Source organism: Quercus lobata, chromosome 7 (genome assembly GCF_001633185.2).
Source record: "Quercus lobata isolate SW786 chromosome 7, ValleyOak3.0 Primary Assembly, whole genome shotgun sequence".
NCBI lineage: Eukaryota > Viridiplantae > Streptophyta > Magnoliopsida > Fagales > Fagaceae > Quercus > Quercus lobata.
In genome coordinates, this window is record NC_044910.1 from 19,234,127 (window position 1) to 19,306,215 (window position 72,089).

General features: G+C 34.2%; 5 protein-coding genes and 1 long non-coding RNA gene across 7 annotated transcripts in view; 2 read left to right on the top strand and 4 right to left on the bottom strand.

The window, feature by feature from the left end:
• Positions 1-11,857: 11,857 nt before the first annotated feature.
• Positions 11,858-16,968, top strand: LOC115951710. Its single transcript, XM_031068864.1, has 3 exons — positions 11,858-12,494; positions 13,961-14,036; positions 16,725-16,968. The coding sequence occupies exons 1-3, from the start codon at positions 11,858-11,860 to the stop codon at positions 16,966-16,968; spliced, it is 957 nt and encodes a 318-aa protein (XP_030924724.1).
• A 983-nt stretch (positions 16,969-17,951) lies between these two features.
• LOC115954090 lies at positions 17,952-21,985 on the bottom strand. Of its 2 annotated transcripts, XM_031071956.1 has the most exons (4): positions 21,472-21,982; positions 20,563-20,613; positions 19,659-19,694; positions 17,952-18,156 (listed from the first exon to the last, which is right to left on the bottom strand). In XM_031071956.1, exons 1-4 carry the CDS (start codon positions 21,706-21,708, stop codon positions 18,139-18,141), a joined length of 342 nt encoding a protein of 113 aa, XP_030927816.1. In that variant the 5' UTR covers positions 21,709-21,982; the 3' UTR covers positions 17,952-18,138. The 2 variants fall into 2 exon arrangements, with proteins under 2 accessions (XP_030927816.1, XP_030927817.1); XM_031071957.1 differs by lacking the exon at positions 20,563-20,613 and having other exon boundaries at positions 21,472-21,985.
• An 890-nt stretch (positions 21,986-22,875) lies between these two features.
• Positions 22,876-23,815, bottom strand: LOC115951711. The gene is made up of 2 exons (XM_031068865.1): positions 23,534-23,815; positions 22,876-23,451 (listed from the first exon to the last, which is right to left on the bottom strand). The coding sequence occupies exons 1-2, from the start codon at positions 23,813-23,815 to the stop codon at positions 22,876-22,878; spliced, it is 858 nt and encodes a 285-aa protein (XP_030924725.1).
• Positions 23,816-43,251: 19,436 nt separating this feature from the next.
• On the top strand, positions 43,252-44,266 carry LOC115953893. Its single transcript, XR_004083794.1, has 3 exons — positions 43,252-43,365; positions 43,455-43,574; positions 44,017-44,266. It is a non-coding gene; the product is annotated as an uncharacterized LOC115953893 (long non-coding RNA).
• A 5,165-nt stretch (positions 44,267-49,431) lies between these two features.
• LOC115951712 (probable disease resistance protein At4g27220) lies at positions 49,432-55,183 on the bottom strand. The gene is made up of 6 exons (XM_031068866.1): positions 53,720-55,183; positions 53,221-53,559; positions 51,715-52,797; positions 50,593-51,036; positions 50,278-50,286; positions 49,432-49,503 (listed from the first exon to the last, which is right to left on the bottom strand). The coding sequence occupies exons 1-6, from the start codon at positions 55,181-55,183 to the stop codon at positions 49,432-49,434; spliced, it is 3,411 nt and encodes a 1,136-aa protein (XP_030924726.1).
• A 15,028-nt stretch (positions 55,184-70,211) lies between these two features.
• The window catches only part of LOC115951713 (probable disease resistance protein At1g61180), a 3,519-nt gene continuing 1,641 nt past the window's right edge, over positions 70,212-72,089 (bottom strand). Inside the window, exons 2-3 of the mRNA XM_031068867.1 lie at positions 71,162-72,027; positions 70,212-70,841 (exon numbers count right to left, since the gene is read on the bottom strand). Of these exons, the coding sequence (XP_030924727.1) occupies positions 70,212-70,841; positions 71,162-72,027 (1,496 nt within the window). The remainder of the gene's footprint in view (positions 70,842-71,161; positions 72,028-72,089) is intronic.

Sequence of the window (72,089 nt, forward strand, 5' to 3'; positions counted from 1 at the left end):
CTAAAGGAAAAGGAGATGACATGACGAAGATGAAGAAACAACATTAGTGATGGTGTCGTGACTCTCCTTGTGATGCGCCACACGGCTGGATTGAGCGGACCTACATTATTATTGCCATAACAATAATGGAAGATTGCCAAAAGATTAAAAGAAAAAAAGAGTCTACCGACACTGAGAGTTTCACTGTTTTTTTCACCTTATACATGTGTTTTTGTGTTGCGGTGAGCCTATGTGAATAAGGTGTGAAAAAGTAGTGAATTTTTGTGTTTGTGGTAGGACTGGAGAGATAAACAAGAGGAATAAAGGCAGATTGGATTGGTTAGCACAACTGAATAAAGCCAAGCCAACACAGTGAATTTAGTGTGAAATTTGTAGCTTAGTGGTATTAGTTGGTCTTCTTTATAAGAAAAATTCAAATCCCTCTCACACTTATTATTGTGACAATTTTTATACGTATACTGAAAAAATTTAGGATTAAAAAGTGTGCAATAAAAAAAAAAATTCACACTCAATTCCATAACGGTCTCCTTCAGTTGTCACTAAAAAATTGTGAATACCTAGACTTCCAAGACTCAAATAGCCAGTCTATCATTTGTGTTTGCAGTACATAACTACATATGTTAACCTCAAAGAATAAAAAGTGAAATATGGCTAAGGTAAAGTTAGAGAAAAATATCTTGATGAATTGAAGAAGTGAACCGTAACAATAAGGAAAAGGTGTGTTCATGGGAGAGAATATAATTTCATTTGATCCACATTGACTATTGTGGGGCCAGAGAACTTGTGACCCCGGCCCACTTTGCTTTAGGACCCAAGGCCCAAGCCGAGGAGGGATATAGCCGAGGATATACAGTGAAAGTCTAAATGGCCTAGAGATATAGCCGAGGATAATTCTATCCTCGACATCCCAACTCGCTCTTGAAAAAAAGTGAAGGGACGGCATAGGAACAGTTTAAGGAAAAGCTGAACACCTCCACATTGATGGAGAAAGGACCCCTGGACAATATGGCGACAAAGGACAAAGGAAAGGCTGCTATTATTGCAATTGAATACTCTGCGCCAGACAGAGCAATGCTTTTCAGCTTTTACAACCACCCCCAACCACTTTGGGTATGGGCTGATGGGACAAGTATTAGCCCTGGAAAACTGAACCTACACGTGGACATTGGAGGAAGTGTAAAGGCTAATATAAAAAGAGAAGTAAGCAATCCAGGAAAAATGGGCTGGGAGAAAAGGTCAAGAACCAGAGCCTCCCAGGCCATGCCGAGGAGAAAGATTTCTCGAGCAAACATGGTTCACCTCTGTATGAGTACCATGATTAACCACCGTCCGGTGACCAAAGCCTAGTCTTTCAAGCCCACACTCTACAAATTATATTGTTTGGACTCTTAACGTACGAACCCAATACCATTTTGGGGTCGTTATAAATTAAGTCCTTACAACTATTATTGCTAAAAGTTCCTTTATAATTTATGGTTAACATACCACACCCAATCAAATTAAAAGTTGTACATTAATAAGTTTTGCAATTAAATTCAAATATATAGTTGTATTAAATTTAATGTTCCTTAAAAAAAAACATTATTTGTGTTTTGTTGGTCAATATAATCATGCATTGAATTTAATTGAGGAATCTATAATATACTGGACCTAAAGTATTATACCTAAGCATCCGTTTGGTTAGAGAGGTGGAAAAGTGAGAGGATAGAAAATGATGGGAGGATGGAAATGTGGGAGGATGAAAAAGATTTAATTTTCCCTCATGTGTGTTTGGTTTGATGGATAGAAAAGTGGAAGGATGGAAAACTCTTTTATATAAATTTACTCTCATGCCCTTATTAGATTAAAAAAAAAAAATTGCACACTATATTTTTATTAAAAATTGTATATAGAAAGACACTTCGTTAAAAAGAAAATAAAAGAAAAAGAAAATAAAAGATGACCACAAGAACCAAAAAAAAATGAGGAAAACAAAGAGGAAAAAAATGATGAAAAAAAGAAAAAGAAAAAGAGAGAAGTAACAAATGAGAAAAAAACAAAAAAAGAAAAAGAAAAGAGAGAGAGAATGTGAAAGGAAAAAAATTGATGAACGCAAACAAGGGAAAAAAAAAACTAAATGTTAACATATGAAAAAAAAAACATTCAAAAGAATTGTATCATGTGCAATAGCCTAGATATTGCACCCAACCTCAATCCATTTGTATCATATGTGGGAATGGTGGAATGCTGCCCATAGTGAAAAGATTAACACTCAATAAAGTGATGAGGAGGTTTTCTCTGTTTGCTGACTTATAATTTTTATTAATTAACATGAAATTTTTTTTATAGAGCAATTGATCATATTGTAACATTGTTACCCTGAATGTAGGTGATTTCATCGCCAAATGGTACAAGTCAAGCTCAAAGAAATATGTTTATATAGTTTGTAAAGTTGAATTTATTCAACTATGTGTTGGCTTTATTCTGTGCCAAATTTGCTTATAATTTAACATTTAGAAACCCTGTATTTAGGTGGGAATAATGTAAGGGATGTGTGTGAGAGAGTGTGAAGATTTGATCGAGAGTGTGCAATAAGAAGGTGACTCGTGACTAGACTCGCGACTGACTTGCGAGTGGTGACTTTCCAAAATAAAGCACATGTGTGAAGCATGCAGGAAGATAAAGAGTCAGGCTAGCTGGATCACTACAGGACAAAAAGTACAGTCTGGCCCAGTCTAATAACTGGTAACTGGAACTTGCGACTCATCCCAGTCGCGAGTGACTTGCTAGTGTACCCTGTTTTGCTGAAAAGTGACTTTTCAGATTCCATCTCATACCCTACTATAAATAACCTTATACCCACGAAATGTAGAACGCTTCTAGAGAGAATTTTGAGAGAGAAACCCTAGAAAAAAAACAAGATTGATTCATCCACAATCTTATACACTTGATTCTCCAAATTCCTCTACTTTCACCCTCTCCATTGTCATACCTATGAGAGGATTATGAGCCAAATCCTTACCTCACCAAATTTAGAGTAGTGAGAAGGGTCTTGGTGATTGGGAAACAGTTCAAGAGAGAAGACACGGTTCAGCGTAATCTTGTTGGTGCAAGAAGCTTGGAGGGCTTATGTGCACTGGGTAGATTATCTTAACTGATTTTCTAGTGGATCATTTACCACTTAGAGGGTGGCTGAGAGGTTTTTCGGCGAGTTCTTCTGTTTCCTCTTCAATAACACGTGCCGGTATTATCTTGTGTTTGCATTTCTCTTTCCCTTACTCTTACCTTTTAATTTTTGCTGGTTGTGATTAATTAATGGCTTAGAGTAGTTTGCTAATTTGAGTGTTGGTTATATTTCATATTCCACACATATATTGTTTGAATATAAAACTTGTATTGAAAATTTGTTTTTGGGGGTTTAAACAATCATTAGTGTTTTATACCCTTAGTGTGTTTTCAATTGGCATTAGAGTTGAATGTTCAAATAGTGTATAAAACACCTTGAACGTTTAGACCCTCAATTTACAAATTACCAATTCAAGCTTATTATCAAACAATATATGTGTGGAAAATGAACATAAGCTTATAACAGAATTAATAAACAATCTAAACCAAATAAAATCACATCCATAGCAAAAATTAAATGACAAAGATTAAGGGAAGAGAAAACTGAAGCCCTTGGCATAAAACCTCTCCGCCGCCCTCCAAGCGGTAAATAATCCACTAAAGAATGAAGTTAGGACACATGAACAGCAGAAGACCCTCCAAGCCTAATTTACCCAGTGTACCTAAGCCCTCCAAGCTTCTTGCTCCAACGAGGTTACGCCGAACTTTTGTCTTCTTTAGCTAATCAGATTCCGCTAGAACCCATAGCATCAACCAATATCAATTGGTCCCTTCTTAACTGCTTCCCAAGCACCAAGTAGCCTTCTCACAAATATGGGTATGATGAGAAAAGATTTTGGGTAATGTACCTCTCAAGGATGTAACAAAGGAGAGGGTGAGAGTTGAGGAATTTGAAGAGTCACTATGTAAAGATTGTGGATGAGTCAATCTTGTTTTTCTCTAGGGTTTCTCTCTCAAAATTCTCTCTGGAAGCACTCAATATTTCATGGGTATAAAGGGCATTTATACTGGAGTGAGAAAGGAATGCAAAGAGTCATTTTTTCCATAATAGAGTGGACTGGCGACTTGGCCTCGCAACTTGACTAAGTTGCGAGTCCAAGCTGCGAGCTAACTGAATGGCCAGCCTGGACTTTTTGTCCTGTAGTGCTATAGCTGGCACGACGGTTCAGCTTCTCTTCATGCTTCACTCGTGTGCATCTTCTGGCAACTTGCAAGATGCGAGGCACCCACAAGATCCAACTGCGAGTCCCTACTTCACTACACAGTCTTGAGTATTTCTTCACACTCTTTCACACACTACCCTTACATGATTTCCACCTAAACACAAGGTTACTAATTACTAAATTACAAGCAAATTTGGCATATAATAAAGCCAACAAGATGGTTGATTAAATTCAACCTTACAATCTCCCCCTTTGGCTATTCCTTGACAAAACCCTAAAACAAACTCTAGACTTAACATGTGAGTTGGGAACAGTTGAACAAAACTCACTCACACCTAACTCTAGAATCTGTGTAGCTCTTGAATCATAAGAACAAGTATCTCTTGAAACACAACAACACAATTTGATCATTGTATACAGAAAACTTGTAATGCATATGAAGCAAGCACAATGCGATCAAGCAAAATGGAATAAAGCAATAAATCATGGCTTGACCATACAAGCAATCACTATAGAATAGTGAACACAATGCTCATTCACATATGGAATGAACATCCGGACATGCAAGCTAATAAGCTTAAATGCAAAGTATCATTTGCATGTCCAACACTCAACCAATGCACAAAACATGAAGTATATGCATTTAGAAACAAGATCCTACTAGGGCACAAGAGTGATGTACTTAAAGAACAAGTAGTACGCTACAAAGCAAAGGTACAAAACCCAAAGTACCTAAACTGAAAATAAACTTATAATCATTAAACCATAATAACACAAGTTTTAAAACTTAATCACATAAACCAACCATGAGTTTAAAAAAACCAAGAAATTAACCAAAGTGTTTAACAACGTATATAGCAAACCCATAATTAAAACATTGTTCAAAACATAATACCAACTCCACCAACATAAACATAAAGTAAAAACGGAGGTAAAAGCTGCTAAATGTAAGTTTTATGCAGGCTCCCCCTCAAGAACTACCCTAAAAATCTCCCCCTTTTTGACCAGAATGGCCAAAGGGTCAATGCTGGATGGAGAAGCTATCAAACTTTGCTGAGAGGATGTTCATTTGATCTTGAAGTGAGACTAGTTTGTCAGATTGTTCATTCTGGACATCTCTAAGCCCATCAATCCTCTCTAGGATGATCTGGAATGCATCTGAAGGTACAGCTGATGAAGATGAAGCTCTGCTCCTCTTGCCACGACCTCTTGAGCTTGAGGGTTCTCCTGCAGCCTCTGTCTCAGTGTCCATGGGTTCACCTTCTTCTTGGTCACCTTCCTCTTCATCACCCGAAAGACGAACTCTTATCATTGTGATGGTTAGCTTGTTAATTGCTGAGCGAGTAGACATTAGGCTAATATCTTGAGGGATCTCCACACCTTTCAACCTAAAGAGCCTCATAAGAAGGCTATGGAAAATCAACTTGGCCCTAGTGGTTGTTCTGGTCTCATCCACAATGGTGTAGAAGATGTGAGCACTGGTGTCTATTTATGTTTTCTACTTGAGCTCCATAAAGAAGATGGCTCTGTTATTGTTGATTGTGGTCAGCTTCTTCATTGGGTATAGGTTAAACATCATAATCACTGTTAGACACCTCATATCTACTGGAAAGGCTACGGTGTTGAGGCATCTCCCCTCTCTCACTCCACCAATATATGTCTGAACAGTTTCTAAAGACAACATCCTATCCTTATAATGAGTGAAATCATGATCATCCATGCCCTCAAAACCTAACACATCATCTATGTCATCCACATCTATGGTAAATTCCTTTCCTTGTGTCCAACAATTTATCTCATGCTCTCTTAACATTGCATTGGCATAAAACTCCCTAATCAAAGGATCACAAACTCCAGGTAGGTCACTCAAAAGCTTATCCCAACCCCTACCCTCAAAACAGCTTGGAATGAAGGTGTCCTTCAAATCCACCAAATCAATAAATCTCTCCTAGATGAGAGGTGCCTTCAAGTAGAAATCTCTATATCTCTCAAAGTGATGAGGAGACCTGAACTTGGTATTGTCCATCTTTAGCCTTTTATCACCCTTCTTGGCAGTAGTTTTCTTCTTGGTAGGAGTCATCTGCATAACACAGTAGCAAAGCCCATTAAAAAAAAAAAAAAAAAAAAAAAAACAGAGCATAATAGATGGAAACTCAAAACATTAGTAACATGTTAATGGCATAGAAAAGGATAGAGTATTATACCAAACATTCAAACCAAACACAGTAGTTTTCTTCTTGGTAGGAGTCATCTGCATAACACAGCAGCAAAGCCTATAAAAAAAAAAAAAAAAAAAAAAAAAAAAAAAAAAAAAAAAAAAAAAAAAACAGAGCACAATAGATGGAAACTCAAAACATTAGTAACATGTTAGTGGCATAGAAAAGGACAGAGTATTATACCAAACATTCAAACCAAACACAGTTCAAGATCAACATTGAATGAGATTACTCAAAACAGAAGAGCACAGAACAAATTATCAACAATTCTCAGGCATACCACATTGTTACATTAAACACAGAAACCTAACATCAACATCCTAGGGACCACAGTCAAACTCATACTCCAAACATGCAATAGACAAACATTGTGAATCAACCCTAGTCTTAAACAGAGTCTATTACAACAATTTCAAAAAAAAAAGCATATGTCTATAAGAAATATCTCAATGGGTATGGTATGTTCAACACAGGGTAAATTAGTAAACATACTCAAGGATGAAAATCAGACATGATAATAACAATATCTAGCATCCTAAAAGCAAAAGCAACAAAACCCAAACACCCAACCTTAACAAAATGAGCAAACCCATGTTTAAACACTATATATATCTCAAATCATAATAGCAACTGACAAAACCAAGAAAACAAGGCTATAATATGAAATGTATAGAGAAAATAAGAAAAATCCATACCTTTTCTTGAAGATTGAAGTCAAAACGATGAACAACAATGGAGGTTTTAGTCAGAAACACAATGGGTTTGAGAGAGGGATAATCGGGGAAGACAATGAATAGTCACAAATGTTCGAGGGAAAACTCAAAGGTTTTAAAAAACTGACCTATTTGCCTAAAACACGCGATTTTTGCGACTGAGTTAAGTCGCATGCAAGTCGCCAGGACAAGTCACCAGAACACTTAAAACAAAAATTTTGAAAAAAATTTCTAAGTGTTTTTCACAACTGGAAGTTCCACCCGTGAGAGAGTCGCAAGGTAAGCCGCAAAAATTCCTGTGTACCCCTCACGACTAGACCTTCCACCCGCGAACAAGTCGCCAGACTAAGCCATGAGAAACATTAAAAACCCAAATTTTGAAAAATATTCTAAGTATTTTTCGTGACTGGGACATTGACCTGCCAGTAAATTGCGAAAAATCTTTGTGTGGGCTTACGACTGGGGCATGTGACTAGACCAACCCGCTACTAAGTCGCCAAAATAGGGCAACACTGTTATTGAAGATTTTGACAATTTTTGCAAAAACAAAATACTTTCCAAAAACAACTAAAACACTCAAAAATCTTTTTATGTTTGATCAACAAAGATTGAGCCTGTGAAGACACATTTAATCAAGTACAATCACACAAATGAATATGGCATTCATTGAACATAGACATGTGTGATCTGTGTGGATATCAACAATGAAATAGTCCTTAGTCTAACGTGAAGCTTCAATGATCAATTCAACCAAGCCATACACAATTAGCACTAGATAAAGTGACCCACTCAATTATAGAAATATGCATATATGACCTCCCACATAAACTTGATAACGTAACTTTGAAGCTTTTCATTTGGCTCCATATATATCATATCATTTGATCCTTTTGAATCATTATATCTCATTGTGAGATCGATGCCTGAAATTTTTTATATTTCAATTTGATGAGTTATCCTTTGGCTTTTTGGGCATTATATATTACATTTTACGTCGCTTTCCCTTTTTCCTAGTCAAATATTTGCAGCTCAATATCTCTTTTCATTTGGAGATTTACATTTGGTGAGCTCTTTATTTAATAAAATAAATGAGTGGGAAGATATATAGGCACAAGTCTATGCATGTCTCAAGATTAACAATACCATTGACTAATCATTCATGACAAGTTTGAAGATCTATTTACAACAATCACATAGATGTCAAGATTTCTCCCACAATGATATAAGTGCATAGGGAACAAACTACACTTGTAAATGCACAAGACCATTAGTACAAAGGTACAAGGCAAAATATGATTTGAGACAAAACTTAACAATGTCGATCAAACTTTTTGATTTTCTACTTTTTATGTGTTTTTGGACACCAATAAGTCAATATTGTGTGGAACTATAAATCGATTATCAAGTTTGACTTCATTTCTTTCAACAAATCTGCCATTATTCCTTCTACTACATATTAGGAAGCCATCTTCATCAACAGTGGTTTGTGAACAAAATTTTTTAAGGAAGTGCTTTGTACATTTGTTTTCAATCATACAACCTGCCCTTGAATTTATAGAGCTGCAAGGACCATGGACCATATATTGTTTAACAGTTTCATAAGCTTAAGGTTCTTCATTCAAATATGGAATTTCTACCTGATCGTGCAACTTTGATTCCTGAGGAAAATTTACATATTGATTCTTCTACTGGATGTAACATATGACAAATGTTAGGACATATGTGATTCAATGTTAAGAACATATGTCAATATTTTATGTAATTGACTAATCCTTTGACAAAACGCACTTTACTTGTAATTGTGTAGATTTAGGATGTGTTTAATACTTCGAGGAACATGGTTTCAAGTTCAAGTGTCAAAGCCATGCAAGTCTGTCCAAGAATCAAGTGAGGAAGTGCTGGATTTGAAAACTCGACAGCTAGCATCTATCAAGGTTTAAAAGCTGTTTCAGTCTGTGGCTCAACAGCTAGCTCGATAGATGGCTATCTATCGAATTTTATGAAACTCAATTTTTCAGAGCTGTTTTTCATCCAATCCATGGGTATATGTTTGGGCTTTCTTTTCTCACAACCCTAAACATATATAAGGATTATTTTGAGGGCGTTTAAAGGTTACACGAGTTGCATAAGTGTGAAGCAAAGTTTTGTTCATGTAAATTGTGACCGGAGACAAAATTTGCCCTAGTTCATCTTTCTTTTGAAGAAGTTGCTGTGTTTGTACACTGTAACCAATGAGCTTCTTGATCTTCATCGTGTGATGAACTGAAGAACTTTGCAACCAACATCCTTCTCAAGTTGGTGATTAAGTCACAAACTAGGATCTGCGCATCTATTGATTAGTCACGTACTAGGAGCCGTGCATTGAAAATGAGAGATTGTCACTACAGAACAAGTCCAATTAGGTATTGGGGTAAGAGTTCAATGTAGGTTGGTATAAGGTACTGAAATTCCTTTACTTGTAACCGCTTGTCTTGATAATAGTGGATTCTCAGGAGTGGTGACCTTAAAATCACCCGGTGGGGTTTTTGCCGTGTAGATTTTCCCTATTCGAAAACAAATCACCTGTGTCAATTTAATTTCCACTGCATTTAGTTTAATTGGTGATTTGTTTGTGCCACCACGTATATTGTATGTTTATTTGATTAATTAATCAACTTGGCTAATTAATTGGTTAATCTATCACAAGGGGTCAATATATTCTTGGCCTATCAACAGATACTGATGAAATTAAAACATATTTAAATTGTAGATATGTGTCTGCCATAGAGGCATGTTGGAGGATATTTGAGCTTGCAATTCACCATTGAGAACCTGCTGTTCAAAGACTCAGTTTTCACAATGAGGACGAACAACCAATTGTTTTTGAAGATACTGATTATTTAAATAATGTTGTGGACAACCCAAATATTGAAAAAAGCAAATTTACAAAGTGGATGAAAGCAAATGCATTATATGAAGAAGCAAGGGAATTGACTTATTCTGAACTCCCAACTAAATGGGTTTGGCATAGAAGAGACAAAGAATGGAAATTAAGAAAATCAAGAAGATGTATTGGGCGTATATACTATGCTTATCCTACAAGTGGAGAATGGTTTTATTTACGGATGTTAGTCAATGTTATTAAAGGAGCTAGATCATTTGAGGAAATATGAACTATAAATAATGTTGTATATCCAACTTTCAGATCAGCATGTTATGCACTTGGTTTGCTTGATTTTTTGTGAGGTTGCAGATCCATATAAATTATGGATTTCAAATTGGCAGTTGTTATCTGAAGGCATTCTGCATCATCAAAGAACAGTTTTACAATATGACAACCTACATCTTGATGACTTCCAATTAGAGAACTATGCACTATGTGAAATTGAACAAATTTTGATAAAGAGTGGCAAGTCTTTGCACGAATTTGAGACAATACCATATCCAAACACATTACTCCTTAAACAAACGCTCTGTTTGTTTCTATGTAAAATATTTTCCGTAAAATATTTTCCCAATTTCAAGTGTTTGATTGCATGTAAAATATAGTCAAAGTTGTAAAATATTTTCCTTTGACTAAAACTTTGTGTGTAAAAACTTGTAAAATATTTTACCAAAAAAGCAAGTGTAAAATATTTTACAAAAATCTCACAGCCTCACACCCGACTCTCTCTCCCTTTCTCATACTTTACTCATCCTCTCTCAGACTACCCAAACTAGCAATAGCACCCACCGGCCACTCTCCACCTCCACTCCACCAGCACCCTTTGCCGCCCTTCCCCTCCATTCTAGTGGCACCACCATCAGATTTTAGTATGTTTTGTCATTGGAGAAGTCGCCGTGAGAGGCCTGAGGTGAGCCTTATCACCGCTACTCCAGTGCTCGTTAGTTGGATCTGGTTTTGAAAGCTACAAATGCCACTGCTAAGATCTCTGATCTGGAATCTCTGAGAGTGAGTGGGTTTTTTGTTCCTTCATGATCTGGGTTTCTAGGATGGCTTAGGGGTTGCGGTGGGTTTATGGGCCGTGGTGGTTGGGCGGGCTACAGTGGCTGGTTGGCTTTTGTTGATTTTTTCTCTCCGATTTGTGATTTAGGTGGCTGGTGGTGACTGTGGTGATTGGGTTTGTGGTGGTTGGTGGTTGTTGGTTTGTATTTGCATTTTTTAGTATTGAGGTCAATCCAAACACTTGAAAATTTTTTCTAAAAAGTATTTACATGTAAAATATTTTACATTTGAAATTTTTTTACGTTGAAACAAACAGAGCGAAAGTAACAACAGAGTATTACAAGAAGAATTGGATTATGATAGAAATTCTTTGGCAGCAGAACATATTAAACTTCTTAATGGTCTTAATATTGATCAAAGAAATATATATGATGAAGTAATTGATTCCATTTTAGAGAATAAAGGTGGTTTCTTTTTTGTTTATAGGCATGGAGGACCTAGAAAGACTTATCTTTGGAAAACCATTATATGCCGATTACGCTCAGAAGGGAACATTGTCATTGCAGTTGCATCATCTGAAATTGCTGCATTATTGTTGCCTGGAGAGAGAATAACTCATTCAAGATTTCAAATACCAATAAATGTAACAGACAGTTCAACTTGCGGTATTAAACAGGGTTCACAAATTGTAGAACTTATGACAAAGCAAGTCTTATAGTTTGGGATGAAGCTCCTATGGCACACCGAAATTTTTTTGAAGCTGTTGATCGGTCATTAAGAGATATATTACGTTTTTCTAACTCAAATAGTGGGGAGACACCTTTTGGAGGAAAAACAATTGTTCTTGGTGGTGATTTCCGACAAATCTTACCAGTGGTATCTAAAGGACAAAGAGAACAAATAGTTGAGGCATCAATTAACAAGTCTTCATTATGGAACAGTTGCAACGTTTTCATTCTAACAATAATTATGAGGTTGACACAAAACCCAGGTGATATTGCAGCAAGGGAATTTGCTAAATGGATATTGAAAATTGGTGATGGTGAACTTAGTAATAATGATTGTGAAGCATTGGTTAAAATACTACATGATTTACTAATTCAACCTGGTGTTCATCCTTTCAACGATATTGTAAATGCTACCTATCCTAACTTCAATACAAAATTCAACGATTCCAAGTATTTAGAAGAGAGAGCAATTTTAGCTCCAACAAATGAAGTAGTTGAAGACATAAATGGTTACATGATTGATCTTTTTAATGTTGATGAAGAGACATATATTAGTGAAGATTCATTATGTAAAGCTTCAAGCAACATTCTAGACCAAAATGTCATGTATCCAATAGAGTTCCTCAATTCATTGAAGTTCCTTGGTATTCCAATCCATAAACTCAGATTGAAAGTAGGTCTGCCAATAATGTTACTTCGAAATTTAAACAAAAGTAGACTTTGTAATGGTACTAGACTTTTAGTCACTCAATTATCAAAATAGGTTTTGGAGACTCAAATAATATCAAGATCTCATATTGGAGAAAAAGTGTTTATTCCAAGAATAGTCTTATCTCCTTTTGATTCTAAATGGCCCTTTGTACTAAAAAGAAGGTAGTTTCCAGTATTTGTTTGCTTTGCTATGACAATTAATAAGAGCCAAGGTCAATCTTTGCAACGTGTTGGACTTTATTTAGAAAGACCAGTTTTCAGTCATGGACAGTTATATGTTGCCCTATCCAGAGTTACAAATAAAGATGGTCTTAGGATACTTATTGAAGAAAATGATTATGGTGATCGTTTTCATACAAAAAATATTGCCTACAAAGAAATATTTGATAATTTGCCTAAAAGTAACACATACTGTTTATTAAAATTATTTCAAATTGTTTATAATGTAAACTAGATTGTCACTTATATTGTAAATAGTAGGTTTTTGTCCATTGTTATGTATAAACTTTACTAATGTTTAGAATGTTCTAATATTACAAATTCATATCACAATGAAGTGCAAAACTTTGAAGCAGATATCAGTGAATGTGGGATGCGATTAACATAGCAAACAACCATGATCTGATCAATATTGCTATGATTTCAATTGAGTAATAGGTAATTTTAAAAAAAAATTTTAAACAGAAAATAATATTAAAAAAATGGATACAGAAATCTAAAAAACATTTTCCATATCTTCTATGGGAGTTATTGATGATCTTAGGCCTCTTGGCTTTGTGAGAAAGGAGGAAACTTTCTGTATTTTTGGGCTAGGAAAGAGTTCTGTTTATGGAGTCAGCAGCAACAGAAACTTACCAAAAATTGCCCCATTCTATAAAATACTTTACTATCTAATTGTATAAAAAACATTTCCCCACCATTGAGTTGACTTATCAGATTTGGAATATATGTAGTTTTTTTTTAAAATCTAATCCACATATGTAAAGGGTTTGTAATGTTTCCTTCCTTAGAGGTATAGAGTATGGATATATACACTTCACATGAAACCATAATTTGTGTATACACCAATTTTACTATATCTTTCTCATATAATATATGCTGATGATGTGCAAGATATCTCAGATTTAGTAGTAAGACGAAGATTACTAATTTTGCAAAAATCTTAGCGTCAAAGAGAAAAATGATGAAGTGTTTGGCTCAGTTGTTGTGACTGTGATTTAATTCTTACCAATTATTATATTACTGTTTGAACCTAACAGTATTTGTATTGATTTTTTAATTTCTTTGGCTTGGTTGGTCAGAATATTTGGTACCGTTTGATTTTTGTAATTATGATATCAAAATATCCTATCATGATCTATATGTCTGATTGATTTCCTACCCAACACCTCTATATCAGAGACAACAAACTTGACAGAGCACCCAACTCAGGGCCAGCAAGAACTGGTCTCAATCTATCAGAAACCACAACTGCTGTAAGTTGCTGCTTAGTATAGTTCATCTCCAACACTGTGTGGGCCTGCAATCAGATTTTACATATTATGCATCAGTTAGCCATCAAAGGTAAAGTCTAAACAAGCACATTGAATTGTTAGATGTGAGATTAGAAATATATGAGAGATATGTGGACAACAAAGTGATTTGAAATAGAACATGATATTTGGAAGCTAGAGAAGCCCACACACACACATGAGATAAAAGGCTTGAAAGAATAGAAGTATCAAATACAAAGCAATCATTGAGATGGATGATTTTCTTTTCTTTTTCTTTTTCTTTTATTTTATTTGGGTGCTTCACAACTAAATGTCGAGATGGATTGGAAAGTAGAATATAAGAAATCAGTTGAGATAAAAGATGGTTGAGAAATACTAGCTGGGTATTTCCAGCAAAAGCCAAAGTATGTTACCTTATCCTAAGCCAAATAACCCAAAGAAACTCCTTAGTAATTAGTTTTTCTTTTTGAGGGGTGGGAAAGGGGGGAGGGGATTAAACATTGAAACCTTGCCACCAACTACTCAAAAGAACTAGTGGACTGAAAATGAAATTTTTCTTAAAGCCACATGGAAGTTCTTGGTGAACTTCTGCCTACAAGCAGAGGCATACATGAGCTGTCAGTCATAAGTTAACAGAAGAATTTTCCTTTAAAAGTGGTAAAATTCACTACTTCAATTTTTTCCTTTGCCCTCTTACATGTCAACAATGCATTATGCATAACAGGTATCAAATGGCCATGTTTTAAGTTATATGTGTTCGGCTATCTGCATAAGCTCCTTAGAGGTATAGAGTATGGATATATACACTTCACATGAAACTATAATTTGTGTATAAACAATTTTACTCTATCTTTCTCATATAATATATACTGATGATGTGTAAGATATCTCAGATTTAGTAGTAAGAAGAAGATTACTAATTTTGTGAAAATCTTAGCGTCAAAGAGAAAAATGATGAAGTGTTTGGCTTAGCTATTGTGGCTGTGATTTAATTCTTACCAATTATTATATTACTGTTTAAACCTAACAGTATTTGTATTGATTTTTTAATTTCTTTGGATTGGTTGGTCAAAATATTTTGGCACCATTTGATTTTGTAATTATGATATTGAAATATGGTATCATGATCTAAATGTCTGATTGATTTCCTACTTAAAAAGTAGATACCAGTGGGTTTTAGAATGAGTTAATGGAGTTTCATGATTCTGTCCATTAGTATATTAAGAAAGTTATTTACTGAATATTGTGTATATATGTGCAAGAGCTCTTAGCTCTCCCTTACCATTCATCTAATAGTGAATAGGCCATTTTGATTTTATTATGTCTATAGCTTTTGGAATTTTGAGCACATAAACTTATTTTATCAGTAGAATAAGTACATCGATGCCTCTATGCCAGGATTGAGATTTCCTTGATCTATTGATACTGATAGGCCAAAAACGTATTGACCCCTTGTGATGAATAAATTGATTAATTAGCCAAATTTATTAATTAATCAAATTAACATGCAAACACGTGGTAGCACAAATAAATCACCAATTAAACTAAGTATAGCGGAAAATAAATTGACACGGTGATTTGTTTACGATGGGGAAAATCAACATGGCAAAAACCCCACCGGGTGATTTTAAGGTCACCACTCCCGATAATCCACTATTATCACAACAAGCGGTTACAAGTAAAGGAATCTCAGTACCTTATACCAACCTACAATTGAACCCTTATCGCAATATCCAATTGGACTTGTTCTGTAGTGACAATCTCTTCTTTTTATGCACGACTCCCAATACGTGACTAACCAATTTGCGACTTCAATCACCAACTAGAGAAGGTTTTTGGCTGCAAAGTTCTTTAGTTCATCCACGATGAAGATCCAGAAGAGGCTTAGTCACAAAACCCTACGATGCACAAACACAGCAACTTCTACACAAGAATGATGAACTAGGGCAAATTTTGTCTCCGGTCACAATTTGCTTGAACAAACTTTGCTCAACACTTGTGCAACTTGTGTACAGTTTTAACGACCCTTAAAATAATCATTTTATATGTTTAGGGTTGTGAGAAAATAAGGCCCAAACATATAATCACATATTAGAGTCAAAACTGAACTGAAATTCTGTTTTTTATAAACCTTGACAGATAGCCATTTGTCGAGCAGCTGTCGAACAGTTGTTGAGCCACAGGGTTGGAACAACTCTTCAAGCTCGATAGATATTGGATGTCGAGCTAGCTATAAAGCTTTAATGAACTTGCACTTTTCAGCTTGAATCTTGGACAAACTTGCATGGCTTCAACACCTAATTTCGAAACAAAGTTTCTTGAAGTATTAAACACATCCTAAATCTACCCAAATACAAGTGTATTTTGTCAAATGATTAGTCAATTACATAAAATAGTGACATATATTCCTAACAAGTGAATCACATATGTCCTAATAGATACATGGGTGAAGAGGGATGTTTGATTGTAAAAGGGAAGAGTTTTTGTTTTGTTTTTAATATGATTTGTAGTGTAGTTTTTTGGCCTTTTAGAATATGAAAGTTACTGACTACTTAAAATGAGGGGTTCGTTTTTGTGATCACATGATTATTAAACTTCTTTTGTTTCTTTTGCATCCTATTGATCTTATTCTGAACTAGATTTTGTGGGATGTGTATGGTTGTGCTGCAGTGGGTATTCTTTGCTTAGGGATGCCCAGTACAAGAAAGGACTTACCAATGCTTTGGTCATTCAGTTGACTCCTTGCTTCCAGTTTGTACTTGCTATCATGCTAGCAAAACAGGGGTTTCAACCGATTTTACCTATTATTGGATTTGAACCAATGACTTACTGCTTACTATTCAAGGGGGGGCGGAGCACTAAGAAAGAGGAAGCGTTATCACTATTCGAAATGGTGCAACAGCTAGCATGCTAAGATCAAAAGGAAAAATAGCAACTACAAAATTCAATTTAGTTTTCAGTTTCTGTTTTCCATCCTGCCTAATCTGCTGTTTTTGAAGAGTGATTGAAATTGCAAAATTTTGAAATCTAATAGTGTAATGTTTTTTATACAAAGTTGATTATCCCTTAGATTTTAGTTAATATTCCACTCTATCTACATAATTATCAAGGTTAGCTAATTATGGTTAAAGACCATTTTAAAATCTGTCTATCAATGATCATATGGAATTTTTAACTTAGTGCCATTTTCACCATATATTTAACATGTGAAAGCAATCAGCTGGATGGTGTGGAATGGTAAATATGGGTACTGGTAGAGAGAATATGATATTTTGTGTGTGTATATTTATATATATGGCTTGCGGAAAATTGTGTTCATGGTTCTACCTGCACTTCAACTTTGTAGTTTCCCACACAAGTTCAAACGATTAAAATAATAGTGTGTTGAATGGATGGTCCGAACTCCATATTTTGGGCAAAAATCCAGGTTGAAGAAGGGACATAAACGCACTACAAAAAAAGAGGGCTATAGCTGCACTTGAAAAACGCAGCTATAGCCAATAAAAAACGCAGCTATAGGCTATAGTTGCGTTTCCAAACACAGCCTATGCAGTGAGGCTATAGCCCCCTGCAGGGACCTAGAGCTGCGTTTCCAAAAACGCGGCTCTAGATGGTTCTATTATAGCCGCGTTTATTTTGCCATATAGCCACATTTTTCCACACCCATAGGGTTGGGACCTATAGCTGCGTTTTGTAGAAAACGCGGCTATAGTCCCAGTTTGGGCTGCATTTTAAACGCGGCTGTAGGTTCCAGCCTGTAGTTGCGTTTTCTACAACACAGCTATAGGCTACCCTGTAGCTGCGTTTTCCAGACCCGGCTAAAACCTCCTATTTGGGTTTTGTCTATAGCTGCGTTTATAAAAACGCGGCTGTAGTTCATTGCCAAAATTTTGCAAGTTCCCAACAAAAAATATATCAGTTTGTAAGTTCCACTGACAAAAGATCCTATACATCACAAAAAAATTTTACAAGGAGTTTTTTACATTCTAATTGCATGAAGAAATACAGCCATAGCCAGCAAGCAGCAACAACACTTCCTAACTGACCTCACAGTTCCAGTCTTGCCATGCCTGCCATCACTTCCCTACAGTAAGCTTGCTCCCTGCAGAAATTTAAGGTTCAAGTCCATAAAGAACAAAATTTGAGACAAAAAAACACAAGTAGCAAACCATTTTCCTACACTCACAAAGTTAAAAAGAACCATTTTTCACAAACAGACACAAGTAGCAAACCATCTTATGCTTTGTAATCACTTCTTTGAACTCTTGGATATATTTTACATAATAAATTAAGGTCATGTTCCATATGTATCTCACAAATATATGTGTTTAGTTATAATTGGTGCATAATAGAATTAATAACGATTAGACCTAGATGAAAGTGATGTTATTTCTTTCACCAAACCATATCAACAGACATGAAAAATGATTACATCCCTAACATTACTTGTTTACCATTTCTAATTCTCCATCTAAATGATGCATGACTATAATATATATATACCTATTACCTTTTTGAGATTAAAGATAAATATAATACCTAGTACCTTATAAGTTGGAAACAGACATCCTTTGACAATTAGGAAAGAAAAATTATTGTTTGGTCAATGAATGACGTTAAAAGAAACTCGTAATCCTAGATTAATAAATTATACATACAAATAACATAAAGAGGATGCAGCTATGGATGGAATGTGAAAAGTAAAAAAGATTATGGCTAAAAAAAGTATAGTTTGGAAAAGGTAAGAAAAAGAGTTGATACTAGTTTTCTGATCTAATTGTTTATGCTATATATATAATTGTAAAAAAAGAAGAAATTAAAAAAGTTCATGACCATATTTATAAAAATCGACTGCGACAATAAAGCCTTCATACATCTTACACGTTTTATTACATGCTTGGAGCATTCATGACTGGTGAGAACCACACTCAATCACTGAGGAGATTTGCCACACCAAGTGGCTCTTCTCTACTAGTTGAATATGTTTGTCACTTTTTGAGTTTTGTTGGTACCCTTTTCACAATGAAATATTTCTAGGAATACTATGATGTCGATCAGAGATATTTCTAGGAATAGATTAAGAATGAATAAACTTTTTGAGTTTTGCTGGTACCTTTTTCACAATGAAATATTTCTAGGAATACCATTTAAATTTGATTTATTTAATTATCTTTGTTAGATATTATTACATAAGTAAGGATATTATATTAGTCATTAGTCTTTAGTTGAATGCTTGGTCCAAGCAGTGAATTGAAATAAATAAAAAGCCACAATTTTGAAGATCTTCCTATTTGAGAATCCATCACAACTACTTATCCAAAAAACCCCATCACAACTGTAACAGGAAATGCAGTACAAATTTGAACAACATACTTGCAGTTGGTCTCAACTCAAATGAGAGAGAAAGCACTTCTTATAATGTAGGCCGATAGCTAAAATTTACAGTTCAACTAATGAAGAGCTCATTAATAAACTGGACTGGATGGTGTAAGCATGACCAGTAGTCAAAGTACAAGGGATGAAGAAAAAATTGCATGATGAGAATATGTAGATAAGATAAGAGGAATAAAAAGGGGCCCCAAAGAGGGGGGGGGGGGATTGTACCTTATGAGGACTACTTTTTGACAGAAATTTTGGTACCTGAAATTGATTCAGTTACATATCATTTCAATAGTGACAGATAGTGAAATAGGAAACCAAATTAATCAAAGAAGCGACTAAAAAAAAAAAGAAAACAAAAAAGTCTAAAGATGAATCTACGAAAATATATAATAAATCTTATTTGACAGAATATTAAAACAAGTAGATCTTTCAAAGATGTTAGATGTATAAATCGGTAAATGTGCCATACCATACAATTTTAAAATCAGGACCAGCTAAGAAAAAGCAATAAAAACCACAACTTAGAAGCCACAAAGTTATCCAATTTCCCTCCCTCCAGATTGTCTTAAAACACTCACTTGTAAGCAGCACTTACCATGCAACATGAAATCAAGAAGGATAAAACTAATAGTCAAACAAAGAAAATGCTCTAATAGATGATCCTCTGTATTTATAATTGTCACATATAAGTTAACCTGAACAAACCGCTTTCAAATTTCACTTTTAAAAAAAAAAAAAAAAATTAAATAGCAACTAAAATGTACTTGCATATTACAGGTGGTGACTTTCTCAAAATTATAAACCAGAACAAAATAGATGATCTGCTTTATAAAGAAAAAGAGTTGTCTAGACTCTAGACTAACAATTTTGCTTTGGAAAGCCACCATGAGTTCCCCTTATCATGAAGGGGGACTGCTCTCCACATTAGGCCAGTTTAGCACAAAAACAATGCTCTCTCATAAGTCATAACAATTAATAAAAACTAGCACAAAAACAAAGCTCACCCATAGTCCATTAATAACAATTCTACATTAGTTATAGGGGCAGAAAATATGCATGCGGCTTCACAAACACATACAAGCTAGAATTAGACAAGTCATATGAATCAAAATGCTTAATTTCATACCACATTGTTCAACCAATCCCTTGTCTCTGATTTAGCCTTCTCCCTTGGATCCTATCACCAAAAAATATAAGTAAAGTAAAGTGATCTGCAGAAACTTTTCTAGCGGATTATAGAGCTACTTTTTTTTTTACAAGTACAGATTATAGAACTACATACACATGCTTTTAATGGGTAATAACTATGTATTTCACTTTAATATGTAAAGTACTTTATGTAAGAAACAAGAAAATGATTTCTAGAAAAAAACATAAGAGATGATCTTGTGAATTCAGGTTTCTCTTTGCAACAATCATTTGGTATTTGGAATATAATACCCAAGAAGGCCCACATGCCCAATCATGCTATGGCCACATTTTTATTTAATATGTAGTATTACTCAAAGGCAACTATATATGCTTACGCAGCAAATTTTTTAATGTTGTAGAAGTGACCTAGTTTTTTTTTTTTTATTTTAGTGGTGAGTGGAACTTATCAGAAAGATAAAGAATAAGACAGAAGATTTCATATAGAATATTGTACCACTATTAAATTAGTTCAAATTGAAGTTGTGCCTAATATATTCTCCTTGAGCTGTTGCACTTCAAATTTATAAAAATGTTCTGTCAAAACACATATAGGATATTTTCATTTTGAGATCCATATATCCGCATAGATAAACTTTCATTAATAAAGCAAAAGAAAGTGGTAAGATAGTCATTTTGAGACCCATATATCCACATAGATAAACTTTTACCAGAATATTCACGTTAATGAACACATACGAAAATCCACAAGCAAAAACCCAATCTGAACCCAGTAACCATTGAAATCAAACCCAATTTTCCTTTTTTTTTTTTTTTAAATCCCAGCATCAAAATTCCACAAACTTCATACTCAACAAAAGAAACGGAGAAACAGAGATTAGAATACCGGGAAATTTGTAGAGCTTGACGGAGTGATCGATGGATCCAGAAGCAAGGCAAGTGGAGTTGGGGCTAATGGCGATGGCGGTGACGCCGTTGCGGTGGTGGCGGAGGATCCTGGGAGCGCTTGACGGAAGAAGAGGGTCGTGGATGGAGATAGAAAGATCGGAAGAGGAGGCAGTGACGAGGTGATTCGCTTGCTGGTCCTACACCACGAAGCAGAAGGAGCCGCCGCCATGGCCATTGCTGGAGGAGGAGGCCTTGTGGGCCTCCCTGAGCTTCACTGACCGGACTTTCATGGCGGTTTTGGAAGAAGATGAAGGCCTTGCTTTGTCTTTGTTAGGGATTGGGTTAGAGAGAGAGAGAGGTGGTGGTGGGTTTGGGTTTAGAAAATAGAAAATGAGGGTCTGGGAGTCAAAGGGATCGGCGAGATTAGAGATCGAGAGCTAGGTTGAGAGTGAGCTGAGAGTTTTTGTGAATTTAGGGTTTTTTTTTCAATTGAGGGTTTTTTTTTATTTTTATATCAAACCTTGGCCGCATTTGATAAAACGCAGCTCTTCCCCTGTTTAAGCCGCGTTTAAAGGGTCCGTTTGGGAGTTTATAAATGAATGACATAGAATGATCATTAAAAAAAATGGAATGGAATGGATTTAGTAGGGAAAATAATGGAATGGAATGGAATTTAAAAATCTTGTTTGGATGTTATAAAATAAATGAATGGAAAGGAATGGAAAGTAAGTAACACCGTTTGGAAGTAACATTAGAAGGAATGAAATGGAATCATTTTATAATAACATTACTATTGTACCCCTCATTTTAAAGAACATAAAAAATAATCAATGAGAACTTATAATTGTTTTGAAATGTTTAGTATTTAGTGGATGATGTGAAACTAGTTAGCCACAATTAAGTCTGTGTTAGATTATTGAATTACAATATAGTTTTGTCAAGGTGAATAGAAATAATCACGCTAATCAATAATTTAACAAATGAAGATAATGGCATGAAAATTTGACAATAGCACAATTTCTTTATTTCAATTTGAAAATTTTTTTTAGGGGCTGCTAATTTTAGATTGAATCTTTCTTGGCTAGTGTGCTTTACAATAGATTTGATAATTTAATACATCTCCATCTCCCAATTTCTTTAAAGAAAAAAGAAAATTTTATTGTAGCTAAAAAACAAGTTATGTATATTTATATGTTGTAAAACAATTCACGCATCACATATTTATTCTCAACAAAATAAATATTGTCTAACAATGCAAACAAATATCTTTAGAAAAAAAAAAAAAAAAAAAAAAAAAAAAAAAAAAAAAAAAAACTCCGGTAATGAGTCTTGCCAAAAAAAAAACAAAAAAAAAATATAATCCATTCCAAAACTAAGGTTGGCCAAAAAATCCCATACTTTTTTAATTTTTAGGCCTAGACATTAGTGTCAATAAGTCACATTTGCACTCATGATCTGGGCAACCAAAGAACATCTCCTTATATGTTGGATTTTCCATCAAAAATATGTAGGCCTCAGTCTTTAATATTGGATTTAAGTCCAATAGGCCCAAAGCTGCGTGAACTTCTGCTCCATATGACTTTGAAAAGCACTTTGCCATAACCTCAGTTGCCCTATCAATTGTCTTTGATACATTATCAAATGACTGGGAAATTATATTTCCGAGTTCATCATCTTCTGTCAGTCGTCTTTTCTTGCTTTCAGAAGACATTGCATCTTGTGATGACACACGAGAACGTGCAACATTAATTTCTGGTGACCTCTGATCATCTTCCACTTCAAAGTTCTCCAAAGAAACTTCATTTTGAGATATCAAATTATCAATCTCATCAATAGTGGTTGATGCAGCATACCTAGCACGTTTCTCCTTTGCAGTTTCAACATGATCACCTTTTGCTCTATCTTTAGCCCAAAGTTGTGCCATCTTAGAGTAGTTGGGTATAGGTGTTGTCATCCACTTTTTGGCTGTAGGTTTAGACTGTTACAAACCAAGACAAATGGTTAAACAACAGATATAATTATGAAATACAAAATTAAACTCACAAAAAATGGTAATTTACCGCTATGAGTGGCTCCCAAACTTCTGGTTCAGCTATCCACATATTTAAAGAATCATTCCATCCAAAACCACTCAATCCATCTTTAAATATGTCATAGCATTCATGAAAATTCTTCTTCAGTGTCTTCTGTTGATTTTTCACCTTATCCTTGTTAATTTCCATGTTAAATTTTTCAACCAACTCTTTCACTATGTCATCATATGCCTTAGAGGTAAAAGTTCCATTAACTCTACCACCTATGATCACTTGATGTAAAAAAGCATCCACTAAAGCATCATCCATAACACTACTCCATTGTACTTCTTTGCTTGGATCTCCACCATTCTTTTTTGATATCTTACCCATACTATAATTAATAGAACAAAAAACACATGTAAAATATTGTGTAAATATTAATATTAATTATCAAAAGATAGAGAGCAATATTAAAATGAAAAGAGAAATTTGCATAACATTTAGGTCTAAGTAATTGAAACATAGCATATTCTTAAACGACATGACAACAATAAACTCAAAAGCTATCACATTTGGACATAGTTTTGCCACATGGCTAATGCTATAGAATCTCTTATAATATCTCCTTGCCTAGCATCCTCATCATCTTCTCTTGGAGTAGGGGCTACACGTTCACGATGAGAATGCAAAACCTCTTCATCAACTTCAGCAATAAGACTTTCATCAGGATCGACACTCATTAAATAATTATGAAGTATGCAACATGCTAAAATGATTTCATTTTGGGTGTCAACACAATAATTAGGCTCTGTAGTACTTGCTATGATAGGAAATCTCTTTTTAAGTACACCAAATGCTCTTTCAATAGCAGTACGCAATGACGCATGTCGCAAATTAAACAATTCTTTAGCATTTTCAGGGGGACGAACAGAGTACTCTTTTAAATGATAACGCACTCCCCTATAAGATGCAATCAGACGACTTCTATTCATGTATCCCGCATCAACAAGATAATATTTACCTAATAAACAATAACAACCATTAATTATATACTACAAATTTTTTAATTATAAAGAATACACCCTAATACGTATTTGAATTAAATTTACCTTGTGGGATTTTCAAGTTATCGTTTCTAGTTAAAGCATTCTTTATTATTCTTGAATCTGAAGCAGTTCCTTCCCAACCTAGTAATACGTATGTAAATTTTAAATCAAATGAGCATGCCGCCAACACATTTTGTGTTGTGTAACCCTTTCTACCCCGATATCTTGGTGCATCCTCATTAGACACCTTGACACGAACATGTGTTCCATCAAGTGCCCCAATACAATCCTAAGATTAACATTATCTCTCAAAAACATTTACCTTAAAATATATTTGTACTAAAATACTATCAAATATAAATTATATGCATGATATATTTACCTTAAAATATGGGTTGAACCTACTACTTTGTAGTATTTCAAGTGGCACCTGGGTTCCATCAGGTTGTCGAAGGAATTGATCCTCTAACATATTTATTGATCTTAACACATTATGAAAATGGCGACTAATGGTCTCACTGGAATGACAAAAAAAGAAGGACATTGTACGAGTCGTCTGATTATGTGCTAGCATGTGAAGAAACTTGCCAGCTTGCTCTTCAACCGTGGCACGCTGTGTGTCTTGAAGATCACCGTCTCTCTGCAAAATGTCACATAAACCTTAAAAAGCTTGTGGACCCATGCGTATTACATCATAGCATTTTTCACTATTCCTAAGTCGAGACATTAGTTCATCACGAACTTTTTGTCTTTCTATGGTTGATTGTGCAAGAATGTGGGGAACACGACTTCTTTTTAGTCGTTGCCTTTGATGGATAATGTAACACAAATAACGGCATGCAGCATGAACCAAGGCTAGTTTCCGCATAAAGTTCGAAAAATACCTCATCATTCAAGTCCATCTAAGTAAAAAAATAGTTATGTTATCAGTCCAACTTAGAAAATAATGGGTACATGTTCTAAAAAATAGTTACGTTATTAGCCTAACTAATTATGAGTTAGGATTTTAGTTCGGGGTGGCAAGGTTACAAGATAAGATTGAAAACAAAATTAATCTAAAAAATATTAGTTTGCATCAATAAATAAAAAACTATATAATAAAAAAATAAAAAAATAAAGATAATTAATTCATATTAAATAAAAATTAATTGAAGACATTAATTAGTGTATTTATTTACAATTCAAGAAATTAATCAATGTACTCAAAATAAACTATGAGATTAACTCAATGAAAAAGTGTAAAAAATATAACAACATATTTGAAAAGTTGTATAATGACTCGTTGGGCCAATGGCTACAGACCTACTGCTTTGAGCTGAAGTGGTGAGAAAATTTTAAACTTGGTTTGGTAGAAGATTTTAACATTCATCCCATTGCATGTTAACTTTGAATTGACATGTTGTGTGCTCTTTGATTGCTGGCATTATGAGTGTTGGACATATATTAGCTTAAACTAAATTCATTAACCTGAGAGGAATATCATCTAATAAAAACCCTCTCTCTAATCCTCACCCTCGCCTAATGAAAATATGGCTGACTTAAAAATACTCTATTTCTTGACCAAAAAACAGAGCATATCTCCTAACATAAAAGGCAAATAGCACTATTTGGATAAACTCCTTGAATTATTGGTTGTGAATGGACCCCACTGCTTTTGCAAAATATTAAAACGTGTAGTGTCAATTCCTAAAATGGTTAAGTTTGTCGCCTACAAGTCTCACTCCTATTATCAATAACAACAAATATTTAAAATTCATGACCAAAAGAGAACACAATATAAAGAAAAAGTAATTGAACACGTATCAGTACATTACAGGCACTACCCAAGTTATTAACTTACTTCTTGCATATCAATCGACATTCTCTCCTACGATTATTTGTAGAGATCCTATAATCTAATCACTTAATGTTTAAAGTTTCATTATATCCTTTTTATTTATTATTATTATTTTTAAGTATAAGAAAGTTGCGTTACTCAATCCACAATCCCAAGACATCCACCCTATCTTGTTTTCTATCAAGTCCAAACACATGCACACAGAATCAATTATTCATTGAGGAACGGGGTGTGGAGAAGAATCAATGATTCATTGGAACACATAAAAGCAATAGCAAATTGAATTTTAAGGGTCAGACCAAAAATAAGATTATCCAATAAGTTGTATACATTGGCATAACGTGTTTCTACGGGTTTTGAATTTTTTTTTTTTAATGAATCAATCTCAATCCACAATCCCAAGACATTAATGAAAAATAGTTCCTCACACATAACAAAGATAGAAAATATATGACAAGACATGAAGTAGGAAGCAAACATAACAGAACCGGTAGAAACATAAGAAAAAGAAAGACTTACTTGTGAGCAGTAACCAAAACTTGCAGCAGTCAAAGAATAAACAGCAGTAGCTTCAATGGTGTCTCACGAAACAGCAATAGCTTCACTTTGTAGCAAATAAGCAATAACGTGTAGCTATGTTTTTTTTCTTACGGCTGATTGAGAAAAGAATGGTTGATATTAAAGGGGTATTAAGGGGTTTTAACAAAAATTTCATTAAACCTAAACCCATTCCCTTCCATTCCTCCCAATTTTGAGGGGAACAAAAATTTGAGGTTTGGAGGGAAAAGGGAGGAATGAGCATTCCCTCCTAACCATTCCATTCCCTCCTACTTAAACTCCAAAACAAGGGAATGAACTTTCCATTCCATCCGTTAAAACTCCCAAACAAGAGGAGGGAAGAATATTCTAAAAATATTCTTTTTTTTCCATTCCATTCCATTCCATTCTCTCCTTCCAAACGGACCCTAAAGAAACACAGCTCTTGCATTATGTTTAAGTTGCGTTTGGATTGGGCTGATACGTCTGCGTCTGCATCTGCGTTTTGTTTTTTTTTTTTTTTTTTTTTTTCACGCGTTTTTCAGTTTGCGGCTACTGTTCAATGAACAGTAGTCGCAAATTTGACTTTTCAAACTTTTTTTACCAATCAGTGCACATCGTGTACTGTTTATGGACCCACAAATTTCACTTTTCAGCAACTTTTTTATTAAAAATGGGTCCCACGGTACTATTTACACATTTAAAAATTATTTTGCTACAGTGTTTTTCAGTTTTCAGTTTCAGTTTTCAGTTTTCAGCTGTATCCAAACGGACCCAAGCTGCGTTTAATAAACGCAGCTTTAGGATATACTATTAAAAAAAAATCAAGCCAGACCCAACTAAACGCAGCCTGTCCCTTACAAAACGTGGCTTCAAAGTTGGTCTATAGCCGCATTTTTAAAAACGCGGCTATACGTCCAGTGGTGGAGAACACAGCTCAAACAGTACCCTGAAGTTGCGTTTTTAAAAAACGCAGCTCTAAAGCGCGTTTTTTGTAGTGACGTGGTATTAATTAGAAGTGCTTCATAAGTAAAAGTAATTTTTAAAGTTTGCAAAATGAACCAATTTGATTGCCATGTCAATATAGACACTAATGTCTCATGAATTTGGCATATTAGCAACAAAATTCTAGAATTTATAATCTTCATGTGGAACTTGATGCACTAATTGTAGTTTAGTTTATGATTAATTCTCTTAGCAACCAAACATTGTAACCTTTTTCTTTTTTTTTTTATATTTATATTTTAAATTATTGAAGGAATATCTTTAACAATTTTTTCAACTCCTACAATATGTCAAACGGGCAAATACTGATATCAAAATATAAAATAAAAAAATTAAATTAAAAAAAATTCAAGTTTTTAATAAGAATTATATTACTTGGCAAGCCACTGCCTTTTTCCAAAAAAAAAAAAAAATGCAAAGATAATAAATACAAGAGAGATAGAGAGAAAGAAATCTTAAGATTTAAAAAATATTAAATCCACAATGATAAATTAGTTTAAAATTATGGTTTTAGTTTTGACAATTTGAGTGCTATTTTAAAATCTTTAATTTAAAATTTTATAATTTCTAATACATTAGTTACATACTTATTTAATTAAATTTATTTAACTAATACTTTTAATATAAAATATTCACTTCAAATATTTACCTTAAATTATTTGAATATATTTACTTTTTCAGATACTAATTATTTTTAATATATAGCCATTTATCTGTGAATTCTTACCAAATGATCATTATTATTATCCTTTATTTTCTTAAAAATAGATTTTTTTTTTTTTGGAAAACCAAAAAATATACTTTAAAACTTGTGAAGCTCCCAGGAAAGAACGCGCAAAAAAAAAAAAAAAAAAAAAAAAAAAAAAAAAGGCGAAAATTTATAAACACCATTCAAGTGGTGCGATAACTTAAATCTTCAAGTGCTACCCTTATTCGGCCAAACACACAAACACAAATGGAGAATCCCTCCCTCAATTGTTTCAACTGCCATTCCTTCACTTCAATAGTAAACTATTCAGAAGCCTTCTCTGCAACAACAGGCTATTTAGAAGGTGAGCGTTCTTTCTTTCTATTCAATTAATGTTCCCAATTGTCTATAACTGCCCACAGATCATTTTCCGTCTATTGAATTTAATTTTCTAGGGCTCTTCTTTTATCTCTATTGAAAAACATATTAGTTCTAATTTCCTTCTTTTTTTTTTCCTTTTTCTTTTCCGACATTTATTTTTTTTTAGTTTATTTAGTTCTATTTTCTTCAATTGTTGTATAAGTTAGATTTGATTTTTGTTTGGCAGCTTTTTGTTAGGTTTGCACTTTTTTTGCCTGATTGTCTTTATGTTTTGCCGAATACTGAAGAGTGTAGATTTGTTGATGGTTTTCCTCGAACTAAAATTATGATTTCCCTAGAATTATTTACTGCATATTAAATACTTTTTTTGCTGCATTACTCAATAAGGTTTAAGGCTTGGCAACCTTTTTCTCTAATTTTCCATTTATTTTTTCAATTTCTTGAGTTCTTTTTGTTCGATTCTTGTATTGAGTAAATATTATTTTTGTTTTATAGATTTTATTACATAAATCAAACTGAAACCTTGGAATAGCCTGATTTTTTACCTGTTTATGTCATCTTTATTTTGATTCAATTAAAACTTTATTTTGAATTAAATTGACATGTATAATTATTATGTCCCAATTAATTTATTCCCATTACATTGAATGGTTTACACAGACGTAATACATACTGTGCATTAATTTGAAGTTGTCAATAATATAAGATAGATTGTCACTTATGTTGCAAATGATAGATTTTACTCTATAATGAAATATAAATTTTACTAATGTTTAAATTGTGCAAATAATACAAATTCATACGAATATGGAGTACACAACTTTGAAGCAGATATCGAGGGACAAAGATAACTCAAAAGTGAAAGAGTTCTACGAATGTGGGATGCAATTAAGATAGCAAACAACCATGATCTGATTAGCCTCATTATGATATTGGTTGACAAAGAGGTAAATTCATAATTGATTTCCTTTTAGAATAAATTTTACAAATATTATTTTATCAAAATTTGCAGCCAGTCAATGTAAATTGATTGTTATTGATAGGCTAAGAATGTATTGACCCCTTGTGATAAATTAATCAATTGATTTAACCAAGTTAATTAATTAATTCAATTAATATGCAAAATGCGTGGTAGCACAAACAAATCACCAATTAACTAAAGTGCAGCGGAAATTAAATTGACACGGTGATTTGTTTACGAATGGGGAAAACCTATAAGGTAAAAACCCCATCGGATGATTTTAAGGTCACCACTCCTGAGAATCCACTATTATCAAAACAAGCGGTTACAAGTAAAGGAATCTCAGTACCTTATACCAACCTACAGTTGAACCCTTACCCCATTACCTAATTGAACTTGTTTTGTAGTAACAATCTCTCATTTTCAATGCACAGCTCCCAGTATGTGACCAACCAATAGATGCGTAGATCCTAGTACATGACTTCATCACCAAGTTGAGAAAGATGTTGGTTGCAAAGTTCTTCAATTCATCACACAATGAAGATCAAGAAAGCTCCTTAGTCACAAATCCCTAAAGTGTACAAACATAGCTGAAAGTTCAAAAACGTGTAAAAACACCTTTGAACGTTTAGACCCCCAAATTACAACTTAACCAATTCAAGCAATATGTCAAAAAACTAGTGTGCGGAAACTTAACATATGCAATAATATGAAATTGGTTAAAAACTATCTAAGCCATAACAAAATAAAATCCACAGCAGATAATAAAAAGGCAAAGATAGAGAGGAAGGAAGATGCAAACACAAAGACAACACGCGATGTGTTATCGAAGAGGAAACCGAAGCTCTCGACGTAAAACCTCTCCGCCGCCCTCCAAGCGGTAAACAATCCACTAGAAAATACAGTTGGGATACAAGGACAGCAATAGACCCTCCAAGCCTAATCTACCCAGTGCACCTAAGCCCTCCAAGCTTCTTGCTCCAGCGAGGTTGCGCCAAACCTTTTTCTTTTCTAACTTCCTGGATTCCGCTACTAGACCATAGCATCAACCAATGAAGATTGGTTCCTTCCTAACTGCTTCCCAGAAATCCAAACAACTGTCTCACAGTGATGATGATGGTGAGAACCAGGTTTGGTGTAATGCCTCTCAAGAATTTGACAATGGAGAGGAAGAGAGTTAAGGAATTTGAAGAGACTCTAAGGTATAGATTGTGGGTGAATCAATCTTGTTTTTCTTTAGGGTTTCTCTCTCAAAATTCTCTCTGGAAGCTCTCTTTCAATCGTGGGTAAAAGGGGTATTTATACTAGAGTGAGAGAAGAATGTGAAACGTCAGGTTTTACAAAACAGGGGTGGCTCGCGACTTGACCTCGCGGCTTGACTAAGTCGCGAGATCCAGTCGCGAGATATCTGTATGGCCAGTTGTCCTGTTTTGTCCTGTAGTGCTCCAGCTAGCATGACTGTTCATCTTCCAGCATGCTTGGCACGTCTGCTGCGTCTGGCGGCTTGCAGCCGCGAGTCACCCGCGAGTCCCAACCGCGAGTTTCTGTTTTCTTGCACACTTTTGAGTAATCTTCACTCTATCTCACTCACTACCCTTACATCAAACCCATCTAAATACAGGGTTACTAAATGCTGAATTACAAGCAAATTTGGCACGGAATAAAGCCAATTAGATGGTTGAATAAATTCAACCTTACAATCTCCCCCTTTGGCTATTCCGTGACAAAACCCTAAAACAGACTCTAGACTTAACATGTGAGTTGGGAACAGTTGAACAAAACTCACTCACACCTAACTCTAGAAGCTGTGAAACACTTGAATCATATGAACATATTACTCCTGAAACACAACAATACACCATGATCATTGTAAGCAGAAAATTATAAAATACATATGAAACAGACAATATGAGATCAAGCATAGATGGAGTTAAGAAACAAATCATGGCTTGATCAACAAAGTGAACACCACAAGGTAGTGATCACAGTGCTCATTCACACTTGGAATGAACACAAGGACATACAAGTTAACAAGCACAAGGCAAGACACTTGTATGCTCAACACTCAACCAATGCATAACACACAAGGTATATGCATCTAGGAACAATCCTACAAGGGCACAAGAGTGACAGTACATAAACCAAAATGCAGAACATTTAGATTAAAGTACTAATTTCAACATAGCATAAAGGCTGCATTAAGCAAAGTACATACCATAAAGCCTACAAACTATGCATAAAACAAAAACCCTAAAAGCTTACAAAAGCACATGGGTACAAACACAAAACATCCTGAATAACAGTTTACAAAACATAATATAACAACTTAAAGTGAAAACTTAAAATGAAGAAGAATGTAAAGACACTCCCCCTTAGGTAATATTATCCCCCTCTGATCATGCCTAACACTCCCCCTTTTTGTCATGGAATAGGCTAGTCATCCTCTTCCAGCTTTCTCTGAATTTGATCCAATTGAGTTTGAAGAGAAGTAAACTTCATATCCCATCGAGTGCTTTGATGGTGTAGAGAAGCTGTGAGTCCAGACATCTTTGTATTCAACTCGTGGACAGAGGATACAATGTGATCAAGTTTCTCATCTAGGGAGAGAGTGCTGAAATGAGAGCCACTGTGAGATGCAGAAGTTTCTGGTTTGGCTCTCTTCCGACTATGTCCAATGCTTGCATTGAATGTACGCATGTTGATTGGACTTGGTTTTGGGATAGGAGATTTATCTGCCGCTGGATAAATTCCCTTGAGTTTCAAGATCCGTGAAATGAGACTACAGAAAGGAACGCATATCTGTGACTCAGTTCGAAGAACCGTTTTGCGCAGAACATGAAAGATATGAGCACAGATGTCTATTTCCACATCAGAGATTAGATCATGAAGAAACAAAGCACGTCCGAGGTTCATATACCCAGTGCTTGATAAAGGGTACAAATTGTGAAACATCACAATTGTAAGCACTCTCAGTTTTGGAGAAAGAGAGGAAACACTGATGGATTTTCCATTGGGTGAGAACTCCAAGTCTTGACCAAGACTTTCTTTGAGAAGCTCCTCATCAGGACAGAGATCATCATAAACCGGTGAATGTCGGAAAATTGGTCTGTTGATGTGAAGAATTTCTGCCAGATATGTAGGAGAGACAGAAAAGCTCTTTTTCCGAACCCAGCACTTAAGTTCATCTCCTTCCACAATTGCGTTAGCATAAAATTCTTTTACCAACTCTTCATACGCGTCATCCGGATCAGAGAGAAGGTAATTCCAATCCTTGTGAGCAAACCATTTCGGAATGTCAGTGTCATGAAGTGAGGACTGATCCAAAGCTCTTTCTAGTAATGGTTTGGCATGTAGAAAGAAATTCTCATAAGACTGATAGGCTGCATATGATCTGAACTTGTTGGGATCGAAACTCTTTGATGAAGAGCGAGTCCCTTTTGTTTGAGGCGGGTAATCATCAACATCAATTACTGGTTCCTTCCCTTTGGAACTACCTCCTTTCACAGCAGCTTTCTTGAATGGTGACATGACTAGTCTGTATTATGAACAAGAGAAATAGCAGAACACAATTCAACAAACTTTATTAGCAGTGGGTTAGTGGAAATTTAGGGACAATGAAGAAACCCTAATAGCTGGATGACAATGGCCCAAAAATAGCAAAGAGGGACACAAATGGCCCAAATTGAACTACACAGTAGAGGGAGACAAAATAAACCACACAACCCACATTCAACAACACATCAACAGGATACCACACAGGATGATTTTGAAACACCACAACAACAGCAGATCAGACAAAAATAGCTAACCCTAGCTAAGCTCATGATGAAGAACAAAACCAACACTATAAAATAGCTCAAAACAGAGACAGAAACTACCATAAGCTAAGCATGGACAAAGAGTAATAGTTGAGCTAAAAACCCATCTCAAAATCACAACCAAATGCGAATAATCCAGAGGGAAAACCATAACAACAAGTAGAAAAGAGTTCAAGACAGAAAAACCATACCTGTTACTTGATGATTTTGAGCTGAAAAGAGGCAAACAATGGAAATCGAAAATGGAGGCACGGTGGGAATGGGTAAGAGCAGATGAGAAAGACAATGAACAGTCACAAAAAGATCGAGGGAAAAACCAAAAAGTTTAAAAACTGCCCCTGTATTTCTAAAACACGCAATTTTCGTGACTGAAACGAGTCGCCAAAGAGTCGCCAGATCAAGCCGCCAAAACACTCAAGGACAAAAATTTGAAAAAAATTTTCTAAGTGTTTTTCGCAACTGGAAGGTCTACCCGCGAGTGAGTCGCGAGCTGAACCGCGAAAATCTCTGAGTGAACCTCGCGACTGGACCTTCCACTCGCGAACAAGTCGCCAAAAATGACCCGCGACTACGCGACTTGACATACCCGCGACTAAGCCGCCAAAACAGGGCAAAACTGGGTTTTTTGAAATTTTTCAGATTTTTTAAACAAAATACTTTCCAAAAACACGTAAAACACTCAAAAATCTTTTTGTGCTTGATTTAACAAAAATTGAGCATGTGAAAACACATTTTATCAAGTACAATCACACAAATGAATATGGCATTTATTGAACATAAACTTGTGTGTTGTGTGTGGATATCAACAATGAGATAGTCCTTGGTCTAATGTGAAACTTCAATGATCAATTCAACCAAAACATACACAATTAGCACTAGATCATGTGACCCATCTCAATTATAGAAGTATGTATATATGACCTCCCACAAAACTTGATAACATGACTTGGAGCTTTACATTTGACTCCACTTTTAATCAACATTTGATCTTTTTGATCTTTTGAGGCAATCACCTCTCATTGTGAGAGTGATATTTGACATTTCACTTTAATGAACAAGCCTTTGGCTTTTTGAATAAACAATCACTTTAATATAAGGTCGCTTACCCTTTTTCTTAGTCAAATACTAGAATGTGCGACAGACTTTTGCAGCTCAATATCTCTTTTCATTTGAAGATTTACATTTGGTGAGCTCTTTTTAGCAAAACAAAAATAAAGAGTGGGAAGATATATAGACACAAGTCTATGCATAACTCAAGATCAACAAAACCATTCACTAATCATTCATGACAAGTTCGAAAATCTATTTACAACAATCACAACGATTTCAAGATTTCTCCTACATAGATATGAGTGCATGAAAACAAGCAATGCTCGAAAATGCACAAAGCCATTAGCACAAAGGTACAAGGCAAAACAAGTTTTGAGACAAGAAACTCAACAATGTCAATCAAGCTTTTTGATTTTCTAATTTTTTATGTGATTTTTTGGATTTTTGATATAAAAGAAGAAAATGATTGAACAAACAAAGAAAGAACCAACAGAATTCACAAATGGACAAACAAACAATAAACATGTTGCACAAAGAGCTAACAAAGAAGTGTGTGCCCCATCACAAACAAACTTATCATATTATAAATATGTGAAGCACACAACACACAAGAGAGTCAAGGAATTGTACCAACACCAATGGTCTTACGGAGTGATTCAAACCGTGGACCATCGAGAGGCTTGGTGAAGATGTCTGCCTTTTGATTGTTGGTGTGTATGAACTCAAGACACACAACTCTTTCCTCTACCAAATCCCGAATGAAATGGTAACGTATCTCTATGTGTTTAGATTTTGAATGCTGGACAGGATTCTTGGAAAGATTGATGGCACTGGTGTTGTCACAGAAGACACACATCGTTTCTTGAGGAAATCCATAGTCATGAAGTAATTTCTTCATCCAAAGAAGCTGAGTGCAGCAACTTCCAGCAGCGATGTATTCTGCTTCTGCAGTAGATAGAGACACTGAATTCTGCTTCTTGCTCATCCACGAGACAAGATTGTTACCAAGATAGAAACAGCCGCCTGAAGTGCTTTTCCGATCGTCTACACTGCCAGCCCAGTCAGCATCTGAATACCCAGCAAGACAAGCATTTGAGTCTTTTGAATACCACAGACCATAGTTTGCAGTACCATTCATATATCGAATGATTCGCTTAGCAGCAGTCAGATGAGATTCCTTCGGATTAGTTTGGTACCTGGCACAAACGCCCACACTAAAAGCAATGTCCGGTCTATTGGCTGTAAGGTAGAGCAAACTCCCTATGATGCTCCTATACAGTGTAGGACTTACTTCGACTCCAGATGAATCAACATTCAATTTAGTGGATGAGCTCATGGGAGTGGAGGCATGTTTTTTGAAGTCTAGTCCAAACTTCTTGACAATGTTTCTGGCATACTTCTCTTGAGATACAAATATGCCCTCCTTTTGTTGTTTGACTTGAAGACCCAAGAAAAATGTGAGTTCCCCCACCATACTCATCTCAAACTCCTTCTTCATCTCCTCAGAAAATTCAGTAGCACGATCTTCGATGGTTGCCCCAAACACTATATCATCAACATAGACTTGTGCCACAAAGAGATAATCTTCATCATTTTTGACAAACAGAGTTCGATCGGCATACCCTCTCTTGAAACCTCTATCTAGAAGATAATATGTAAGACGATCGTACCAGGCTCTAGGCGCTTGTTTTAAGCCATAAAGGGCTTTCTTCAGTCTTAATACATGATCTGGAAAATGAGGATCCTCAAATCCTTTTGGTTGCTCAACAAATACTTCTTCATTTAGATATCCATTCAGAAATGCGCACTTTACATCCATTTGATAAAGTTTGAAATTCAAGGTGCACGCAATGGACATGAGGATTCGAATGGATTCGAGTCTTGCCACCGGAGCAAAAGATTCATCAAAATCCACTCCTTCTACTTGAGTGTATCCTTGATCTACTAACCGAGATTTGTTTCAAATTATCTCTCCATCTTCATCAGTTTTGTTTTTAAAAATTCATTTTGTGCCTATAACATGAATGTTCTCAGGCCGTGGAGCAAGTTCCCACACATCATTCCTCACAAACTAATTCAGCTCTTCATGCATTGACTCAACCCAATTCTCATCTTGAAGAGTCTCTTCAACCCTTTTTGGTTCAAACTGTGCAAGATAGCAGTGATATGTTACATGATTAGCTAGCAGAATGTTTCCTTTCCTTTTTGAAGTGGAAACTTCATCACTACGAGAGATAGGAGGATGAACTTCCGGAGGAGTAAGAGGGCTTGATGTTCTAGACATCGATCTCATTTCCATTCTTGGGTTGATGGGAGTCGATTCTACTTCTGGTATAGGTTCTTCACCTTCTATATCCAAAGCTTCTACCTCAACATCGACCTCTTTGGTGCTCGGCCCTTCTACATCATCAATCATTTCCACCTTAGGTAAGGCATCATCAATCTTGACATTTATGGACTCCATCACAGTCTTTGTTCTCTTGTTAAACACTCTATACGCTCGACTTGTAGTAGAGTAGCCAAGAAAAATACCCTCATCACTTCTCGCATCAAACTTCCCAAGATTCTCTCGATCATTTAAGATATAGCATTTACTTCCAAACACCCGGAAATACTTCACTTTTGGCTTCTTCCCATTCCATATCTCATAGGCAGTCTTCTTTGTACCAACTCGAAAGAAAATCCTATTGCCAATGTGACACGAGGTGTTGACAGCTTCTCCCCAAAATTTTTGAGGTATTTGCTTGTTAAACAACATGACTCTTGCCATCTCCTGAATCACACGATTTTTTCTCTCTACCACTCCATTTTGTTGTGGAGTTTTGGGAGCTGAAAATTCTCTTTTAATTCCATTCTTCTCACAGAAGGACTCGAATCTTGCATTCTCAAATTCCCTCCCATGATCACTTCTAACTTTGGCTATCGGAATCCCTTTCTCGTTTTGTAGTTTCTTGCACAGAATCTCTAACCTCTCATAAGCTTCTGATTTTTCTCTAAGGAATTCAACCCAAGTGTATCTTGAGTAGTCGTCCACAATAACCATAATGTATCTCTTCCCCCCTAGGCTTTTAGTTCTGGTAGGCCCCATTAGATCAACATGAAGTAACTCCAAGCACCGAGAGGTGGCTATCACATTCACCTTGTGATGACTTGCCTTAGTTTGCTTCCTCATTTGACACGCACCACAAACGGTCTTCTTCACTTTTCCAAACTTAGGAAGTCCCTCGACTGCTTCAAGTTTGGAAACTTTTGCTACTTGTTTGAAGTTGGCATGCCCAAATCTGTGATGCCACAGCTCCAACATATCCACACGAGCACTTCTACACGATATGGGTGCCGTGGGAACTATTCCATAACAGTTATCTGTAGTCCGATTTCCTTCCAAAACCTGAATCCCCTCTTCATTGATGATCAAACATCCCTTCTTAGAGAATTGTACCAGAAAATCATCATCACAAATTTGAGTGATGCTCGGCAAATTCGCCTTCAGCCCTTTTATGTACAGCACATCTTTCAACAGCGGCAAACCAGGTATCTCAATGGTTCCTTTGCCTAGGACTTGAGCATAGCTTCCATCACCAAAGGTCACATAGTCACCAACCTTTTCTTTGAGTGTCTTAAACAGAGACTTATCCCCTGTCATATGGCGAGAACACCCACTGTTAAGATACCACAAACACGCATTAAACACCTTCAATGAGGTATGCACAAATAGGTTCACATGTGACAGACATTCTTGACCTTCAAACACAAACTCATCATCAGTTTTCATGCTTCTTTCAGATTGATTTTTCATTTTCAGATTCTCAATCATCTTACACAACATTCTATTCTTTCTTTTATATTTCTTAATCAATGATTTAGATTCAGATATGCTACTGTGTAAGACATGATTCTGATTTTCAAAATATTCCAGCATGTGAACAAATACTCTAGCATGTTTCTTAGTTTTTAACAACTCTACAAGATCATCAGTAAGACACCTTTCAGACATATGCATAGAGTCATTTTCACAAACACTTAAGCTACAATTCATCATGGTATATTCCAAAACAATCAACCACAACACAGGGGTCTAGGATCACACTTTAGGTAATAAAATCACAACAAGTGTACCTGCTTTGATACCAATTGAAAGTTCAAAAACGTGTAAAAACACCTTTGAACATTTAGACCCCCAAATTACAACTTAACCAATTCAAGCAATATGTCAAACAACTAGTGTGCGGAAACTTAACATATGCAATAATATGAAATTGGTTAAAAACTATCTAAGTCATAACAAAATAAAATCCACAGCAGATAATAAAAAGGCAAAGATAGAGAGGAAGGAAGATGCAAACACAAAGACAACACGCGATGTGTTATCGAAGAGGAAACCGAAGCCCTCGGCGTAAAACCTCTTCGCCGCCCTCCAAGCGGTAAACAATCCACTAGAAAATACAGTTGGGATACAAGGACAGCAATAGACCCTCCAAGCCTAATCTACCTAGTGCACCTAAGCCCTCCAAGTTTCTTGCTCCAACGAGGTTGCGCCGAACCTTTTTCTTTTCTAGCTTCCTGGATTCCGCTACTAGACCATAGCATCAACCAATGAAGATTGGTTCCTTCCTAACTGCTTCCCAAAAATCCAAACAACTGTCTCACAGTGATGATGATGGTGAGAACCAGGTTTGGTGTAATGCCTCTCAAGGATTTGACAATGGAGAGGAAGAGAGTTGAGGAATTTGAAGATACTCTAAGGTATAGATTGTGGGTGAATCAATCTTGTTTTTCTTTAGGGTTTCTCTCTCAAAATTCTCTCTGGAAGCTCTCTTTCAATCGTGGGTAAAAGGGGTATTTATACTGGAGTGAGAGAAGAATGTGAAACGGCAGGTTTTACAAAACAGGGGTGGCTCGCGGCTTGACCTCGCGGCTTGACTAAGTCGCGAGATCCAGTCGTGAGATAACCGTATGGCCAGTTGTCCTGTTTTGTCCTGTAGTGCTCCAGCTAGCATGACTGTTCATCTTCCAGCATGCTTGGCACGTGTGCTGCGTCTGGCGGCTTGCAGCCGTGAGTCACCCGCGAGTCCCAGCCGCGAGTTTCTGTTTTCTTGCACACTCTTGAGCAATCTTCACTCTATCTCACTCACTACCCTTACATCAAACCCACCTAAATACAGGGTTACTAAATGCTGAATTACAAGCAAATTTGGTACGGAATAAAGCCAATTAGATGGTTGAATAAATTCAATCTTACAATAGCAGCTTCTTCAATAGAAAGATGAACTAGGGAAAATTCTGTCTTCGGTCACAATTTGCATGAACAAAACTTTGCTTCGCACTGGTGCAACTATGCAACCTTTGACAGCCCTTAAAATAATCCTTATATATGTTTAGGATTGTGAGAAAAGAAGGCTTAAACACAAACTCATGGATTGGAGTGAAATCAGCTCTGAAAAACTGAATTTCATAAACCTCAATAGATAGCCATCTATCGAGCTAGCTATTGAGCCACGAGCTAAAACAGCTTTTAAACCTCAAAAGATGCTAGCTGTCGAGCTATAAAATCTAGCACTTTCTCACTTGTTTCTTGGACAAACTTGTATGGCTTTAACACTTGAACTTGAAACCTTGTTCCTTGAAGTACTAAACACGTCCTAGATCTACCAAATTACAAGTAAAGTGCGCTTTGTCAAAGGATTAGCCAATTACATAAAATATTGACATGTGTTCCTAACATGATTCACATATGTCCTAACAGTTATGTACTGCTCCTATTGATTAAGGGATAATTCATTTTAAATGTTCGTAGGGAACATTGATACATGCAAGCATTAGAAAGAATCTTGCTCAAAGTTATCGTCCATAACTAAATGAAGGGAGCATATATACAATTACAAATTTTTTAGTTGAAGAAAATAAAGGGAACTATCGTCCAGTACATAACAAACTCAAAATACTTTTCAATTCAACAACTTCAGTCTCAAAATTCAGTAGATTTGATCATCCAATACCTCAATCCCAATTTGAATTTGTTGATTATGGAACAATAGCTTTCCGTTGCTATGACACTTCTTACTTAACTGGTAATTTTAGTTGTTTTACAAGTCAAGCATCTACTTTTACAAAGCTAAAAAATAATGCAATTCATAACTTAATACTGACTCTTATCTTTAAAAAAAAAAAAATGTTCTTACCAGATGTGATTGGCATATTGGACTACATTGGAACCATTGAGGAGATCAAAACAAGAGGGTGTCCAACAAAGCTTAGAAACATTCAACTATTGTTAGAAGAGTAAGATATATATACATTTTTTAAAACTCATATGTTATAATTTTTAAATAACTCAAACTTACATATAAACAACTTCAAGAACAAATTAGTTCAAACAACTTTGTGGGGAAATACTGCACAACAGATAGATGATGATTTCTACAAAACAAATAAAGGTCCATTCATTGTAATAGTCACTTCAACTATTGTGAAAACTTTCAGAGGTAACAATTGATTGAATCATTTAACAAATGCATAATATTTTTGTATCTATAATGCTTATAAATTTTTACAATTTTTTTGTAGGTGACTATCAATTATCATCCAGTTTTGCAACAAAGTTGTATGTCAATTTAGACATTCTAGAAGTTGCAGAAATTAGAAACAAGTAACTACTATTACACTTTTTCTTTTCGAGGGTGTACCTACTTTACGATACTTCTTAAATGATAGATAGCATAAAATTGTATAAAACAGATGCTATAGAAGTTTTAAAAAAAAGAGACCAACAGGTATCTTTAAGAAAGACATGTTTATTTCAGTTTGTTTAGATATATATACATATAGAAAATGATGAGGCAATAAAGTTTTGAATGCAATACTAGATATCAATAATTAAATATGTAGAAATTGTTATGTTATTGTTTTAATGAGTTATACCTAAATTTTGGTTAGATACTCCTATATGTGTATTACTATTGGTTAGATACTATCTATTCCTTTTTGTGATTTGTACGACTATGCTAAAAAGTTGAATATTCAGAAGAAAAAAAAAAAAAATATATATATATATATATATATATATATAAACTAATGTTAATGTTGATGCATAGATTAAACACCACAATAGACAAAAACGTAAAAGAAATACTGCCAAAGGGACTACCTAAAGTACAAGATGGATAACTTGCCTTACATAATAAAATTAAAAAAAAAAAAAAAAAAAAAAAAAAAAAAAAAAACAGTTTCTAAAATAAAGGACTTGGAATGGAACTCAGAGACAAAGGTATCAACTATACTCTTACATTATGAATTTATCATAATTAGTAACTATTCATGTGTTTTATAATAAGAAATAATTTTATAAACTGACAAAACTTTGTATTATAGGACTTGCTGGTAACATGCAATGCCAAAATCATTAATATCACAGGGATGGCAATTTCTACCCGATCCGCGGGTACCCGGCCCGGCCCGACCCTAATGGGCCAGATTTTACCCGGTCCGATAAGGAATAGGGTCGGATTTGGGTCTTTAAAAAAAAACCCGAACCGGGTTCGGGTCGGGTCCGGGTTTTTATGAAAATCCGGCTCGGACCCTACTCGACCTGGTTATATATATAAATACTAAAATACCCTCCTATATATATATTGTTATAAACCCTAACATTTTCTTTTTCAGCTCACTTGCAGCCCGCCTCTCATCTCTTCTTCATTTCATTTCAATACTCTCACTCACACAATCTCACTCTCTCACTCACAAATCACAATCTCACTCACTCACTCACAAATCTCAATCTCACTCACTCTCAATCTCACCTTCGGCCAACCACCCAACCTCTCACCGTCAGTCCAACTCTCGCCACCGTCCCAAGCTTTCGCCGCCGTCCCAAGCTCTGTCAGTGTCACCGTTCACTGCCGGTCTCAGTTCGTTTTGTTTGGGTTCATTACGGTTTGGGACCTTTGGGATCGTTAGGGAGTTTGGGTTCTTTTTTTTTTTTTTTTTGAGAATCAAGTTTGGGTTTGTGATTTCTGTGTTAGGATTTGTGTTTGTGTTTGTGATTTTGAAAGTAAAAATAAAAAATCTGAAATCTTTGTGATTGTTTTTGGGTTTTTAGTTGCTACTCTGTTTCGATTGAAGAATATGATCTGGGGTTTTTGTTTTTGGGTTTCTAATCTAGGTTAATGAACATGTTCTCGGCGTCTTGGGGGTTTTTTTTTTTTTGGCTTTCTGATCAGACTGATGTAATTGATGAACGTGATTTGGGGTTTTTTTTTTGGGGATTTCTGATCTTGGACGGGGCCCGACGGGGCCCGACGGGGCGGGTCTGGGGCACAGGAAAAAAACCCGTTTATTAAACGGGGCGGGTTCGGGTTTTTGGGACAGACCCGCGGGTCGGGTTCGGGCATTAAAAAACCCGGCCCGAACCCGACCCGTTGCCATCCCTATTAAATATCAACAACAAATATGGATGGTATTATGTTGCATGACTTATATGCAAGACGAAAGTGAAACAATTCAAAGGAGTTCTATGGTGTGAACGTTGTAAAAATGAGCTAAAGTTTGCAGTCCCAAGGTAATGAAAAAAAAAAATGATTTGTAAATTCACAAACACACACAAAATATATATATAATATTCTACTAAGAACTTTGTATCTAAAATAGCTATAGAATACAAGTCCAAGTACAAGATGAGACGGGTCAACCACATTCATATTGTTTGACAAAGGAGCTGAGAAAATTATATCTAAAACTGCAAAAGAACTTGCAAAGATGCAAGAAGAGGTAATTTCATATACACACACACGCATATATATACACGCACCATTTTCTGTTTTTTCAAAAATTAAAAAAATAAAATAATTGCACAAGACATGATGCATGTATATATACATATTTTGCTAATTGTATGATACTTTGTTCATACAAATCTTGAAATTAGATGAGAATATTTTACTAAAAGAGATTCAAAAAATAATTGGCAATGAATATTTGTTCCAATTGCATTTTGATGAATATAATTTGAAGTATGGAAAAGAAAATTACATGGTTCGAAGATTTTGGAGATGGAAATTTCTCATAAGCAAAATGACTCATGTAAAGTTGAAGAACATCAAGTAATTGAAGCATACTTACTTCACCTTGCTTACTATATGATTCAAACATTAGTCTACACATAATTTACTATACATATCTAACTGATACATAAGAATGCAAATTATTGTAGGACACAATGGAGGAAATTGTAAGAAAATCAAGGAAAGACAAGTACATAGCCAGCAAAAAAATAGAAATAGGAGAAACATCTGTTGAAAGACCTGAATTAACTGCTCCTATAACTACTGAAGATGGAAGAACTGGTCATAAAAGAATGCTGCTCCAAATGCTTCAAAAACGTTAAAAGGGTACTAAGCAAATTGCATCAATGAAGAAAAAAATCTGAACTCTAATGTATATACTACCTTACTCTATGAGTCTTTATGTATTTCATTGTATTGTTAAATTTTTTTTATTTTTTTATTTCTTTAGAAGAGTAAACTGATGTACTGTTAAGTTACTACTACTACCATATTTCCTTTACGAATTATCATATTAAATCTCCAATATACATATGTTTTTGTTTTAAACTATTTAAAATCTGAAAATTTGGTAATTTTAACAAACTTTCTTATCCTATTATTTCGTTAAAATTCAAATTTGTAACATTCACCATGTGTTCTCAAGAAACATTGCTAGATAAAGCTTACAGGTTAGGACAGCCTTACTATCATTCTTATCCTTTTGACTTCTACTCTTTTCAATTCCATATTAATATGATAAGATTTTTTCAATTCGTCATTGAAGTTGGTTCCATTTTTTCCTCCGTTATATGCGATGGGTAGCTAGAAGCACTTGGTGGAGTCATGTGGAGCTCTCTATGTTGTTGATAGATACTTTAATAAAGAAAGGAGGAGGGTAGAACATACCAACCGGTATGTTAGAGACTATGATGGTCCCAAAGTGGTTGATTTCAAACTGTATAAACTAGATGAAGAGTGGGGTTGATGGGAGTTGGAGAAAAGCTTGGGTGATCGAGTTTTTGTTTTGGGTAATGATTGTTGTTTATCGATTTTGGCTGAAGAGTTTACTGGGTATAAAAGGAATTGCATTTTCTTCAATGATTAAAATGAAACTCATGTTTTCAACTTGAAAGATAATAGATTTGGAAAACATTATGAAATTGATAAGGTGGAAAATCCAGAATAAATTTTAATTTAATGCTAAATTCTAATTCTATAGAACTATCTTAGCAAAAAAAACTATTGATGTAGATAGTTTCCATTCAACCAGGAATCTCTAATGTAGTTTTGAAAGTGTATCTCAAAATGTGAAGTTGTATTTCTATTGTACAATTTTATTATATTTTCTCTTTGACACTTGATTTGTTGTCATTTTTAACAGCATGATCAAATGATTAAAATAAATACATTTTCCACTTTTGTCCTGTTGCTGTCAAGTGAGAAGTAATATGTGTTGAGGTTTGAGTACAAAGTAGATTTACCTGCTAGGCTAACCATTATTTTAAGTTATGTGTGTTCGGCTATCTGCATAAGCTCATTAGATTATTGGATATGTAAATGATGCTGTATTGAGTCATTTTGGTGAATAGGTACAGTTTTGCTGTTGACAAAATGCATCCATCCGGATCTTCAACATTAGTTGATGGTGCCCAGTCTATTTCACTTGCACTAATTCAATTAAAATCTGCCATTTTAGTATTTCAAGGGAGTCTATTACCTCCACAAGCAGCATTTATTTTAGTTGAAATTGAATGTTACAGTTTTTTTTTTTTTTTTTTTCCTTTGATTTGGTTATGAACTAAGAAATATGAGTTAGTTTTGATTTAAGCTTTTTGGTTGGGTTAGTTGTATAGTGAAAAGGCATGTCTGTTTTATTTCAATGTAATTTGTCAGGCTCCTCCGTAAATACCACCAAAGTTCAAAATGTGAAGTTGTATTTCTATTGTACAATTTTATTATATTTTCTCTTTGACACTTGATTTGCTGTCATTTTTAACAGCATGATCAAATGATTAAAATAAATACATTTCCCCTTTTGTTCTGTTGCTGAAAAGTGAGAATTATGATGTATTGAGATTTGAGTAGAAAGTAGATTTACCTGCTAGGCTGACCATTATTTTAAGTTATGTGTGTTCAGCTATTTGCATAAGCTCATTAGATGATTAGATATGTAAATGATGCTGTATTGAGTCATTTTGGTGAATAGGTATAGTTTTGCTGCTAGCAAAATGCATCCATCCGAATCTTCAACACCAGTTGATGGTGTCCACACTGTTTCACCTGCACTGTTCCATCAAAATCTGCCATTTTATGATCTCAAGGGAGTCTATTACCTCCACAAGTAGCATTTTCTTCAGTTGAAATTGAATGTAACAATTTTATTTTATTTTTTTCCTTTGATTTGGTTATGAACTAAGAAATATGAGTTAGTTTTGAGTATTTTGGTTATGTCTATTTTATTTCAATGTAATTTTTCAGGATCCTTTGTAAATACCACCAAAGTTTGGGTTGTGATGACTGAGAGTCTTTAGAATGTATAGTAATAATAATTTCTTGGTAAATGGAATTATGGAATTGTTTGGATTAATTAAACAAACAAATTGATAACTAACGTATCTTACACATTTTGCAACAAATTTTTTCTTTAAAAATTGATTTTATTGGCCAAATTTCTCTTCTACTTATGAGATTTCAAATGATCCCGCGCATTGCACGGGTTAAACACTAGTATATCTAAAAACTAAAGCGTAGTGTTTAATGTTGTTGCGCTCTTGTTGAGCGACATCAACACCACATCATTAACCTATTTTCAATATTTTATTTGCTTTTTAATTATTTTTTTCCTCATTAATTTGCCACTTTTTTTTTTTTTTGAGAAAAAGGTAAGCGAAATATTATTAAAGGAAAAGAAACGAACTACAAAGCAAAACAAAAGCCAAACTCAAGGAAGATCCGACTGGAAAACAACATCCACGTCCTTGGGTAATTCTTCTACCCAAACCTCAAGATCTGCAGATAAAACTGCTTTTTTAACTAAACTATAACCTAATCTATTCCCATCCCGCCTAACATGTTGAAACATACAACTTCTTAAAACATTTCCAAATCGTTTAGTCTCATCAATAATATGACCATACATCAAAGGACAGGGACCATTACAATTCCACCTTCTTCAACATTTACTTACTTTTTCCTTTTTATCTCCCTACTACTCTATACCTTAACCTTACAATTTCTCCATTTCTTCATCTTCCTTTTATTTTGACTCTTCTTTTTCCCAATTTTTTTTTTTACTATAAAAATTTGTTATTTTCTCTTCTATTCAATCCATATTTTGCTCCACAAAGAGGTGAATACTCTCTCTCTCTCTCTCTCTCTCTATATATATATATATATATATATTCTTTCTTTTTGTGGATGTTTAATTCTTTAGATTGATGAATTTTTATGTTTAAATCTACTTTAGGTTGATATGATTTGGTTATATTTAAAATTTTTTATCTTTTTAATTTTATTTTTTTTGCTTGTTACACATTATCCTATGAAATTACAGAATGATTTAATGTTATTCTATTACATAGTATGACTTGGATAATTTGGTATTTATAACTATACATTTTCTTTTGAATATTCTTCTACTCATCTTCTTTTATATAATTTTTTTATTTGTCTCACATTCTCTTCCAAAAAAGGTGATGGTTCTCTCTCTCTCTTATTAATTCTTTCTGGCAACTCTATTTTAGATTGATGATTTTTTTTTTTTTTTTTTTTTTGTCTCTACTTTTGGATAATAACTTTGGTAGTGTGTTTTTTGAGTTATTTATAACATGTACTCTCTATCCCTCTTATAGTTTTGGTTTGAGTTAATTTTAGATATTTTATGATAGGCCAAAAACGAATTGACTCCTTGTGATGAATTAATTGATTAATTAGCCAAGTTTATTAATTAATCAAATTAACATGCAAAGTGTGTGATAGCACAAACAAATCACCAATAAACTAATTATGTAGCGGAAAATAAATAACATGGTGATTTGTTTATGAATGGGGAAAACTTAACGGCAAAAACCCCACCGGGTGATTTTCAGGTCAGCACTCCCGAAACTCCACTATTATCACAACAAGCAGTTACAAGTAAAGGAATCCCAAGTACCTTACCAACCTACAGTTGAACCCTTACCCCAATACCCAATTAGACTTGTTCTGTAGTGACAGTTTCCCCTTTTGATGCACGGCTCCTAAGTACGTGACTAACCAATTACGCGAATCCCAATACGTGACTAACCAATTGCGCAAATCCCAATACGCGACTTCAATCACCAACTAAGAAGGTTGTTGGCTGCAAAGTTCTTCAATTCATCCACACGATGAAGATCAAGAAGATACTTGGTCATAAAACCCTATGGTGCACATACACAGCAACTTCTTCAAGAGAAAGAGATGAACTAGGGCAAGAATTTCGTCTCTGGTCACAATTTGCTTGAACAGAGTTTGCTCAATGCTTGTGCAACTTGTGAATTGTTTGACGGCCCTTAAAACAATCCTTTTATATGTCTAGGGTTAGGAGAAAAGAAGGTCCAAAGACACATTTACGGATTCCAAGAAAAACATAAAAGAATTTCTGTTTCTTTAAACCTCGACAGATAGAAGTTGTCGAGCATCTATCGAGCTAGCTGTCAAGCCACGGGGCTGAAACAGCTTCTTAAACCTTGACACATGCTAGCTGTCAAGCTTTAGTAACTCTGCACTTTCAACTTGTTTTCTTGGCAGACTTGAAGGCTTCAACACTTGATCTTGAAACATGGTTTCTTGAAGTATTTAGACACATCCTAAATCTATCCAAATACAAGTAAAGTGCGTTTTATCAAATGATAAGTCAATTACATAAAATAGTGACATATGTTCCTAACAAGTGAATCACATATGTCCTAACATTTTAGAAGTGAAATGACTATGTATTTGAATGTCTCTATATAAATTATTTAAGTAATATCAATCATAAATTGGTGATGAGGTTTGGTTATCATGATAATCTTCTTAAGAGAATGAGAATTTGGAACTTAAAAATTTTAGTTGTAGAAAAAAAGAACCATATGTAACACACTATACAAAAGTTTGAATAATATAGATCACTTGAAAAAAAAATAGTATTTCTATCTTTTATCTCAAAAACAATAATGGAATAATATCAATCAAACGGATCTAAGTTTTTCCCAAAAAAAAAAAAAAAAAAAAAACTCAAAATAATAGAATGATATATTTGTAAAGATGAAGAGATGAAAAATAATTTTAGAAATAATATCTTCAGTAGTTTTAGAGAATAAATCATACATTATACCATGTCACAAAATAGTTGTATATTCCCACGCATTGCGTAGGTTTGCGACTAGTGGTGATAAATGTCAAAGAATAAAAAGTGAAGTATCATAAAGAAAAAGTTAAAGCCAAATAGTGAAAATGAAAATGCAGAGATGAGCATTCCTCATTAACAAGAAAATGTATATTCTATATCTTGGAGACATTTTATGGTTTCCATCAATTCCACGTGTATATAAATATAATTTGGCCTCCATAAGGAATTCCTACAACCAAGCTGTTGTCTGATTGGCACCACCAAGCTCTTTCCATTTCTTTCCTTTCTTCTTTCCAATTCTCTGCAAGGAAAGATTAAGTTTATTATAAACTTCCAGTTTTATAAATCCGAGTTAGAAGTGATGATTTCATTTAAGTGGACGCACTAATTAGATAGTTTTCACAAAATGAAATGATTGATTAAGCATTGAAAAACACAGACAAGTACCTGAATGCCCTGGTCAATTAATAACGTTCCCAGCATGCTTGGATTAACGAAAGGACCTGATTGATTGCAATTTTATGAGTGAAATCAATGTACTGTTGAGGTAATATATGCATTACCACATTCTCTTGCAAGGGAAAAAAAAAAAATTGTTTAATTGGCAACTCTATAGCAACTTTTTTGGGGGCTAAGTTGTACAGAAGCAATTGAATAATATATCTAATATAACCTCTTTATCATTCAGCCCCCATAATACAGGTTGTAGTTCTAATTAGCATCTTCTTTCTTGGGAGGAAAAAAGCGTACCAGACACTACATGATTTTCTATTTAATGATCTGCTTCTTTCAAAAATATTTCTTGGGTCTTTCGTTTGCTTAAAGTATTTCAAATGGCGTCCCTTAAATATATATGAAAAAAAAAGTTGTATGCGTTTTTCATTTTTATGCATTTTTGGATTCTGACCAGATACACTAAATTGATATATATATATATATATATATATATATATATATAAATAAATAAATAAAAAAAGGTAATATGCTTACCTCCTGTATGCCTTGCCCGGCAACACATATCCTTCTCAGATTTAGTGGTTTCAGTTTACACTTGTTGCTACGTCTCGTGATCTACCTGTTTTCCCTGTATGAATAGAAGTATTTATGTGATTTAAGTAATCATAATATTTGCAACTAGAAAAATGAAAGTGCTTACTATTGGTGATGCTATAATTTGTCGGAAGTGAAGAAATTACTGTTTTTCAAAACATTTTTTTGGTATTCGAAAATTGGGTTTTTCCTTTCTTTCCGTTTTCTTTTTAATTAAACTGTTGTGTAATTTCTGCTAATTAATTAAACAGAAATATTGGCATATTATGCACTTCTATGGTTACACACAAGTGTTAAATTCTTCCATTAGTGAGATAATTGCGGTGAGAATGTGCCATACCTTTCCTTTGAATATGTGCTCTATGGTGGCATTAAGGTCTCCCTTCCACTGACTTATTTTGAATTCAATGTCTTCATATACTCCTTCCAGCTCAGGTGTCTTTAGATTGGACGGAACAAACGTCCTTAAATTGGGACATCTAATTACCATCATTTTCTTTAGGGATGGCCACTCAAAAGCAATGGCTTCATTGCAAAAGCACTTCAGATTTGGTAAGTCCCTAAGCAATATTGAGTTCACTTTGTGGAACAAATTTTTTTCTTCTTTTTCTTCTTCTGTAGCTCTTATAAGGATTTCTTCAATTTTTTCACATTTAGTAACTTGTATTTCCTCTAACATCACAAGCAATTTTGCTATGGATGGTGAGAACAAATATGTCAGACTGTTACATCCCCATACTACTAACAATCTCAAGTTTCCAAAACCTGAAATCCCTTCTGGACCCTTCTTCCATATGTGCATCAGTTTTGGTAAATTATATAGATTCAATTCTCTTAACTGATCAAGAACTGATGCTACTTGACTTTCCTCAATTTTTTTTTTTTTTTTTTTGAGAAACAAACACACACACACAAACAAGGGAGAGGGAAAGGGGTTCTAACACTTTCCTCAAAATTTAGTTCTTCAAGTTGAAATATAACTTCCAGCAACTGGCAATCCTCTAATACAATTGATTCTAGATTCTTTAAGCACCCAATTATATGTGATGGAAAAAGTGACTGTATCTTTGAGGGATTGTCGATATCACTAGCTCTTGGATCCTTCAGCTTAGTCAAAGTACGATACAAATAAATAAGTACTGTTAAAAGAAGTATTATAATCAAAATAATCATTTCTTTTAGATCTATTAAAATTATTTGGAGCCATGGGCTTGACAGCAAAACATGAATATAACCATCTACGGAATAAGAGGGTATAAATAGAGTGTATGCACAAATTAAAAAGCAATCAATTTTAGGTGCATAAAGAAAAGAAAAATTAAGAAAAGCAATCAATATTAGGTGCATGAAGAATAGAGCAGATGAACAAATAGAACAGCAATGCACCATTGGGATATGTGCTTAAATCTAGAACTTTTAATGTTAAGGGAAAGAAGTTACTATTATTTAGTCAGATACATACCTCTTTGTTCACTGAGGTGCTCCCTTGGGATTTTTTGGTGGTGCTTCGATCCCTATTGGTTTTCTTCTGCTTTCTTGGGCTCCAGATTTCCGAACCAAATGTTTTCAATTTAGGACAACTTTTCATATCGATCTTCTTCATGGATAACCATGCAAAAGAATAAGCTCCAGCAGAAAGACTCACTAGACTTGGCAGTCCTATTAAGTCAATGGAAGTAACTTTATGGAACACACTGATATCTGCTTCATCTTCCTCTCCATCTCTTTGAACAGTGTTTTCAATTGCATCACACTTATCTACCGTAATGCTTTGAAGTTCCACAAGTAGTTTTGCAACAGAAGATGGGAATAAGTAACTTAGACGGTGACATCTATTTACTATAATAGATTTTAGGTTTTGAAAACCCTGAACACCTCGTGGAACATTGTTCCACACTTCTGTCAACTTAGATAAACTCCGTAAGCCTAAAGTTTTCAATTGAGCAAGTACTGCCATTCTTTGGTAGTCATGGTCGACCTTTAGTCCTCCAAGATCAAATATCACTCTTAGTGAATTAGCCTCATTTAATTTAAGATTTTCTAAATTCAGTAACCACAGGATTGTCTTAGATGAAAACAATTTATGAGAAATGTTAAATGCAGGATCCCCAGCTGTACAAAAACCAATGAGTTTTGGTAGACAGGATATGCGTATTGATGTTAATTGTGGAAACTTGATCCTATCAAATGCCATTTCGTCTTCTTCTCCTTCCTTGAGGAAAATTTCTTCCATGTAATCACACCGTTCTATTTCTAACTCTTGGAGTTTAACCAAACCTCTCGCTATGGACAATGAAAAGACATTTTTCAAACGGCTGCATTTTGATAGCCAAAGAGATTTGAGGTTGACAAAAAAAGCAAGCTGTGAGTCTGATCTGACATTTTTCAAACTGCTGCATTTTGATAGCCCATGACATATTTCTTTTAATTCAACCAAATAAGACAGTTCTAGTGACTCCAAGATAGGGAACGCAGATTGTGGAGTCTGATCTGATGTGGTATCAATTACATATTCTACATCCTTACTATGACGAACTCTTAGAACCTTCAAGCATTGAAAACCCTTTTGGTCTAACTCATAGAGAATATTTTTAAAATTTTTTACTTCCCTCAATTCTAAAATTTCAGATTTTTGTAAGAGTTGATGAAGCATCGGACTCTCTGGAATCTCACGCATGTCAACTCCCCAAAGTACCAAACTGTTTTCAAACAAATAATCATGTGATTGAAATTTGAATTGATCAATAAAGGGGGGCCTATAAAACCCACCACTTATCAGATTACCAGTAGATATATGAAATCTTGTCATATGATTTTTGAAGAGAAAGTCTTTTGGGAATGACTTGGGGTTTGGTATACAAATTTCTAAAGCCATCAAATGATGGGAGAAAGACATTAGTTCAACAAGGCTTGCGTTGGATCCCTCTCCCTCTCTATTGCCTTCAGTAGGTTCCCATTCCATAAGTACTTCTCCCATATACAACTCTTCTAGTCGAGATAAACTTGATAGGAGACCAGGTGGAATTCGTTGAAGATCGAAGCATTTTGACAGATCTAGCAACTTTAAATGACTTAGATTTTTGGTTTCTCTCGGCAACTCCCTGATTCTAGAACCAAAAAAGCTAAGCATTTCTAGTTTCTTAAGTGCTCCAATTGCAGATACATCTTCGAACTTACAATAATCTAAATGCAATGTCCGAAGGTTCTCAAGAACCCGGATTGATTGTGGTAGTGATAGAAAGGACATACCTTGCATAGACAATACCTTCAGTTCCTTCATCCCTTTAAAAAGATTGGTTGGGAACATCTGTGTAGTAAGTTTGCTACATGATAGCTGCAGAAGCTCAAGTTTTGGACACTATGTCTTCAGGATGATTTTTCATTTCTTCAGACATTAGGGAAATTGCTTTATAATGTCCATATTTATCTTTCTCTGGCCGTTCTTCCATTTTATTATCTCTTTCTACCAGAAAACCAAGTTCATCTGCCTTTGATATGGCAAAATCCCTTACAACATCATGCATTTTGACACATTCTACCTTCTCACTATCCAACAGTAGAGACGATCTTTTAAGATTTTTAACGATTGCATGAACTATATTTCTTGCTTCTGCCACATTATCAATCCTTTTAAACAACCTTTGTCCCACTCCATATCTGACCAAATATTCAATGGGAATATCATGATCTTCTGGAAATAAACAGCATAGCAAAAGGCATGACTTAGCTTCATTACTTCCTAAATAATTGTAACTGAGCTCCATGCTGGAATAGACCTTTGAATCTAGACCAGGAATATTTTTCAGGATAGACTTTTTAAGCTGTTGAAGAGCAGCATCCCACTCTACCTTGCTTTTGTCTTCTAGCGCTCTTCCAACAGTTATAATAGTAACAGGTAGACCTCCACATTCCTTCGCAACCTCCTTCGCTATTGGACATAGATTGGGAGTATCAGTACAATTACCTGCCTTATCTCTCAAAAGACTCCACGCTTCTTCTTCAGTTAAGACTTTGATTGGAAAAATCTTAGCTTTCATTTGAATGCAGGCTTCTTCACTTCGTGATGTCAACAAAAGTTTGCATCTTTTTTGCTGTCCTCCATAAGGAATTCCTACTGCCTCTAGATCAAGTACGTCCCAAACATCATCCAATATTACAAGGATACTCTTGTCATCCATTAGTCTTTTTATTAATCTTTCTTTTCTTACAAGTGAATTCTCTTCAACAAGTTTCAAACCTAGCATCTCTGCAATTTGACCCTGAATCTTTCTCAAGTCTTGATTCTGGGACACCACTGCCATTACAACTTCATCAAATAACTTATCATCTTTTGCTCTTTTCGCTACCTCTTTTGCCATTGTTGTTTTTCCTATCCCCCCCATACCGCATATCGCGATAATGTTGTCCTTGTCAGCTCTTAGTGCCTCTAAGACTTCTTTCCTTATTTTTGTTCTTGACTCGAAATCCATAATACCTTCTATGGATAAAGATCCTATTCCCAGTGGAGGACGAGAATAGGAAGCTTTAGTAACAAATGCGGTAGCATCCCTTAGAAGCCCATCAATTTCCAGAGTCTTCTTCTTAGCATTCCTACTCAAGGAATATCGTGACTTTGGATTGGGACACCATCCATCTAAGCACATTGTATTTGCTTTGACATCTTCTTCAAGGAATCTCTGCAGACCTGGAATGATGTTGTCTACCTTACATACCCAACTCTCAATCTCAGGTGCGATTAGCTCTACGTTCCTTTTGGCTTCGTCAATTCCTAATTGCACACCGCGTCTTTTCTCATCCAGCTTCTGAAATTGATCTTTGAGATTCCTAATGTTGCTATTTAGGTGAATCAGATAGCCAATCTGTTGTCCTATTTGCTTCAACAAGTTTGCTTCAATTTTTTCTATAACTGGTTTGATCAATTCCAATTCCATTTCTCTCGTTTCTTCTTTTGGATTATCTGTAAGAAAATTCCAAATTTTAAGTATTATCTTTCATCATCAACATAAAAAAAATATATATATATATATATTTATGTATATATATATTATAAAATAAATCACTTAGAAATTATTAATTCATCTATAATTTCTAAGTGATTTATTTAATTAGCAATAGGAGATCTACTTCATTTATGATTTATGAGTTCTAATAGTCTAGGGGATTAGAATTTTGGTTTCATACTAATCGTTCATCTCAACATTAATTTGAAAACAAAAAACAATCATAGTTCACATATACAACTACTAATATCAATCTTTAATTTTATTTTTTATTTCTTATTTTTTAAAACACCTCATGGATAGACACAAAATTATAATTGTTCTTATTGTTCTTTTTTTTTTTTTTACACAAATTATATTATTACACGTCCAAAAACAGCAACATTATCAATATTTTTTATATTTAAAAAAAAAAAACATAAATTATATGGTAATCTAAAAAAGAAAAAAACATAAATTATATCGTATATATAAATTTTAGCATTATTAGTTCATATTTTTTAGATTTTCAAAAAATAGATATAATATTTTGTTCTTATCTTCTTTTCCACTGACATTAGACTTTTTGTTCATATCAACTTCTTCAATGTAGAGTGTATATATATCAAATAATTCATAATAAATACCTACTATATGATTTTTTTTCTTCTATTCTTCTCTTATTCTACCTACGACCTTACAAGTATGTATTTGTTCGAACTAATTTTTTTATATATCTGTTTACTCTAATTTCTTTCATCAAATTGAATAGGTTTTGTGTATTTTTTGTCTTTTGTTTAAACCTAAATTTATTAAGTTTTATCTAATTCATGTGGTTATGGTTTGAGAATCAATTATTAATAAATTTGATGATAAATTGTTCTATCTATTTTATTATTTAATTTTACTTAAATTTGAAAATGTTTTCCTATTTTATTTAGTTTATACATGATTCTTAATTAAGCCATGCATCGCATGGGCATAATACTAATATATATATAAAGTGAAAACTGAGAAAAAAATATAATTATATTTTAAATTGGAGTCTAATTTTATGTCATGTGTCCTATCCAATTTTTTTAATTTTGGTGCAACTATTTACTATACTACAAAAATTAAGGAGTCCAATTTAATTTTCATAATTCTTTTTCTACATGAGTTATTAAGTGAGTAAACCATAGAATCAAATTAATAAACCTAAAAAAAAATGCTATATATATCTATAACATTTTCAAAATATTTTCATAAGAAATCCTAAGTGGTAGGTTGTTACTGGATGTTATGTGTGGACAAAAAAGTAATTTAAGTGATGAATTTGGATTAGAACTAGTAATAACCTATCACCTGAGATTTGTTGTAAAAGTATTATGAAAATTCTATATACGTAGCACTTCTCTAAGAAAAAATCACTATTCATGTATTATATGCATATGCACAAGTTCTAAGCTAGTATACTTAAAAGTAAAAAGGAAATTAGTAGTGTCCTTTCAAAAAACCAAAGAAGAAACCAAAAAAAAAAACCCAAGCTAATAGTGATGATCTAACTAAAGAGAACCTACGTATTAGAAAGTTTTAGCGCAGCGATTATCACCCCACTTTTGAGAATGATGTCCTTTAATCCAATGTGCATTTATAATTTCTATTAGAAAGTTTCTCAAAAAGAGGAAAAAGTTAATTCAATTAGAAAAGTTGCTTCACAAACTGATCGATTTTGACTTATTCTTCAACACCCATGAGTATCCAATTGTCACACTTACCAGTTACCACAAGGAGTACATATTAAACTAAGAGTCATGCTACAGACACAAACTATTTTTCAATATTTTTATAAATTGCTAATGTGACTTTAGTAATTTTCAAATAATTATTGGTAAACATAAATGTGATGTTAGTAGTGGATCTATATTAGAACTAATAAGAATTTGCCACAACAATAGTTGTAAAAATGTTGTAAAATAATTTATGACTGTAGCATTACTCTATATTACTTTATAAACTAGTTTGGTAGTCCTGTTTCTAGTTTAAGAACTTTTATTAGAATTTTTTGTTAGGTAGAAGTGTATTGATTAGATTACTTTCCTTTTCCTTTTTTTTTTAAGATCCGATTAGATTACTTTTAATAATTAGAGAGAGATTAGATTTTATTTTTAATGGTTAGCACTTGTTGGATTACTTAAATATTTGTTACCATTGCACACCATTGGTGCGATGGTCACTCTATAAGTATAAGTGCTTGTGAGGTGTAGGGGGTAAGGGCCGGGGTTCAAGTCTCGAGGAGGGATCTTCACACACATATACATTATACACTTAGATTAGGTTAAAGTAGAATTTATGTCCTATATCCAAAATATATATATATATATATATATATATATATATTTGTTGCAATAAATACTCAAGGATTACAAATATTACATGCATCCATTATAATTAAAGTGCCATTAATTTCTCAGATTTAAATTTATTAATAGAAAGTTCTCAAAAAAAAATTTAATAATAGAAAAATAAAATTGATTGATATGGATTTTGCTAAAGAATATTACCAAAAAATAAAAAATAAAAAAAATAAGGAAAAGAGAGAGACATATGCTCAACCATGTATACCTTTTATAGATGGTAGGGTCAAAATTATATTTTGATAAATCTATCACTAAATTACATTTACTCTCTTTACCTTCTATGCTTAGAAGATTTCAAGATGATAAAAAAGTTGATAACTATTTCATTAGAGAATATTTAAATTTCAAGTTTTATGTATTTAAAAATTACATACAAACACATGAGTTCATAGATTTAATGGTAAATTTTATATGATAAAAATGAATTTGGTATATGTTATGAAGAACAAAGAAGTTTAATCCAAAAGTGGAATATTTAAAATATCAGTCCAAAAAAAAAGTATTTTTTGCAACTCATGTTGGACAATCTCAAAATTCACATGTTACTTAAATAATTTAAAACAAAAGAAGAAATTATTTAGTATACAATTTGTTAGCTCTAGCTTCAAAACATACAATTTAAAATTTAAACTTTTGAATTGTTGTCAACGTGACCTTTCAGTGGTGGTTGGGTATTCTGGTGAGTATGGTGAATGGGTTTGTGGATATGGCTTTGAATTGGTGTTGTTATAAGTACAATGGTGATGGTGGTTGGGTTTTATAGTGGCGACTTTTGGGTTCTTGATATCACTACCTACTTGCACTTGTTGACATAAAAAATGGCAATGATTTGATTTCTATATTCATCACCAAATGGAGCCATGGTATTAAATTTTTGCAAGATTTTTTTTTATATGAATATTGGTATGATAATGACTGATATATTTGGATGGGGATGTTTAAAGGTTCAAGTCCTCCTTAAATTTTGCAAGATTTTTGTGTTCACATATGAAATCTTAGTCATTTTTCCAAATTCTGGTTTTATTTATTTATTTAAAGTAATGCAAATTGAACGTTCCCTACCCTACGTTGCTAATTTTGTTCCTAATGGTTGAATAGGAGTTGGGTAGTTGATTTTGAGGGCTTGTGTGTTGTGTAAGGTTGAATTTAATCAACCATTTTATTGGCTTTATTCCGTGCCAAATTTGCTTATATTTCAGCATTTAGTAACCCTGTATTTAGGTGGGTTTGTTGTAAGGGTAGTGAGTGAGATAGAGTGAAGTTTGCTCAAGAGTGTGCAAGAAAACAGAGACTCGCGGCTTGGCCTCGCGGGTGACTCGCGACTGCAAGCCGCCAGATGCAGCACACGTGCCAAGCATGCCAGAAGGTGAACAGTCATGCTAGCTGGAGCACTACAAGACAAAATAGGACAACTGGCCATACGGTTATCTCGCGACTGGATCTCGCGACTCAGTCAAGTCGCGAGGTCAAGCCGCGAACCACCCCTGTTTTGTAAATCCTGACGTTTCACATTCCTCTCTTACTCCAGTATAAATACCCCTTTTACCCACAAATGAAAGAGAGCTTCCAGAAAGAATTTTGAGAGAGAAACCCTAAAGAAAAATAAGATTGATTCACCCACAATCTACACATTAGAGTCTCTTCAAATTCCTCAACTCTCTTCCTCTCCATTGTCAAATCCTTGAGAGGCATTTTACCAAACCTTGTTCTCACCATATTCATCACTGTGAGAGAGCTGTTTGGATTTCTAGGAAGCAGTTAAGAAGGAACCAATCTACATTGGTTGATGCTACGGTCTAGTAGCGGAATCTGGGAAGCTAGAAAAGAAAAAGGTTCGGCGCAACCTCGTTGGAGTAAGAAGCTTGGAGGGCTTAGGTGCACTGGGTAGATTAGGCTTGGAGGGTCTATTGCTATCCATGTATCCCAACTATATTTTTTAATGGATTGTTTACCGCTTGGAGGGCGACAGAGAGGTTTTACGCCGAGGGCTTCGGTTTCCTCTTCGATAACACATCGCGTGTTATCTTTGTGTTTGCATCTTCCTTCCCTTTTATCTTTGCCTTTTATTATCAGTTGTGGGTTGTGATTTTATTTGGCTTAGATAGTTTTTCCAATTCCATATTATAACTTATGTTAATTTTCCGTACACTAGTTGTTTGACATAATGCTTGAATTGGTTAAATTGTAATTTGGGGGTCTAAACGTTCAAGGGTGTTTATACACATATTTGAACTTTCATGTAGTATTGCCGTATTGGCCATGGTGGTTCACGGTGATCTTGACAATGTGTGGTCATTTTAGTTAGTTGATGATTTTTTTTTTTTAAACTTAAAATAAATTTTTGTTGTTTTATATATGTAAGGACACGATTCGTAACAAACCGTAGCGGTGTTAGGTTCGCATGTAGAAAGGCCCAAACAATATCATTTGTAGAGCGTGGGTTTGAAAGGCTAGGCCTTAGTCATCAGGTGGTGGGCTTTTTGTGGTGGTCATGCGTGGTTAAGTTTTCTTCACCCCTGGAACCTTTCTCCTGGAGGTGGGCTAGGAGGCTCTGGTTTTTGGCCATTTTTCCCAGACTTTTCCCTAGGTCACTCATTTTCCCTTTTATACTGGCCTGTGTTCGCTGTCCTTCGTCCACGTGTAGGGTCAAACTTTCCAAGACTGATACTTGTCCCATCAACCCATACTCAAAGTCGTTGGGGGTGGTTGTAAAAGCCAAAGAATGCAGCTCTGTCAGATGCAAAGCATTGAATGGCAGTAAGGGCAACTTTCCCCGGATATTTTAGATTTTCTTTCAAACTTAGTCCTATACCGTTTTTGCCCCTCTCTTCGGTGGGACTTTGGGTTTGCCGAGGACTGAGCGGTCATCGGCAGTACCTTAAGGCTATCCTATGCTTTACATTATTGAGCTTGGGCCACAGCCCTCTTCGGCTTGGACCTTTGGACTCCCTACGAGTAAACGGGCCTGGTCCATAAACTATTGGGCCCCACAATACATATTTGTCAAAACGTGAATCGTATTGTGAATCAATTTCTTTATTTTTTTTATTTTTCTGTATCGTATATTGTATGTAAGATGCACAAATACTTGATAAAATTAATAAAAAAATTATAAATATTCATATATAAAGTGTATATATATATATATATATTTTTTTTTTTGTGTGAATATATTCAACTAATGACTAATATTTATTCATCACTTATGTAATAATATTTAACAAGCTAATTAAATAAATCAAACTAGCATGTGTTTATAACATACACATTCAAATTGATTAATTAAACTTAAAAGTGATAATACATTACAAATGACCCGAAATAATAATTTATTTTCATCATATTTCCTAATTAACTCCATCTAAGTCTATGCTATCATCATGTTCATCATTTTGCAAACTTATTTCTTCTTTGAAATTTTCTTCATCATCTTCAACATTTTTACTATTTCTTCTTGTTCTTTTTTTTTAATAATTAAAAAAAAAAAAAAAATCTTCTTGGCAATCAAGTGTCTTAGACTTATAACAATAAAGACAAAAATAAAAAATAATTATATTATCAGATGATACCTTATTCATAGTGTATAAAAGTAATTTGTAAATAAAAGTAGAGTGCAAGTATGTAGTTCAAATTTTGTAGGGGAAAGAAGAAGAAAAAAACTTATGGACATGTTGTTTTATCAGGCTAAATTAAGTAACCTAATAATTTTGTGTTAAAAACAAGTCTAACAACTTGTTGGATTCAAATCCCCCCTATCCATCACAAATTATATTTTTTATTTTTATTTTCTTCCTTTTTATGATTTTCTTTATTTCTTTTGTTCATTTATATCATACTATATATATTTTTTACATGTAAATCTCATTCAGAAAAGAAAAGTAAAATATTAATATGTGAATAGGAGTATTGGGTGTAATACTAAAGCCTTCATAGAAAATTATGTGCAATTTTTATGGCAATTCATATTATTTGGGTTGTGTTCATTTGGTGTTTAGTGAGGGGTACTCAAATATACGGGTCAACCCAAACATGATTTATTTTAATAATCATGTCTCAAAACCACTTAACACTGACATGGCCCATTTATTAAGCTAGTTGACACAAAATGACCCAACTCACATGACATTCTTATTAAATATGTTGTCTTTGATTGACATAGACATGACGAATTTGACCCATTTATTAATATAGAGGGAGTATTAGATGAAAGGGAGACAATATTGTACCAAACCAACTGGTACAACTAGTATTTGTCATACTGATTGGTGAATTTGTACTAAAAACACTCTTGTAAGTCATTCTTACTAGCTAGATCACCATAAAAATGGTCATTTCTCCGCCAGGGTTCAAGCCATGTACTTTCCTTGGTTCTAAGCCACTAGAGTAGATTCCACACTCCACCCTCAAGAGTGGGATTTGATGAACACTGTTCATCGTCTTTAACCTTCAACCGTGATTTTTCCTAATATCATTTAATTTGACCCTAATCTTTAAAAGGCCATAACTTTCTCATTTGAAGTGCAAATTAAACTGTTTCTCAAAAAAAAAAAAAAAAAGTGCAAATTAAACTTGTAAACTATTGTTTTGAAGCTTATGAAATATTTTCATTCCATGTATACAAACTTTAACAGAAAATGAGTTTTAGCGATTCAAAATTGGCCTGCAATTTTGGGTTTTTTTTACCAACTTTCAAAACTAGGTTTTGGATTTCTCTCTCCACAAGCCATAACTCGCTACCATATTTTACAAGCATGCTATCATCATCATTTGAAACATTTTCATATGATTGAATCATTCATTTTGAGGCCATAACATGCCTCTAAATATTCATGCATATTGGATTTAAAAAAAAAAAAAAAAAAGAAACAAAGATCATGGAATTTTTAATCCAAAAGGGAAAACAAGCATGCATAGCTCTGATATCAATGTTGAATATATTAAACGGGCCATATATTAACATACCTTTTTAGAACCGATTAATGACTTCCCAGATTGTTCTCCTCCTTGCTTTACAAACTCCTCCACACGACCACTACAATTTTTGAAGTACCTTCTTGTCACTAGAGAGGCTACCAAAGTCTCTTTTGAGTCTCTTCCGAGATTCCCACACTCTAAGCTCCAAAGTACTCTTGATGGTGTTCCTAGAAAGAAATGGCATGCTTGAGAGAACACCTAGGAATTGTACGTTCATTTTTGTTCTCACAATTTCTCTATTGGTCCCTCTAAATTAAAAGTGAGAATACATTACAAATGACCCAAAATAATAATTTATTTTCATCATATTTCCTAATTAACTCCATCTAAGTCAATGCTATCGTCATGTTCATCATTTTGCAAACTTATTTCTTCATCATCTTCAACATTTACTTTTTCTTCTTGTTCTTTTATTTTAATAATTTAAAAAAAAAAAAAAAAAAAAAAAAAAAAAAAAAAAAAAACTTCTTGGCAATCAAGTTTCTTAGACTTATAATAATAATGACAAAAATAAAAAATAATTATATTATTGGATAATACCTTATTCATAGTGTATAAAAGTAATTTGTAAATATAAAAGTGAAGTGCAAGTGAGTAGTTCAAATTTTGTTGGAGAAAGAAAAAAAAAAAAAAACTTATGGACATGTTATTTTCTTATGCTAAATTAAGTAACCTAATAATTTTGTGTTAAAAACAAGTCTAACAAGTAACAAGTCTAACAACTTGTTAGATTTAAATAAAAGTACAAATGTTAACCAAAAAAACTCATTTGGATGTGTGGTAGTAAGAAGGGGAGTGTAATAATCAAATCCACCCTATCCATCATAAATTATATTTTTTATTTTTATTTTCTTCATTTTTATTATTTTCTTTATCCTTTTTTGTTCATTTATATCATACTAATGTTGGGCTTTGTAGAGCTTAGTTGTATTTGATCCAGATTATGACCCGACCTAAAATAATATTGTATGGTTTTTAATATTGATTCTGATGCTTGTAGTAAACTTGATGCAAAGTCTAAAATATGTATTTTTATTGGCTATGGTGATGAGAAATTTGGCTTCCAATTTTGGGATGAACAAAATAGGAAAAATCATCAAAAACAGAAATGTGATATTTAATGAATAGCTTATGTACAAGAACAGATCAACTGCAGTGCCAGATGTTACAGATATAGATCAAAAGAAATCTAAGTTTGTCAACTTAGATGAATTGACTAAGAATACTGTCCAAAAAAGGGGTGAAGAAGATAAGGAGAATGCAAATTCATATGTAGATCAAAGTACACTTGTAGCTAAAGTCCGTAGATCTTCTAGGATCACTAAACCTCCACAACGTTATTCACCCGCTCTAAATAATATACGGTTGACTAATGGTGGTGGGCCAGAGTGTTAAGATGAAGCCTTGCAAGAAGAAAATTCAAGCAAGTGGGAGTTAGCCATGAAGGATTAAATGGATTCTTTGTTGGGGAATCTGACATGGGAACTGACTGAAATGCTAGAAGGAAAGAAGGCTTTGCATAATAAGTGGATATACAGAATAAAGAATGAGCATGATGGTATCAAGGCACTAAAAGGCTAGATTAGTTGTCAAAGGGTTCCAGTAAAAGAAGGGCATCGACTACTCAGAAATATTTTCCACAGTTGTGAAGATGTCAAAAATTAGACTGGTACTGGGAATGGTGGCTGTAGAGAATCTACCTTGAGCAGTTAGATGTGAATACCGCATTCCTTCATGATGACTTGGAGGAAAACTTTTACATGAGTCAGCCATAAGGGTTTATTGTTCAAGAACAAGAGAGTCTAGTCTACAAACTGAGAAAGAACTTGTATGGCCTAAAACAAGCTCCAAGATAGTGGTATAAGAAATTTGATAGGTTTTTTGTATAGAACTGGGTTCAAGAGATGTGAAGTTGATCACTATTGCTATATTAAGTTCTTTGACAACTCTTATATCATTTTATTGTTGTATGTGGATGATATGCTTATTGCAGGGTCTAGCACAGGGGAGATTAATAATCTTAAGAAACAACTATCAAAACAATTTGCAATGAAGGATTTGAGAGCTTCAAAACAAATCCTCAATATGAGAATCACTAGAGATAAGGCTAATGGTATATTGAAGCTTTCACAGACAGAGTATGTGAAGAAGATTCTTAGCAGGTTTAACATGAATGAAGCTAAACTAGTGAGCACACCCTTGGGTAGTCATTTCAGACTAAGTAAAAACAGTCACCAAAGACAAAAGAAGAAAAGGACCATATAAGCAAGGTATTAGCATTCTAATGTATGCTATGATGTGTATAAGGCCAGACATTGCACATGTGATGAGAGTTGTGAGTACATACATGATTAGGCCAAGAGAGCAACATTGGGAGGCCGTCAAGTGGCTTTTGAGAAATCTAAGAGGTTTAACAGATACATGTCTTTGCTTCACAGGTGCAAGTTTGGAACTACAGGGTTATGTAGATGCTGATTTAGCAAGTAATATTGATAGTAGAAAGAGTACTACTTAGTTTGTATTTACTTTAGGTGGTACAACTATATCTTGGTCTTCACATATACAAAAGATTGTTGCTTTGTCTACTACAGTAGCTAAGTATATTGCAGCGATTAAAGCTACAAAGGAGATGATTTGGCTACGTAGCTTCTTGGATGAATTGGGTAAGAAGCAGGAGATGGGCATTCTACACAGTGATAGTCAGAATGCAATTTTTCTTGCTAAACATTCAGCTTTCTCATTCAAAGTCAAAGCATATACAAATGAGATACCTTTTTATCTGTTACCTTATTGAAGATAAGCTATTAATACTTGAGAAGATTTGTGGATATAAGAATCCGATAGATATGTTGACTAAGGGTGTCATTATTGAGAAGCTGAAGCTATGTACAACTTTAGTTGATCTTCTATCCAAAGTATAGGAGGATGAGTTGCAGTGATAGGGATTGTCTTTAGAGGATTGTAGTTGATGTTAGAGATTGAACTTGTCTCCAAATGGGAGATTTGTTAGGCTTTGTAGAGCGTAGTTATGTTTGATCCAGATTATGAACTAACTCGAAATAAAATTGTTACTGTTTTTAATGGGAGATTTTCTAAGAATTAATCCATGAAGCAAAGGCTTGGGCCGATAGGCCCTGTGCCCAAGATAGAAAACTTTTGTTTTGGATATTAGGGTTTGAGATTGTTTTAGAGAAAAAACTATACTGCCACATCTTGTATTTTTTCCTAAGAATAGTGAAATCTCTGCAATTCCGTGGATGTAGGTAAATTGCCGAACCATGTAAATAATGTCTTGTGTAATTGTTTTCTTTGGGGCCTATTTCTCTCTATTTTTTATATCTCATAGATCTAGGAATTTTGTTGTATATTCCCCTCCAACTAATATATATATTAATATGTGAATAGGAGTATTGTGTGTAACACTAAAGCCTTCATAGAAAATTATGTGCAATTTTTATGGCAATTCATGTTATATGGGTTGTGTTCATGTTGTGCCTAATGAGGGGTATTCAACTATATGGGTCAACCCAAACATGATTTATTTTAATAATCATGTCTCAGAACCACTTAACACTAACATGGCCCATTTATTAAGCTAGTTGACACAAAACGATCCAACCCATATAACATGCTTAATAAATATGTTGTCTTGGATTGACATAGACATGACCAATTTGACCCATTTATTAATATAGAGGGAGTATTAGATGAAAGGGAGTCATTACTGTACCAAACCAATTAATACAACTGGTATTTGTCATACTGATAGGTGAATTAGTACAAAAACACTCTTATAAATCATTCTTACAAGCTAGACCACCATAACAGTGGTCATTTCTCCTCCATGGTTCAAGCCATGTACTTTCCTAGGCACTAAGCCACTAGAGTAGATCCCACACTCCACTTTCAAGGGTGGGATTTGATGAACACTGTTCATCATCTTCAACCTTCAACCATAATTTTTCTTAATATCATTTAATTTGGCCCTAATTTTTAAAAGACCATAACTTACTCATTTGAAGTCCAAATTAAACTTGTAAACTATTGTTTTGAAGCTTATGTAATATATTATCAATCCATGTATATAAATTATAACAGAAAATGAGTTTTGGCAATTCAAAATTGGCCTGCAATTTTAGGTTCTTTTACCGACTTTCAAAACTAGGTTTTGGATTTCTTTCTCCACATGCCATAACTCGCTACCATATTTTACAAGCATGCTATCATCATCATTAGAAAAATTTTCATATGATTGAATCATTCATTTTCATGCCATAACATGCCTCTAAATATTCATGCATATTGGATTTTTTAAAAAGAAACAAAGATCATGGAATTTTTTAATCCAAAAGGGAAAATGAGCATGCATAGCTCTGATATAGTGTTGAATATATTAAACAGGCCATATATTCACAAACCTTTTTAGAACCGATTAATCACTTCCCAAATTGTTGTCTTCCTTGCTTTACAAATTCGTCCACACGACCTCTACAGTTTTTGAATTACCTTTTTGTCACTGGAAAGACTACCAAAGTCTCTTTCAAGTCTCTTCCGAGATTGCCACACTCCAAGCTCCAAAGTACTCTTGATGGTGTTCCTAGAAAGAAATGGCATGCTTGAGAGAACACTTGGCAATTGTATGTTCGTTTTTGTTCTCACAATTTCTCAGTTGGTCCCTTTTGTTATCCTTAATTTTTGTAGGATTATTTAAATACAAATAAGAATAAACCCACTATCAAGATAAGTGGTCTTATAATCACTTAACCCATCGTATATCACTCTACTACTGATCTTGACAACTCATATCCAGATTAGTTTAAATTTAAACTTAAATTTAAATCCACTTATCAAATAGTCCATGGATAGATACCCATGTGGATGATCTACGATCCATGGGTTATGGGACGGGTCAAATCCAGGCCATGTATTAACAATTATAAACAAATATATTCCAAAAAAATTTATTCCATGATAAGATCAATTAAAATACAAAGAGAATACAATCTAAAAGTTTTGATATCAATCAAACCAAACTCCATTGGGATATAGAAATAAATAAATAAATAATCTAAGAATAATACAATGAACATGATAGCTTTAGCTTTATTTTGGTGTTTAAAAAAAATAATAATAAGATTAGTAATTCAAGGGTTTCAAATGAAGAATTAATTATATAACCATTAAACTTATGTTGGAAAAAAATGAGATTTATTATTATATGGGTTAAATTGATTTGTTAAATTGGGTTAACTCATCTTGAAATAATTGATGAGCTAGATAATTTTGGGTTGATTATAAGTTAAAGAGATTAAGGCAAAATTGACCTATTTGTTACCTGCATTAAACTGGGTTGACCCTAATTTGATATTAATTCATTTATGCTAAACATTAATCTCGAAAAAATTGTGTCACAATTATGGGTCAAGTTATCCATTGCAATCCGTACGGCCGCAAGAGATTGAGTATTTAAAAACAAAAATAATCTTCTGGTCCTTACATTTTGGGGGTTATTGTCAATTTCATCCCTATATTTTCGTAGCAATTAATTTGGTCCATGTTATTTTTAACTTGCAACAATTTGGTCCCTATTGTCAATTCACTAACCGAAATTGACTATAAGTTGAAAATAACATTAGTGAAATTGACAACTCCCTCAAAATATCATGATCAAAATGGTATTTTCGCCATATTTAAATTGTTTGAAGCTTGCACTTACAATCTCACCCTTCTTATATATTCATTCTATGTTCTTTTCGTGAATGCAACCAATAACTAAGAAAAAAATAATAACAAAAATAAAAAAATAAATAGAAAAGTCACAGAAATGTGAAACCAAAGTGTAAATCAAAGAAGCATTACCATAGAAGAATTTAGAAGTAAGTTGGGGAGGAAAGATATTCAAGATATTCAAGTGAGTACCGTTAAGGACAGAAAAGTTTCAGGTACTTACCTCTGCCTGCTATACAAAGCAAAGAAGTGTATCCCACAGAGAAATTTCGCAGGTTGCAGCAGAGAGATATGTTAGCAAACACTCGCAGAGCAACGTGATTGATTTTAACTGTAATTAAGGCAGAATCAAAAGGGTACGTAATGGATAAAGAGCAACTGGGTGTGTTTATATATGAGTGTAAATGCTTTCCGTGATGATTTATTTATTAACACGCATCTAATTCTTGCTTACCCATTTCGACAATGAATCAGTGATGATTTTTCTATTTTTTTTAAAAAAAGTGATGACTTATTTATTAGCAGGAATCCGTACTTTCCTTGAACGTCTGTCTTAAGCAAGTTCAGATGCAGTTTCCAGAATAAGGGTATGAAATTTTCCACTATCATTTTGTGAAGCTAATTTTTGGGAAAAGGAAAAAAAAGAGATAACTAACTGTGATTATTATTAAATTGAGCATATATTGTTTATTGGCCTAACTATAGCGGCGAATGCTTTACAAAAGAGAAAAAAGAAGAGTGCTAAACTTAAAGGTGGGCTAGATGGATTGGTATGCAAAAAAGTGTTGATTTGAGAATTTTAAGCTAACTCATGACATTTTAAGTCAAGTACTAACGGGAATGAGTTGGGCTGGTCAAACGTAGAATAGTCTATATATATATATATATATATATAATCGAAGCCTCTGCTGGCACCACATTTTTCAATGTCAGCACAATATTTTAAAAATAAAAATAAAAACATTAAAACACCTCAAAATCCTAGCAACCTTACCCCTCTCTTAAGTTAAGAAATATAAAACCACAGTTTCTGCAAACTCTCTCTCTCTCCAAACATAAATATCAAATTCAACCCCTTTAATTTCTCTTTATATTTTTGAGGCTTCTATAGAGTTATAGTGAGTTATGCTGATTTTGTTTTTTGTGTGTGTGTGTATAGATGGTCATAATACTCCGGTATTCCAAGAGAAGTTTGTGTTTTCGTTAATTGAAGGCCTTAGAGAGATAAGTGTGAGAGATAAGTGTTGCAGTTTGGAACAGCAATACAAAAGACAATTTCATTGGCAGCGGAAAGTAATTACTTTGTCTCATATTTTTGTTTTTGAATTGATTTTGTGTGCTTTTTAGACCCTTTTGGATCAATTTTGTTAATTGGGTGTTTTTTTTTTTTTTTTGATAGGGTCCAATTGGGAAAGGTTCTTTCAAAGGGTTACGACGACCACACTTGGTGTCTGTTTTCATCACCCATTTTTGGAACAGATGTATTTTACATGATGTGACAAAAAAAAGAAGATGGTATAAACAGAGTGGATGAACAAATAGAAAAGCAATAAAATGTTGATGTCTATTTATCTTATCACTCTGTTGATTGACTTAAGGTTATGACCATGCTCCATTGGCACAAGTGCATAAATCTAGAAATTTCATTGTGTTGTTTTCTCATTATTAAAAAAAAAAAAAAAAAAAAAAAAAAAAAAAAAGGTGGCGGAGATTGTTATTTGTGAGATATGTACCTCTTTATTCACAGATGAGCTTTCTTGGAATTTCTTGGTGGTGCCTTGGTTTGACGCAATCATTGGACTATCATTCTTGCCATGTGGTACGCACTCAAGGCATGGCTCTTGGTCTTGGGGTTTTGAATCCAATTCCCAGCTAATTTTCTACAGCTTCCCAAATGTTTTGAATTTCGGACACTCATACATATCTATCTTCTCGATGGATGACCATTCAAAAGAATAAGGTTCAATATAGAAACTCATAAGATTTGGCAGAGAACGTAAATCGAAGGAAGTAAGTTTTGGGAACAAGATGACATCCTCTACCTCTTCTTCTCCATCTCTTTGAACAATGTTTTCAATCATGTCACACCACCCTATTTCAATGCTTTGAAGTTCCACAAGTAGTTTTGCAACAGTAGGTGGGAATAAATATCTCAGTTTATGACAATCAAGTATATTAATTGATGTTAGGTTTTGAAAGCCTTGAATTTCTTGTGGAACATTCTTCCACACATACCTCAAATTAGATAAATAACTTACTCTTAAAGCTTTCAATTCAGCAAGTACTATGATTCTCTGATGGTCATTGTTGTCCTTCTGTCCTTCAAGATCAAATACCACTTCTAGTCTTTCATTTGAACCCTCCAATGAAAGTTCTTTTAAATTAGGTTGCCACAAAATGGTCTTGGATGAAAAGAATTTATGAGAGATGGGTGTTGAGTCAGGAAAGGATCCAGTAGTTTGCTGAATGTTTGTCATCTTGTCACTTCCAAAAGTGTCTATCCTTCTAACCTGATGAATCCATTAACTTATAATTGTTATACCATCAACAATTTTCAACTATTTATGTAAGAAGCATCAAATCCAGGCAAACCTTTTGAACATTAAAAAATTGATAAATCAATTGTAAAAGCATAAAACAATGAGCATTTGAAAGGAACCACACCTGTACAAAAGCCAATGAGTCTTGGTAGAGAGCCTAGCTCTATAAACGTTAATTGTGGAAGCATGATCTTATCAATTAGTGCCTTCTCATCTTCTCCTTGTGAAAAATTTCTTCCATGTCATCACATCTATATATATATATATATATATAACCGTTGGAGTTGAACCAAACCTCTTGCTATGGACAATGAAAAGACATTTTTCAAACATTTGCAATAGCTGAGCGTAATTGATCTTAGTTCGTCAAAACAAGCAAGCTGCGAGTGTGTACCACTAAAGGATCTCTGTGGGATTTGGCTATGATATATCTCTTTTAAATTAGGCAATTTCTCGAGATCCAATGACTCCAAGATAGGGAAGGCGACACGAGGAGTCTGATATGATGTGGCATCAATTAAGTATTCTACATCTTCACTGTTTGAAATGCTTAGAACCTCCAAGCGTGGAAAACCCTCTCTGTCTAACTTGAAGAGAATGTTTTTGAAATCTTTTATTTCTTTCAACAATATAATTTTAGATTTCTGTAACAGTAGACGAGGTATCCGACTCTCCGCAATATCACTTGCAACAATTCCATGAGGTGCCAAACTGTTTTTAAATATATACTGAGTTCTGTTCCAGAAAGTAGAATCGGTGGTAAAACTCCAATGCATAAATGGATCCTTACACGCATATATCTGAAATTTTATCATTTGATTTTTGAAGTGCAAATCTTTTGGCAATAACTTGATGTTTAGAATATGAAGACGTAAAACCATCAAAGAATTGGAGAATGACCTTAGTTCAGCAAGGCTTGCATTGGCTCCCTCTCTATTGCCTTCCGTTGGTTCCCAATTCACAAAGTCATTTCCCATGTACAACTCTTCTAGTCTAGATAAACTTGATAGTAGACCAAGTGGAATGTGTCGAAGAGCAGAGCATTGTGACAGATCTAACAACTTTAAATGACTCAAATTTCCTATTTCTCCTGGCAACTCCTTGATTTCAAAACCAAGAAAGCTAAGCATTTCTAGTTTCCCAAGTGCTCCAATTGCTGACACATCTTTTATCTCACAATACTCCAGAAGCAATGTCTGAAGGTTCTGAAGGACCTGT

Excerpts from the sequence above, each read along its gene's own strand:
- LOC115951711 (XM_031068865.1), bottom strand. The coding sequence starts at position 23,815 with ATGGATGATGCTTTAGTGGATGCTTTTTTACATCAAGTGATCATAGGT. Across the intron at positions 23,452-23,533 it reads TTTGGGAGCCACTCATAGCG|TCTAAACCTACAGCCAAAAA; the intron begins GTAAATTACCAT and ends GGTTTGTAACAG.
- LOC115951710 (XM_031068864.1), top strand. The coding sequence starts at position 11,858 with ATGGCACACCGAAATTTTTTTGAAGCTGTTGATCGGTCATTAAGAGAT. Across the intron at positions 12,495-13,960 it reads CAATTCATTGAAGTTCCTTG|AGACAACAAACTTGACAGAG; the intron begins GTATTCCAATCC and ends CCTCTATATCAG. Across the intron at positions 14,037-16,724 it reads TATCAGAAACCACAACTGCT|TGGGTATTCTTTGCTTAGGG; the intron begins GTAAGTTGCTGC and ends GTTGTGCTGCAG.
- LOC115954090 (XM_031071956.1), bottom strand. The coding sequence starts at position 21,708 with ATGGCCATGGCGGCGGCTCCTTCTGCTTCGTGGTGTAGGACCAGCAAG. Across the intron at positions 20,614-21,471 it reads CAAGCTCTACAAATTTCCCG|GATCCAAGGGAGAAGGCTAA; the intron begins GTATTCTAATCT and ends TTTTGGTGATAG. Across the intron at positions 19,695-20,562 it reads GGGATTGGTTGAACAATGTG|GTACCAAAATTTCTGTCAAA; the intron begins GTATGAAATTAA and ends AATCAATTTCAG.
- LOC115951712 (XM_031068866.1), bottom strand. The coding sequence starts at position 55,183 with ATGGAATTGGAATTGATCAAACCAGTTATAGAAAAAATTGAAGCAAAC. Across the intron at positions 53,560-53,719 it reads CAGATGAACTTGGTTTTCTG|ATGTTCCCAACCAATCTTTT; the intron begins GTAGAAAGAGAT and ends CTTACTACACAG. Across the intron at positions 52,798-53,220 it reads AAGAGTTGTATATGGGAGAA|GTTCTAAGAGTTCGTCATAG; the intron begins GTACTTATGGAA and ends CAATGCTTGAAG.